The 72,089-nt window shown below is 41.5% G+C and overlaps 2 protein-coding genes, 2 long non-coding RNA genes and 1 pseudogene across 4 annotated transcripts; all 5 read left to right on the forward strand.

Moving 5' to 3' along the window:
• Nucleotides 1-10,438: 10,438 nt before the first annotated feature.
• LOC128492296 (uncharacterized) lies at nt 10,439-12,218 on the forward strand. The gene is made up of 3 exons (XR_008354075.1): nt 10,439-10,546; nt 11,292-11,438; nt 12,064-12,218. It is a non-coding gene; the product is annotated as an uncharacterized LOC128492296 (long non-coding RNA).
• Nucleotides 12,219-14,046: 1,828 nt separating this feature from the next.
• On the forward strand, nt 14,047-17,346 carry LOC128491480 (acrosin-like; annotated as a pseudogene).
• A 20,944-nt stretch (nt 17,347-38,290) lies between these two features.
• LOC128492006 (uncharacterized) lies at nt 38,291-46,386 on the forward strand. Its single transcript, XM_053464416.1, has 9 exons — nt 38,291-38,371; nt 39,098-39,159; nt 39,649-39,697; nt 41,105-41,267; nt 42,681-42,839; nt 44,053-44,168; nt 44,403-44,682; nt 45,427-45,573; nt 46,198-46,386. Exons 2-9 carry the CDS (start codon nt 39,137-39,139, stop codon nt 46,308-46,310), a joined length of 1,050 nt encoding a protein of 349 aa, XP_053320391.1. The 5' UTR covers nt 38,291-38,371; nt 39,098-39,136; the 3' UTR covers nt 46,311-46,386.
• A 3,514-nt stretch (nt 46,387-49,900) lies between these two features.
• On the forward strand, nt 49,901-51,838 carry LOC128491482 (acrosin-like). The gene is made up of 5 exons (XM_053463802.1): nt 49,901-49,970; nt 50,298-50,496; nt 50,601-50,866; nt 51,099-51,244; nt 51,415-51,838. The coding sequence occupies exons 1-5, from the start codon at nt 49,901-49,903 to the stop codon at nt 51,676-51,678; spliced, it is 945 nt and encodes a 314-aa protein (XP_053319777.1). The 3' UTR covers nt 51,679-51,838.
• A 16,107-nt stretch (nt 51,839-67,945) lies between these two features.
• On the forward strand, nt 67,946-68,822 carry LOC128490435 (uncharacterized). Its single transcript, XR_008353948.1, has 2 exons — nt 67,946-68,032; nt 68,760-68,822. It is a non-coding gene; the product is annotated as an uncharacterized LOC128490435 (long non-coding RNA).
• Nucleotides 68,823-72,089: the final 3,267 nt, after the last annotated feature.

A 72,089-nucleotide genomic window follows, 5' to 3' on the forward strand; every position in this document is an offset into this window, starting at 1 on the left:
TTGTGGTTTAATTACGAAATATAATTTGTCAGCAAACAATCTGCACATATCACTGGTGGTAAATTTCACTCCAAATCCCAAGCGTGATAGAGATCAAAATAAATGGGGAACTTTTTGTGTAATTCCATCCTATTTGAAGTCAGAGGCATGCACGCACTGAGTAATACATTACAATATTCCCAAATATTGCTTTGAAACCTCTGCTGGTTTAGAGCGAATGAAGGTTTTACTTGTAAATAATGACATGTATGCATCTTACCTTTACATATTGTCTGTAAGAAACCAGATGATTCCATTATCTCTTAACCTACCATGATGGGTTAAAACCTCATCCTTAAACACAAAGGAACCTCCACAGTGAAGTAATGGGTATTTTTTTTAAATTGTTTAAGTAAATTGTAAAGGTGCTTTATGCGAGCTTCACTTTCTTGATAGATAGGCAGGATACCTGGTGCTCTCTCTCTTCTGAGGCTCAGAGATGAGTAGCCCATCTTTATGGACAACATGTGCCATGATGCTTCGTCAACCTTCAGGCAGCCTGAGAATCATGGGATATGTTTGCCCCTATTTGTACCAGCTCCTCTCCACAATGTGTGAAGAGAAGCACAGGCAGATACGCATGACTGTGGGATAACATGCTATCTTATCCAGTATATACCGTATAAAGATCATTTCTTAGTGGTGGGGTAACTGAACGCTGGGTAACTCGCGTGACCCGTGTCTGCATGTGTCCGCATATTGACTTGTGGCTCAATGTCTGGCAGGTCTTTGAATGCACGTAAGCTGCATATAATGTGAGCTATAATGTCAATATAATTTACCAAATAATCAAATCTAGCCGTGCTTCCAAATAAATCATTATGTTTCTTCTCCTTCCATTTTAGGTTTCATCCTTGATAAATTTCCCAAAAGTCTTTGGGTAAAACTGTATTCATTTTATTGGTCCCGCAAAGCTTAAATTGTGTCTCTGATTAAGAGGACAGGCCCTTTGTGGGCTTATGATAAACTCCCATATCTGGAAATTCAGGTTTCAGATAGAAACAGCAGTTTCTCTAGAATATTAGAAAGCATTAAACTTAGGAATGTAACTCAGCCTGATATTTCAGTGATAAAATCAGACTTATTTTCTCTTACAAAGACTGGTTGAGCACATATATGAAATCATTGTTAGCTTCAGTTCTAAATTTCCACCTGTTAAATCAGGCCGATATCCCTTCCTGTCTATTACTTAGTCCCGAGCACGCGCTCTCTGTTACTACATGACCCTTCTCTGTTTTATTATCTTTGTATGAATACAGACAGGCCATTTGACACGCTGGACACATGCTTGGCCATACTTACCCAGATGCAGGAGCGCACAGCTAGTGACTGGATATGCACAACCACACAACACGTGAGAATAAAAAGTGCCAAAGCCGCCTCATGGTTGCCAGTCTGGCCAGTGGCGTAACTACAGGGATCACAAACTGCGACTTGTTCCTGTCTCCTTGTGTCGGTTCAGACTTGTTCAGAAAGGGCCCTTCCGACCTGGATTGCTCCATTCTGGGCCGGAAGGACCCTTTCTAAAACAAGTCTGAACTGGCACTAGGAGACAAGTAAGCAGCAAGGTCACATTATGTCACCCCCCTGACTGAAACCTGCAGGAGAGGTCATGGGACATTTATGTTTGTATGTATGTGAGCATGAATGTCTATGTATAACTGTGTGCAAGGATATCTATGTATATGTATATGTGAGCATGAATGTCCGTGTATGAGCATGGATGTGTAAGTGGTGTGAGAAGGAGTGTGTTAGTGGGTATGAGTAAGTATATGTGTAAGCACAGATAAGCTGTGTGGGGGCTAGGGTGGCACTGATAAACTGCTTGGGGCAAAGGTGGTACTTACAAGCTGTTTGGGGGCAAAGGTGGCACATGTTGCTTGGTGAAGTTGGGGGCCCTGGGGCAATTTTCACACTGGAGCCCTGTAGTTTTTAGTTACGCCCCCGAGTCCAGCCCTGAATATAGACATGAAGAAACACAGCGTTTTTTTTCTTCAGAACTCCATACCAGTAAGCGCTTTATCATTTGTTTCAATCTCCGTTCCCGTTCATCCCAAATGTGTTTGATGGGATTGAGGTCAGCTTCTTCCACACTGATCTCATCCAACCATGTCTTTATGAGCTGGGGCACAGTCATGCTGGGATAGAGAAGGGTCTTCCCCAAACTGTTCCCATAAAGATGGAAGCATAGCATTGTCCAAGATGTCTTGGTTTATCCCCTTTAGCATATCAAGGCATTTTGTACAGTGCTCTGCTCCAACTTTGTGGGAACAGTTTCTTGAGTGCACAAAGCAAGGTCCACAAAGACATGGTTGAACAGTGTGAATAACAAACCAAAGAGAACTTAAATTCTACTCCAGCTTGGAGACAGACCAGTTACCAATAACATAAACCAGTTGTTCAAACAAAAATATATTTTTTTATATAAAATACCCTTTTCTAGGGGCCAGGAGCTAACTGCCTCCTCTCATCCATGTCAGACACCAAATGCAATCAGAGGCTGTGTTTTAAGCCATTGCAGTGCATGTCCATTACAGTCACCCGACTGGGAATAAAGAGCCCTCTCCAATGTGCTACTCTCTAATTCTGCCCAATACATATATTAACACTTTACATGTATACTATGGGAAAATGTATCCTTGACTCCAGTTCTGTGGATCTGAATGAATATGCTTCATTTTGCAAAGTTGCTGATTATTGTTGATTGGCTGCCTTGGGGGAAGGACAAGGGCGAAAACTTCAGGACAGAAAAGTAATTAAAAAACATGGATCTCAGCTTCCATGAGGTTATCTTTTAGAATGTGTCTTCAAAATAATTACACCTAATGCTAAGCATAAATCATAAGGGAGTTTGAATAAATGCACTTAGTATAGGTAAGGACTGTAACAGCAACAGCTCATCTTTAACCAGTACAGTCCAAATTAAACGCAGCCCGCTGTACATGAAAACTCCAACCAGATTTCTAGGTAGGTCTATGAAAAAATCTAATAAAATAATACAAGCTTTCAGATCACCTTATTGCACTTATTTGTTACTACATTTCATCATCAGTAACAAGACGTGTAAGCTTTTGGCGCGAAGGCCAATGCACAATGATCTCTGAGATATGGCATCCTATGTAAGATTTCTGTTCCGCATTGCTGCCCATCTCAAAGGCCAGAAGAAAGTTATTCCACGCTGTGTTTTGTTTATAACATAGTTATGAATGAGAGTAACACCATCTCACATCTCGCCATCCCATGCAGGAGTATACTTGCTTACACGTTGGGACCCCATACCTGATTTACGAGCAGCACTACCTCTTCTAGTTGATGCCCTTCTAAGCTGAGGAGCATGGGCTGATCTTGGGGCCTATCTTATTTCTCATGTCAAATTGCGCAGTCTCTCCAAAATTACCCTGTTGCTCACTTTTGCTTCATGAGCATCTGTCCTTAAAGGTGCTGTTCCACCTAGGGTGCCTCATAAAATATCACCTGATAAGTGCTGCATCATGTAAAGAGAAGTTGAAGAAAAGGATCCGCCATTTTGTTTTTCTCCTCAACGCTCCTTGCCACTTAAAATCAGCATTAAAATATTTGTTGAGATTCTCTTTCTTTCTTCCAACCCATCCTCTGTGTATTACATTGCAGCAGTCTGACCTCCTACAACCACCTTGGCCCCTTTCAACTAGAAGATCTTCACACAAACACCCCTCCAAGATGTCAGAAAATGGCAGACAGCGAGAGCAGAGCAGTGCCGAGGGAACAAATTAAAACGCCAAGCTGAGTGTTTCTGAAAAAAGAAACTTCAGAAAAATGGTAGATTGTTTTAAAACGGTAATACGATCAGCGCCTTTAAATGATGTACTTTGATTTAAAAATGATAGCTGTTAAATCCTACAAGACAGCTACATGTATCCATATCTTAAGAATGTCACTAATAGTACCACAGGGGTGGCAATATGACATGACTCAAACATCCTCTTTCCGCTGAGCACGGAAAGAGGTGGGATATTACCGTAATAGAGCCCGGATACCTTTGCAACTTTTACCTGAAGCATGTAGTGATGTAATTGCACTTATTGAAGAAAAGATGACGACTGAGTACCGCCCTACACGGAACCCAGAGCATATTTATAAGGAGAAGCCTGACACCTGACACTAGCACAAAGCACCCCGAGATACCAGGAGACAAATCGTGGCTTGCACAGGTAAAGTAAGAGGATCCATGTAGTGGTGTAAGTGTAGCAGCTTAACTACTGTTGACAGATGTATTTTTTTCTGGCACAATGAAAGAATGTGAATCACCAGCGATGTGAGCTGAATTAGATGTTTTTGAGAGAACAGGAGTGGTACAGAGACAGACTTACTAAGTTATGGGTCTTCAATCCTTCTTTTAATAACTGCTGCTAAGAGGTACTGCAAAGCATTGAAAAAAATTAAATGGTATGTAAGAGATTAAGGATATATTTTCATTTATTTATGCTGAGTAACAAAAACCAAGTGAGCAACGGAGAGTGTGGGGGTCGCTAGGTCTGGTTTCCAAATGTAGAACAAATTCAATGTCTTAACTATTTTGACCCAGTCTAGCTTTAGTTGAACGTCATTTTCCATCCATCCACTGCCTTTTCTTGAATTGTTTTTTTTTTTTTTTTTTTTTTTTTAGTATAAGAATCAGCATAATCAAGTGATCAAGGTAGCTATGTTCTTCCCTGTGTCTACACTGACAATGTGAAATGGATGTAATTTGACAAATTATTTTTTTATGAGGAAAATAGTAATTTTTGTTAATATGATAAATGCGTCATTATTCTCTGTTCCTTTTTCTTCTGCCTCGGTGCTTATGGTTTGTTTTGTATCTGTACAAAGAATATACATTGTTTTTTTTATTATTATTATCTAGGACCACTACACACTCTCTTGTTTTCCCTTCACAGAAATTGGTGTCAGTATATCAGCCTGATAACACCGCAGTAATGGGTCTCCCACCAGCAGCATGGTGAGTATCACACAAGACACTGTTAAAAATCAACTTCATGGTAGGAAGAGGATCATCTTTAGGTTCTCTATTCAGAAATTACCGAACATAGGGTGATAATGTGTCATAATTACCCCTGCTCAAGTCAGCACATATTGGAAACATTGTTTCCTGGCAACTCCTGGGTCTCAGTAGTTGGCTAAGCTGAGCCCTCACTCACTTAACGGGAAGGCGACTTGGAGAAACCCGCTTCTGGGACAGTGCTTTGAGTGGACTTTTGCATGAGGTGGTGGATTCTAAGGGAATGGTCTAAACATCATCATTCCCACTAAAATTTATGTCTACACGTTTTTGGCCACAGCCTGCCTGTTTTCAGGCATATGCCACCAGTTTGTGCATTACTCTTGGTAATGTTAGTCTATATTACGGTATTTCATGATTGGCTGGTAGAAGACTTTTTTTTAATAATAGTTCCATAAAAAAAAAAAATCTGTTTTTTTTCCCCCCAGGAAAAATGAAGAACTTTCCTATAAAAGATTTGGCTCTTCGCCAACAGAGGTAAGGAAAATATAATGTGTGAGATACAAGAGTCACAGAAGCATGATCGCTGCACTTTACATGGCTTTGCATGATGTGGCTCTGGAACACTAGGTTCCAACAACGTCAATCTAACGTCAACGGCCTGTGTTAGGAGACGCTGCCGAGAGCTCGGAGCTAGCGGTCTGCGCAACAAGCGGAAACATTATCCACACTGGTGATTCCTACACCTAACCAATCTATTAGCATATATTGGAGGATAACCACCACCTCTGTGCTTAATTCCAGCACATTGCTATAGTGATATCACACATTTATTTTATCTACCCCTCTGTTGAAGCCGAAAGGTGAAACATGTTAGCGCAGGGCAGCTGTTCCTCCTCTCTGGCAGCCGGTGGACGTCGGCGCAATGTGCTCAGACAACCTCCACTGCTGCCAGCACCTCAGCCGGGGCTTCTACAACGGAGTGCCGGCGTGACATGACCTTCCAGTGCTCTGTCATAGAACCCCCAGCGGAAGTACCGGCCAGTAGCAGTGGAGGTTGTCTGAGCACATTGCGCAGATGTCCACCGGTTACCAGAGGAGGATTCAGGTCCACTGCTGCGCTGTGGGGTATTCTCCTCTCTGGCCGCCGGTGAAGATGATGCGCTCAGACAACCCAGCTGCTGCCGGCACTTCCGCTGGAGCTTCTATGACGGAGCGCCGGAAGCGGAAGTGCCAGCAGCAGCGGAGGTTGTCTATGCGCATCGCAAAGATGTCCATCAGCTGCCCCCACTAGACACCAGGGAGTCTGGGGATGCATTGGTAAGTCTGGGGGGGAGCAGAGTGGCATATCTAGGGGATAGAGTACCATATCTGGGGAGCAGAATGGCATGTATTTTTTATTTAACAATATTTTTTTTCTTTAAAATGGCACCAAAATCTAAGGGGGCACGGCCTAAATTCGGGCCAATATGGTATATTTATTGGAAATACATTTGTAATCTCAAATCTTTAGTGCTGACCACTATTGTATCAATAGCTGTATTATTATCTTGGGGTTATCTGGGAACAGCCACAATCAGGTGGTATTCAGCAGCCTTTTTTCTTTCCTCAGTAACCACTATACCCACTCCTGACACAGGCCTTCACATGGCACTTTATATTAAGGACTGGTCAAAATCAGGCCTGAATGTTCTCTTCACGCATCTGACTCTGATAAGGGGTAGTAATAACTTTTTCATATCTAAAGACTGCATGTTTACTTACCTAGCCCGTCACACATATTAAGTATTTTCTGTAAGTCAAATTGTTTTGTTATATACTACTTATTATGTCCTGTTTACCCATTGTACAGCGCTACTGAATATGATGGTGCTATATAAAATAATAAAAAGAATCCTGAGGTTTTTTTTTTTCCTATTACTGTTTACTCTTGCTTGTCTACAGATGTCCACAGACATTGGCCTACGACAGAATTGGCTTTTAGCTAACCAGGTTCTTTACCCAACACCTCCCTATGCATCACTGAGGGAGAACATAGCCAAAGTTTTCATAGTTCCTGTTAGGAAACGGAGATTCTTGGATATGATAAAGAAGTTTGATCTAAATGGTAAGTTCCACTAAACATCCAGGGTTAGATTTACACTACAGCAGCCACCCCTATGCATTAACAAATAAATGTGTGTGTGTGTATATATATATATATATATATATATATATATATATATGCAATAAGCCTCTATTAAACACACACACACACACATATATATATATATATATATATATATATATATATATATATATATATATATATAAAACAATTCTGGTGTGGTATGCTCTAGCTCCAAAACAAATAAATAGGTTACAGAGTATAAAAATAATATATTTAATAGAGGCTTATTGCATCAATATTTAAAATACATAATTGAACATATAAAAAACAATTGATATAATATACAATTTGCCAAACAAATGCCAGTGACCTGACGTGTTTCGCCCCTCATCAAGAGCTCTTTGATGACTCTACAATGTGGGTAGCGGGTAGACCTCTGTGAATGCCCCACTTTTAAAATAGAATTGAACCTGGTGAGGGATATACACAGCTTTGAATTAAATCCAGCTGCACTATAATGAATCCAGCCATACTATACTCCTTTTACTCTGCAAAGCAGGCCTTACAGGTTACAATGTCTATATTATTAAGCCAGCTCTAAAAATCCTCTGAAGAAGCCCCTTAAGGGCGAAACGCACCAGGTCACTAGCATTTGTGTATTTGTTTTGCCAATTGATTGTATACCATATCAATTGTTTCTTATATATTTAATTATGTATTTTTATACTCTGTAACCTGTTTATTTGTTTTGGAGCTAGCGCATACACCAGAATTTAAAGATTTTGCATATTTTTCTTTTTGCTATTTAGGGAACACTACCAACTGGTAGTATTGCAGCAGTTTCTCTATTACATTCTCTGTTGATTCTTTCTTTTATTTTTCCTTTATATATATATATATATATATATATATATATATTTTTTTTTTCATTTACCTGATTTATATTACGGTGCAGACCAATACACTCTTGAATTAACTACTAAATGGTCAGCACATATTATTCAATTTGGGGGGGGGGCAATCCTGGTCACATTCTGCCCTCTACTACTTACCATCAAGTAGTTTCCTCATGTCACTGTCAGTCAGAAGAGCTGGGTCACTGAACATGAATGGCTGAACAAAATGAAAACCAGTTCATTCTGTGGCAAACCTAGGAATTTCCAAGGTAGTGGACAGGGACCTCTCTCTTGCTCCAGATGAGAGGCAGATCAGAAACATCTTGCTGCCTCCAGCAGGTGAAAAAAGCATTGCCCTGTGGTCTGTCACTCATCAGCGATATCCACAATGGTCCCAGATAAGCGCTTTAGCTGTTGGGTTGTTTCACCCTTTGCATAATGTTTATTGCAGGAGAAAAAAACTATGCATAACAAGAATAACAAGTGAATGTTCTTTTATATATATATATATTTTTATTTCAGATCTCAGTTATGTGTATTTTTCTACCAGTGACAACGAGCATGAATTTATTGGCACTAACACGCCAACTCCTATTATGGATATTTTCCAGAAGTCATGTGTTGTGGAAAATGGCACGCTTTGGGCAAAATCATTGCAAGGCCAAAATGTGAACTTAAAAGGTTAGTTCTATATTATATCCTTTTCACTAAATAATCTGGCAAAAAGTTATGGTAGATTTTTTTGGGAAAAACAGCCAAATGCTGTTTCCTGCCTAGAGAAAGAACAAACAGACCCAGAAAGCAGGACTTCACATGGAGCCTCCAGGTCAATTATTATTATTATTATTATTATCCTTTATTTATATAGCACCAACAGTTTACGCAGCGCTTAATACAATACATAATTTCAAGGGATATGACAAGACAAGATTTGACAGACTAAGATAAACCGATACATTTGGTGGAGAGAGCCCTGCTCGCAAGCTTACAATCTAGAGGGAAAGCTTACAATCTAGAGTCAAACCCAGAGTTAAGAAAAAATGTTGGTGCGCTAAGCTAGTCTCAGGCTTAAATAATACAAATGTATAATATGAGGCCTACCAAACAGTGTGAGCGTGTTGCAAATGCAGCTTGCTGTCCAGGGGTTAAATGGGAGGAGGTTTAATTGCACCTCCCCCAACACATTAATAAGGTTTTGGTAGCAGTATAAACTGCTTTGTGTGCCCACTGTGTAGGAGGTGAGAGTAGGTTCTCACCCTATTGAGAGTGTGCCTTGATGTGGCGGGTGAGCTTAATTATGCTTTGGCCAATTCATATAACCAAAACCTCTCATTTATATTATGTTTATATATTTGTTGCCAACTTTATTAGGGTGAGAAGCGCAGACAGTTTTTGTTTTTGTATACAAACCCACAGAGTTCTCAGGTATATTGATGTCTGATGCATGATTTCTGAGCACACATGAGCATACCTGGGAATTTCACAGGCTGGTTCTCCAAGAGCTGTCCATCTCCTCCATATGAAAGCTGAAAAGAAACAAAGCTGGGTAGGTGGGAATAGTTGTGCTCCGTGCCCAAGTGACCCTGTTTAGGAGGGAAAGCCCCTCTTTCCCAACCTGATATCTCGCTTTTCCTTCAGTTTATGAAAGGGGTGAAGTAAATGAGCACGAAGGGGGTGAAGCTCAAGATCCCCCAGCGATCAAAGGACTACCGTAGAGCCCTGTGGTTAACTGGAAACCCCAGAGCCTCAAGAGCTAACACAGAGAGCTGGATTGCAGATACAGGCGGCCCCTCTATTAAAGGATAGGCTTTATTTACCCAATAACATAGCTATGCTGGCCAGGTGTGCTTTATGTCCTATTTACTAACAGGGATCGTATGCTTTAATCCTGCAGCAAAATTTATCATTGGCATTGGCAACTTAGCACAAGGAGAGAAGACCCCTGTTAGTTTAAACATCTATAACACAAACCTATATCTCTCTTACCAATCTGGCAAACTTCAAGTACAGGTGAGTGCGAAACACTTCGATGTACAGTGCAATAGTAAAGGAATTTCAGTATACAATAATTATATCGAATATTATTATGAACAAAAACACAAATATATAAAAATGAAATGAGTTAGCATTTAACACTTAAAAATAAGGACATATGGAATAGATTAAAAAAATGTTGGTTTATATTGTGGAGAGCTTAGTTTTTAATACTTACATTGTTTCTGTGTTTTTCTTTATTTTTTTAGCCAGAGACTCAAAACGCCATTAATTACACCAGCCCGGATGCCCAGAAGTTTTTTTTCTTCGTTACACAAACTGGTTCTGTAACGTATTCATTTGAGCCGGTTACGGCCCCAAATTGGTTCCTCAGCACTAGCTCTCAAGGAAACTCGCCTGTTACGGTTCAGCCTCTCTCTGCCAATTCCTATAATAAAGAATTCAAGTTTGACCCAGGATATTTTATTCCTGGTGTTTCTGGGAGCGTTAGTAGGTTTGATAGACCTTTACAAGAACAGGAAACGTTTGGTAAGTCTATTCCTCATATGCAAAGAAAATATAGTAAAGAGGTGTGTAAAATATGGCAAAATACCTGCTTGCCACTCTTTAACAGGGACGATCCTGTTACCTAGAACAAAAAATAACATTAATGAACAGAGCACAACAATCTATGGCAGGTTAAGTGTTCTGCCACATCATATAGTGCTATAAAATATTTCTAATACAGGATTCTGCATAACCTATTGTGAGAACTCGTCTAACGCTCCCTAGTTCCTGTTTTCTGGATCACTGTTTAATGTCCCTAACATCACCCTATAGAAGAATGCGTACTAAAGTACTTTCTGAGTACTTCACTATGAATTCTTCCAAAACGAAAAAAATAAATAAAAAAAACAACACTTAACAACACTTAACACCTGCTGCTGCAGCAGCTACTCTTCATGGTCTAGCTATTCTTGCTACTAATTGGCTGCTTGTAGACAAGGGCAGGATGGGGCTCCAGGTGGTCTACCATAAGAGGTTAAACAGCATGCCAATGGAATGTTCCTGCTTATTGTTCCTCTCCTGAAAACAGGATTTAAGATGGCCTCTTCCACATTTACATAGGTTTATTTACCTTAAAAAATTAAAAAGTAGGATAAAGCGTCAAATCTGCTACCATGGTGCTCTTCATAGGGATAATCCTCAGGTTGAGGAAGAACGTGGTATGAATGAGTCCATGATGGGATAATGTAGGTGTTTGCTGTAATACAGACATGTGTTCTTGTTTTAGGTGACGTTGACCAGTATGTTCTGAATGGATCCAAAGAGATGTTTAGTCCGTATACATTGTCTTTGAGGCCAGCTGGAGACGTGGCAAACAGAAGTTATTTTCTGCAAAATGACAACTTTCCCAAAAAGCAATTGAGAAACAGCAGAGGTCAGTCCCATATTTATAAGCGGTCTGCAAAAATGTATTGGGTTAGGAGGTTATCTCCATTTGATGTTACTGCAACAAAATATGTCCCTGTAACCATGACTATAATAATTAGCACCTATAGAAGAATTTATTGGACCAAATTTTTGGGACAGCTAGACAGTGCTCAAAAAACAGGACTGTTGGGAGGTATGTTAAAATACATTTCATTGGCGGAGGCCAATAATAAGGCAAATATTCAGATTACAGACTTTAAATGCTATATGTTTTTGTGAAAGTACCAGATGTTTGAGTAGTTTATTCCCTTAAAAAAAGATGGAATGGTCCACTCCAAAGGAGTCAAATGAGACAGAAATTACATTTTCTAACTATTAAGGGAATAGACTGTTTAAAAAAAAAAATTAAACGTCCAACGGCTAACCTATCTGAAAGGAGCTTTGATTTTACTGTCAGAGCAGCAAACTTTAATGAGGTCCTTAAAGAAAATTCCCTCTTTACATTTATATTCTAAAAGAAATATTTTTTTGGTTGCGCAGACAATGTATATATTTTGTGCTGTTTTGACTTAATGTTAATGATTTTTATGATGGATGCATATTTCAAATGTGGATTTCCATTCTGTTTACAGGAATACAATATAGAACAACCTATTCGATAAGCCGCGTGGCCGACTGGAACCAACCTTGCGGTTCACCGAGACATCCGGTTGCCAGATATGAACTATTTCCACATCAGTTTTAAAAAAAAAATGTAAATTATAGGTTCCCATTAAAGAAATATTTTCAATGCCTTCTTTGTAATAAGTTTTGTATTATATAAAAAAAACATTAAATATTTTATTATTACTATGCTATGGAATTGTTAATATAGAAGTCTGACATATACATTATCAGATCACCACCAAGAAAAAAAAATGTATTGCACTAAGAACATTAGTTACAAACAGAACCCCCCCCCTTTACATTTGTAAGGGGGGCACCACATAATTTAAAGGGACCTCTTAGTTATCATATGCGTTAAAGTGCATGTGATATCTGGAGTGTCCCTATAAGTTTGTTCAAAATTTGTGACAAAATGACACAAATAATAATATAAATTACCCTGGTCACATTCATTTCTTATTTAATTGCCTAGTGCTGATCCATTATATATATATATATATATATAACTGAACAAATAAAAGAGGAAGCTAGTCATTTTCCACGCAGCATCGTTTTGTGTGATAGAGGGAAAATTAAAGACATGGTTATCAAATCCATTATTTTAACTGACTTCCTGGGCAGCCTAGATTATTTTTAGATGATTTCTACCACATTTTATGAAAGAATCCTCTTAAATAGAGAATAAAATGTAACAATGAACAAAACAATGTGTTGTTTACAACTCTAAGCTACTCTAAATAGTAACAGGAAGAGACATTGAAGCTGCTGTAAACGGCGGGGATTAGCCTGTAGACTTCAAAAGTTGCGCTTAAAGTTGATGCCCCTTTTTTGGGAACAACAAAAAAAAGACGTAAAGACGCATAAGCTTTTAAAACCTCACAGGTCTCTTCTTCAGGGGCAATGAATATGTTGGCCCAATTAAAAGTAGCATCATTGACTTACCGCAATACTTTGTTTTATTCAGGATAACCTTCAAAGTGTACTCTTAGCAATATATTAAAAGGATGTAACTCCATGACAATGTTATGACTGTACCCAAAGTGACGTATATAACAGTAATGTCTATGGACCAGATCACTCACAGGCAAACTGGTGATAAATCATCAGAATCTGTGAGCCATGGCCTATTCACACGTTGAACTGACTGTTAATTAAACATGTTTTTTTTTCCCAAAAAGTCAAGTTTATTTATATTATTTACATCGGATTTCTGAATTGTCCCTGTTATGTTACAAGCCAAAGATGCTATTTACAGATATTGCATTGGTATTTACCTATATGCATATATCATATGTAACATACAATTAAAAAGACACTGGATAACTACCATACTTTGGGTATAAATGTTTTAAAAATGTTACAATTGTATCAATCTCTCTCTCTTGTAACTGTAGAGCATTCATGTATCTTGTTAGTGACACATTGATGTCACTACATGAGGGCGCATGCAACTACCCTACTCTTTGAAGGTATCTCCATAGGGCTCAAAGATCCTGACCCTAGTAGTTGCCTACGATTGGGTATAAATGTATGTCCCATTTCATGACAGGTCATTCTTGAAACTCAAAGGTTGATCAGGTGTCTACACTTTCAGGACATCATTTTCACATGTTGGTGACCAGTATATGATGTGTAAAGTGTATTATGTACAGTTATTAGTAGGGGGTTAAAAATGGTTGGCAGTGACATAAAATAAGCAGAGCTTTTACCTCTTGTAGTCAGTATCAGCCAAATACATATGAGATTAAACAATACCAGGACCGCCTGAACGCAAGACAAAAGGGGCAGCCGCCCCGGGTCCAGTAATCCTTGGAGGCCCAAAGCAGCTGCCCCTTGAGCCCAGAACACCACCGGAACAGGGCACTTACTCGGTGGCTCTTCCTTAAAAAAGATCTCAACTCACCAGCTGTCTCTCTCTTCGGGGGCAGGCAGCCTCTTGTGCTCAAAGCATGTATGCAGTAAGCATGTAAGTCAGAGTGTCGGGGGTCACATCAGCTCCCGCGCTTAGACTCCAGAGAACGTAACTGTGCAAGCGCCAGACTGAGAGGAGACCACGTGGATGAAATTTGGGCAAGTCCTGCGTCTGTGTGCAATCTGGGTGCTGGTGCAAATCCTGGAGGAGTAGGACAGAGGTGTGACACAGTGAAGGAGGGGATAAAAGGACTTGGAAGGTGTGGGTTCAAATCACACGGGGGGCCCACACAGGGTCTCAACATCCAAGGCCGGCTCTGATCGCAACTCGCACATGCATTTCGGGTCACTCGTCAGATCGGCATAGAATTGTGCTCCTGCCCTGTGTGAGTCGAGTGGAGATGTCTCATGCAGAGTGTTGCTAGTGTCAGAAGGAGGGAACTACTTGTTTTCTGGGTTTTTTTGGTGTTGGGGTGGAGGGTGTGATTGCGTGCTAAGGATCGTTCGGGGGGGGGGTTATTGGCAGGGAAACAGTAGCCCACGGTTTAATCAATATTGAAGACGGTTAGTGATAATTATATTCCAGGTTTACCAATTATTTCTTCAACTTGCTTTACATTACATTAATTTGAAGCCTGATCAGCCGCACAAGCAGGTGGGGGTAAGGTGTCCTTAACTTTACATAACGCAGTTCCTTCCCTAACAGTTAAATACTGTTTTTCCTGGTTTAATTATCTTTTCATTTTCTGTACGAACATACGCTGTGGCCTCTTAGCATAAGAATATAGATAATAGGATCACATTACCCTCAGATAAAAGTGACTGTTAATTTGAAGTTGAATCTTCTACTGGGCCACTAGCTTTCATGACATTCAGTTAATTCTCTTCTCCATCTGATCTTTATATCTTTCCTAGTGTTGGCCCAATGACAATATTCCAAATGCTAGAAACAATGGTAGCTTTAGGTTTAATATGAGACATATTAATCACCATAAGCCAGTGCATTATATTGTACATAGAACACAAATAATGTGGGCATAGGGCTATCAACGGCGACAAAAAGACATCAGCAATCAATTCTTATGTATTTTAATTTCCAAATGAATAAGCGTCATTATACCTGGGAACGCTGCAGGTTTGACTTCGAGTCTCTTGGTGAGATGATGTTTCCCTGAGTCTCAGCCAACCTAATACAAAAATTATGGCTGCCTGCGAAACACAAAAACAGGGTTTTTCTATATTAATATTAATCTATATTAGTATTAATAATGTAAGACAAGTAGAGTTCTACATTTTCCTCTTTCAGTGTTTCATATTTAATGATGCTTTACGTATACCATAAACACATTAATACCGTTTATTAAATAGGCTGAAGAAGCAGTGAATGTATTTGTGTTATTTAATGTGGTTTTGTACATATATAATAATTTTTTATATATTTGTTTATTGTTTTTCTCCCCTGCCTCATCATGTTGCCGTGTCTCACACGTTCATGTTTTGTGAACTAATAATTGATTCTGCTTTAATGAAGTCATAACTCCCTTAGTTAGAAGCAGGCTGCACATTCTATTGCACACTCAGATAGCTTTTCGATGTGGATGTATCAGCATGAAGCTGTTCCTGATCGGGGTTATTATTTGGGTTCTTTTGGTGTCATCTGAGAGCTCAGAACATGGAGGTGAGTTTATCGGTTATTACAGATAATTTGGCATCAAGGGCTTTAGGGATGATTATATACCGCAACGACTGTTATTATTAACTCTATGATTTATGGATGTTTTATAGTTTTACAGCTCATTCTACTATTAACTATTTAACCCACCTCCCCATTGTATTTAAAACAGGTTAATGCCTATAATTGACAATTAGTTTTAAAACCAAATATATTTAATAATGTGTTATTCACACTAGATTATTAATATTGTGTAAATACCAACAAAATTACATTTTACAGATTACAGGGATATCCGGTTTATTAAAAGACCTTTTGTTTTTATTTCAGTCTGTGGAAACAGACCCCTAGTGGAGGATTTCCGTGGCTCCCGCGTGGTGGGGGGAAAGGATGCGGAGCCCGGTAACTGGCCCTGGGCAGTGAGCATCCAGGAGGACATTGACAACGAGTATTTTCATTTATGCGGCGGTGTTGTACTCAATAATTTGTGGGTTCTCACAGCTGCCCATTGTTTCAAAGATCGCGGCAAGTAAGTAAACAAAAAACAAACATGGCATACACTTAGGTCAATATGGGATTTATTAATGCCTGAAAAAGTAAATTCACTGATAAAATGTACTTTGGTTTATTCAGTGACTATCATACCTGGAGACTTGTGTTTGGCGCCAACCAACTTTCAGACATGGGGACAAAGGCTCAGATCCGAGCTATAGAAGAAAAGATTCAACACGAGAACTACAACCCGGAAACGGAGAGTAATGACATCACCTTGCTCAGGCTGAATAAGCCTCTGAAATTTGATGAATACACGCAGCCAGCGTGTCTCCCGGCCAAACAAGCCATTCTGGACAAAATGGACGAATGCTACATCGCAGGCTGGGGCGTCCTTAAAGAAGCCTGTAAGTATCCATAGACTTTATATATAAGAATAGACTCTCTCATTATCCCTGCGTGCTTATCTTCCCCTATCCATGGATTGGGCCCTTGTGGCACCTTTCTGGACACTGGGGCCTGGTGGCCCCATTGTAAGCTTTAGAGCCAGGTCACTCCATTCTAAGGGTGACGGAAGGAGCATGGGGTGGGAGGGGGCACCAAGATTTCTGAGGCCAGCCCTGTATCTGATAACTCTTTTATTCATCAGCCACTGAAACATCGGACGTCCTCCAGGAAGCTCCTGTGAATTTAATTCCAGTGGAACGCTGCAACCGTCCAACCTGGTACAATGGAGCTTTGGGTGACTACAACTTGTGTGCCGGATATGAACAGGGTGGTATCGACAGTTGCCAGGTAAGCCCATTATTGTACTCATTCCCTTCTAACTCACGGATGATACATTGTTAATGTTTTTAACATCATGTACAGTTGTAGTAATTTTTAATTAAATGCTTTCTTTTCTTGATTCACACAGGGTGACAGTGGAGGACCTCTGATGTGTAAAAAAAGCAAAGCTAAGTTCTTCACCGTGGTTGGCATAACCAGCTGGGGCTCCGGCTGTGGCCAGAAGCAAAACCCTGGAGTTTACACCTCTACCCAGTATTACCTCGAGTGGATCTCTAAACACATGTCTGAGAAGACTGCATCCAAATCTTTGAAGATGAAGGCTGTGAAAAAAATCTGGCCTAAATTAGCTGAGAAAATCAGCCAAGCTGGCAAGAAAGCCCATTAATTTTTGGGTGCTCTGGAAGTAGAAGAATCAAATCTGAACCATCTCTTCACCAGAGGATTATTATTACATGTCAGCAATGTGTAGATTAGAATGATAAGATTAATAAATAGAAATGCATGAATAAGCCGTGTACTTGTGATGAACATGGAATGTTCTGGATGTGTATTGTTAGGATTGGCTAGTGTGAATACAAACGTGTATTTTGTGTGTATGACGAACTAAGGTATTTAATACAAATATTCATATAAACTGTTAAATTAAATTCGTATAAAATGTATTGCAGTTTAGTCGATCGTGCCCTGCTGCTGCTAAAACTATAAACTATATTGATTTTTCTTTGATATTTAAACATCACCAGAATTAATAATCTACCAAACCAAGAAGGTTATTGAGGGATATTTGCTTTATTGTACAAATTTGTGAATTCTGTGTGTGTGAGGTGGAAAAAAAAGAGAAGATTTCAAAATCAGAGGCATCTAATGTTCAGGGTTAATGAACATACAGTATGTAGACAACCTCTATCGGCAGCAAACTCACAAAAGATGGAGAGTTCTGGGTAGGATACCCCGGGAAGTTCACGGTTAGACTCCTTGCCAACTACCACTAACTTTCCACCCCTCACAGCCCCTGAATTTTCAATGAGTTTAATCTCTTGAATGGGCAGATGTCGCACTCAAGTCCTGCTTACTTCCAACCTGTTCAATTATATTTGGTGCTAGCCTTTCCATAATACATAGCTACCTCTACCCCTATCTGGGGGCAGGCATTATACTTTAATTTATCTGATTATACCACTGGTTCAAGTAGTTCTTTTGAAGAGCCGTACCTTACCAAGTCCCGCATCTCCCATACAGACTGGCACAGGCTCACTACATTTAAGAAGAACATTTCCAAAATTTCTTGGGATTGTCCTTTGTCATTTTTGCAATTGGATTAAAGAATGGAATCTGTAGGGGTTTTTTAAAAAATGTTTTTATGTAATCGGCCACATTAAGTGGAAACTAGCATCATAACCTTCCCTTAATGTTTTCCAACAGTGTACCTTCTAACCTCACGGATATTACCAATCCAGCCCTGTCAATCAACGAAGTCTATGGACAATTGCTTATGTATAGGTTGACCCATGCGTTCTTTCTCAAACCCCCAAAGGAAGCCTTCTGAAGTTGTCAAAGTTGTGATTCAAAGTATATTTTGCAGTAATAGGAAACATGGGTTCAACAGACAGAAAATAGCCGAAACGTTAAACCGATGTCTACCTAAATGTCCACCTTAATTACAGCACCAATGTTGACCTGATCTGCATAAATTATTCTTCTTCGTCAGTTCATAAGAGGTGCGAAAAGTGATATGCCATCATATATGATTTCCGAACTAAAGGTTTTATAAAGTACATGGAGGAGATTAACTATCATGAAGGCATGGAACATCATGAAGAAAGCAGTGATGTCTGTTTCTGTGCACACAGATATCCAGCAGTTTCTATGCCGGAAGTCCTGCGTGATCTCTTCATCAAGCAAGACTTCCTATATGAATGAACATGAGTAGTGAGTTCCACTAATCAAGGACCGATCTGTAGCATCAGTAAAGAACAAAAAACCCTGTGAGAGTATATATATATATATATATATATATATATATATATATATATATATATATATATATATATATATATATATATATATATATATATATATATTCCTCTTGAACTCTCAACAATACCTGAAAGGATCGTGACCAGGGTGCCTCCTCTGTGGCTCTGCCAGAGGAGCTGGATGGGGAGATCAAAAGATATCCCTTCGCCAGGTCTCTCTCGGCAGCGGCAGACAGACAGCCTCTCTTGCAGCCTGCAAGTATACGGAAGTCAGGCGAATGGGGGTCACATTACCCCGGCAGCGGTAAGTCCTGTGGTTGGAATCAGGGGTGCTAGGGTTGGTCTTTGGGGTGTGCAACTTATCATCTATGCCTGCAATTTAGGGGGTCAATGCATTTTTATTTGATCTATACTGCTGACTTTGCATTATCACACACACCTCCACTGGCCTGGAAAATCAGAACAGTCCTGCTTAAACAAGGACTGTTGGGAGGTATGAAACCCCCAATCAAGTGTCTTGATTCTGGAAATGCTATATATTTATGGGTTAAGCAATATATAGCCATAGATATACACAGGTGCTTTTAAATAGTATATGCTGGGTGTGCGCCAATTCTTGCTTTGTTGTATGTACATGTCGGTCATCAATTACTGGACAAATCTTAGAAGATATGCATTGCTGTTTCAAAGCCTTGAGTTTTTACAGTTAGTAATTGTATAGTTTGTAATTGCAATACCAAAGAACACATGAATAATATGCAAAATGATTTATGTCTGGAAAGCAGACTACATAGTGTATTTCACTGAGTCCATCAACTGCGGGTTGCGGGTTACTCAGTATTTTGAGTAGCTCGTGGGCAACTGCAGCCGAGTAATGTGGCAGGAGACCCAGTGGAGGTCTCTTCAGACTCCGCAAGTCCCTGACACCCAGTGATTATGTGACCAGCAAGAAATCCCCTAACTTCCATACAGATATTTAAATGTGATCACTATTCAATATAACATACATTTAAAATGATAGCTCGAGGTCACACATTTCGCTCCCTGCCGTCAGAAGGGAGGATAGCCAGTACATCCTTAAGAGGTAAACACATTTTTCAAAAACGTAAAAAACCCACTTACCTGATGTAGAAACTGTAACGCTGCAGGTGCCCTTCTCTTCTGTGATCTGAAGATTCATGCCACTGATTCAGCCTGGGATTAGAAAGTACCAGTCAGTAAAATGTTAGCAAAGAGGGCATAAACAAATTTGCTTGGACCATTACATAAAGCATTTTTTGTCCCCACAAAGCTGCATGAATGTTATGGCAGGTAGCTGTATATCCAATTAAAATTGCGTCTGTCCTGGGATAAAAATACTGCCAATGCACAGGGCATTACAGTGTTTATAGGCTGCATTGTGTTTTAACTGCATATGTCTAAGACACACACAGCCTAAATGCTTGTAACTGAGCTCCAAACTACCCAGTATCTGCGCTGGCTAGCCTAGAGCTCAATGCCGCAGGGTCATCCAGGGGTCCAGGAAGGAAATGTTGGTGAGTGACCAAACATACAACATATCTGTCAGACAGGACAGAGTAACTGCTGCTTCACCAGCACACAAAAGCATAACACATGTACATTAATACACCCATGCATACACAAATATGTACACAGAAGCACAACTCCATACATTCATACACAGACATTCACACACACATACGTAGACTTAGACACGTGCCTTCACACAGACATGCATGCAGAATGCACCATCGACAAGTGTTTTGTTTCTGCTGTGCAATGCATGCAAATGTATACCTGGCACAGCAGCAAGTGAGGGGCCTTGCCACGACAGGCCCTGGGGCAAATGCCCCTTTCACATTGTTAATATGCCTCTGTTAATATGGTTTGGTGGAGTCCCAAAACAGCCTGAGACAGTTTATACCAATTCTTAAGGATTAATAAAGCAAACCAATATTTGTTAATTGCTGCAGTGCAATGTATGCATTGGTCTGCACTGCAGAGCTGAAATACAGTTGTACTGGGTGAGGTGGAGACCTTTGTGTCCTTAATAAAATCATGACTTTACGTCATGAGACTAGTAAAATCTTAGAATTTTATTAAGGACACGGAGGCTCCTATTATAGTGCAATTTCAAAGCTGATCAACCAAACGTTCAGAAAAATGATGGATAGGGCGAAGATAGAATTCCCGAAATGTAGTGTCAGAAGACCAGTCCGCAGCCTTCAAAATATCCTCTATACGACAACCAAGGACCGCAGCTTTGGATGCCGAAGAACTCCTAACAGAGTGTGGAGAAAAGATGGAAGTATCAATGCCTGCCCGATGTAAAATCCACTTCAACCACCTGGAAAGCGTGGAAGAAGAAACAGAAGCATGAGGCCGTCTAAAAGAAATAAACAAGGGAAGAGATAAGGGATCCCTAAGATCCCGAGTGCGGTTCTCATATTCCCGAAGACAAAGAACAGGACAGAGGAGAGGACGAAGAGGAAAGGACAGATAAAAAACTGTTTTGATATTGGTCTTAGTCCTCCTAGAAATATCGAGCAAAACACCATCTGGACGGTAGACCTTAGCAGAAAAATCCAAGGCCCTGACATCAGACGCCAAGTAAAAGTAAAAGTTTTGCCGATAACTCCTTAAGAGAAAGCTCATGATTAGCAGACCAAGCCTCTAGGAAACGAAGAACAACATTAACGCCCCATGTAGAGGAGTAACGGGGCACAGGGGGTCTGGAAAAACGGATACCCTTGAGTAACCTGCATACCAAAGGATGTTGGCCAATAGGAACCCCATCAAGAGGAGAGCGGCCAGCTGAAATGTCCGAGCGATACAAATTAACCGTACGATACGCTTTGTTGTCATGAAAGAGATCCGTAAGGAAAGACAGGACCATTTTCAAAGGGGCGGAAACGGGATCCAATGACTTGCCCAGGCACCAGCGAGAACAGGATCGCCATGCTGAAGTATAGGCTCGCCTAGTACCCGGGGCCCATGCATCGGCCAGGAGGAGGAGAGTTCGTTGTGAAACACCCTCGACAGACCAGGGTCCCCGGAAACACGCCAAGCTACCAACTGAAGCTTGTTCAGAAGAATCAGTTTGTGCGGGCGAAAGTCCGGGTCGAGGAGCAGGTCCCGGAAGGAAGGGATAGGCCTGGGAAAATCCGTCGACGTTTCCAACAGTTTGGGAAACCAAGGTTGAGATTTCCACAGCAGAGTTATCAAACCGAGGGATGTCTGTGTTACCTTTCGCCGGCGGGTCTGTCCAGGGAGCTCCTCTGCTGCCGTCCTCGGTGCTATGGAGGTGCACACACGTGCACGCTGTCATGGCGGCCAGGAATCCTTACCCAGCAACTGCGTACGTCACGCTAGGGGGCGGGTCCTCCCGCTTTTTATCTGATTGGCTGATTATTGCCTGCAGCTGTTTGGCACCAAATTTAAACCCACTGCTCACTCTAATCTGAGCCCTTGTGTGGTACAAACGTTATCACTGTCTCAGTGTGCTATATTCTGATTTACTGGTTTCCTGACTCCTGCTTTGTTCCTGACTACTCTTTGATCGCCGCCTGGATTGACTTTGGATTGCTTTTTGGACTTTGCCTGTTTGCTGCCTGCCTCGACCTTGGACTGTGACCTGTTTATGCTATTGGAACTTTCCTGCTGTTGTCCCACTATTCCTCCTGCTACTACCCGTCCTGATATCCTACCATTCTGCAAACGGGACCCGTCTCTCGTCGAATTGTTACAGTACACAAGGGCCATTTAATGGATCCCGCAGAAATGGATCAGCTGTTCCGGTCACAGGAGGCAAGAATGCAAGGACTGGATCATCGTATGGATCAATTGGCGCAAGCCCTGCAAACTCTCCTCACACGCACTGATCCGCTGGCAAGTACCGCTACTCCTCCTGTTAACCCACAAGTCACCACACCGCCTGCTGCGGCTATACCATTGCGCCTACCACCTCCACCTCGTTATGGAGGGGATCCCAACACCTGTAGAGGTTTTCTTAATCAGTGTGCGATCCAGTTTGAGCTAATGCCTTCTATGTTTCCATCTGACCGAGCCCGCGTCGGCTATATTATTTCACTCCTGACAGACCGAGCCCTAGCCTGGGCTTCGCCTCTTTGGCAAAAGGAGTCGCCTTTAATCAATGACTACCGTGACTTTGTGGCTACCATGCAAAGAATCTTCGATTTGCCAGGTCGTGAGGCCACAGCTTCTGCATCGCTCATGTCTCTCCAACAAGGCTCCCGTTCCTTAACAGACTACGCCATAGAATTCAGAACGGTAGCCGCTGAACTGGGTTGGAACAATGAAGCCCTAGTTGCTGCATTCATGCATGGCCTATCTGAGAAGTTAAAAGACGAATTAGCAGCCAGAGATGTGCCTGAGGACCTGGAGGATCTAATAACATTTGTATCCCGCATAGATCTCCGCCTCAGAGAGCGACAATCACAAAAGGAGAAACAAAGGAAACCTCTTATACGGCTAGCTCCCCGTTTCTTCAATTCCACACCCCAGAGACTAGACCCGGAGGAACCTATGCAATTGGGTGCTACCTCCTTAACTGAGCAAGAAAAGACTCATCGTCGCACTGAAGGCCTCTGTCTGTACTGCGGAGGTAGGGGACATTTCGCTAGATATTGCCCGAACAAGCCGGGAAACGCCCGCACCTAGGTAGGATCAGGGGACCTACTCTGGGTGTTCTTTGTATCTCCCCTGAGCACCAGATGAAACGCATGACGGTTCCAGCCTCATTATCTTGGGAAAACACCAGGGTAAACGTAGAGGTACTCATCGATTCCGGTGCTGCCGGTAATTTCATCGACTCCACGTTTGTTACCCGGTATAATATACCGCAGGTCAAGAGACATACACCACTGACATTGGAGGCAATTGATGGTAGACCTCTAAGCCCTTCCACTGTTACCCATGAGACAGAGGCCATCGTCTTTCATGTAGGAGCACTGCATCAAGAGGTTATGAACTTCAATGTGATTACATCTCCTTCCTGTCCTGTGGTGATTGGATTTCCTTGGCTCCAGAAACACAATCCGACGATAGACTGGAGAACTGCTCAAATCGTGTCTTGGGGTGAGGACTGTCAAAAACGCTGTCTTTGTAAAATCTCACCCGTACACAGTGTCACTATCTCTCCTCTCTCCACCAGAATTCCGAAACCGTATCAAGCATTTGCGGATGTTTTCAGTAAGAAGGAAGCGGATCGCCTACCACCCCATCGTCCCTATGACTGCCCAATCGATTTGTTACCTGGAACCACACCTCCTAGGGGCAGGGTATATCCTCTTTCGAAACCAGAGAACGAGGCTATGGAAGCCTACATCAAGGAGAATTTGGAGAAAGGCTTCATCAGAAGGTCCACTTCCCCGGCAGGAGCGGGATTCTTCTTTGTGAAAAAGAAAGAGGGGGATTTAAGACCATGTATTGATTACCGTGGTTTGAACCAGATAACAATAAAAAACAAATATCCCATACCTCTGATTCCTGAATTATTTGACCGTTTAAAGGGTGCTACTATCTTCACAAAACTTGATCTCAGAGGGGCTACAACCTTGTACGGATACGTGAAGGACATGAATGGAAGACCGCCTTCAATACCAGGTCAGGTCACTATGAATACCTGGTCATGCCATTCGGGCTCTGCAATGCCCCAGCAGTGTTCCAAGACTTTATTAATGATTGCCTCAGAGACTATCTCTCCCAATTTGTTTTAGTATATCTTGACGATATCCTAATATATTCACCAGATCTCCAGATGCATCGCCGGCACACTACCCTTGTTCTTCAAAGATTAAGGGAGAACGGACTCTATGCTAAACTTGAAAAGTGTCAGTTTGAGGTTTCCAAAGTTGCTTTTCTTGGTTACATCATCAGTTCGTCCGGTTTTGAAATGGATCCTACCAAATTGAATGCCATCCTTCACTGGCCTAAACCAGAAGGCTTAAAACCTCTTCAGCGATTCTTGGGCTTTGCAAATTATTATAGGCGTTTTATCCGGAATTTCTCACGGGTCGCAGCTCCTCTCACAGCCCTTACTAAGAAGGGGGCTGACGTACACAACTGGCCTAAAGAAGCATACCAAGCTTTTCAGAAGCTCAAAAAGGCATTTACCTCTGCTCCGGTCCTGGTTCACCCTGACCCGTCTCTTCCTTTCACCCTTGAGGTCGATGCCTCAGAGAGCGGAGCGGGAGCTGTACTATCCCAGAGGAAATCTTACTGTAGTCCGCTACACCCATGTGGCTTCTTCTCTAAGAAATTCAGTTCATCCGAAAGGAATTATGATGTGGGAAACCGGGAACTCCTAGCCATCATACTTGCCTTGGAGGAGTGGAGACACCTCTTGGAAGGCACCACCATCCCGATAACCATCATTACAGATCACAAGAATTTATCCTATCTGAGCACAGCTAAACGCTTAAATCCACGACAGGCCCGGTGGGCACTCTTTTTGTCACGCTTTCAATACATCATTACTTACAGACCCGGCTCCAAGAATACCAAGGCTGATGCTTTATCCCGTCAACACGCTACTATCATGGAGGAGGAAGAGATCGAAAAAGAACCCATTATTCCAAGGAACAGGATACTGGCCATGGTTAAAACAACACTTGAGTCTCCTCTGATAACCAGACTTAAGGCTATGCAACACCATCTTCCTACCAACCTACCACAGGGAAAATTGTTTGTGCCCATGCGGGAAAGAATCCCTCTCATGTCTATCCATCATAATACTTTACCTACTGGACATCCAGGTGTTTCTCGAACCATTTCCTTGATCAAAAGATCATACTGGTGGCCTACCATGAATAAGGACATCAAGGAATATGTGTTAGCCTGCCAAGCCTGCGCCAGGGTGAAGACACCTCGCTCACTACCTTCTGGTCTGTTACAACCACTTCCTCTACCCGAACAACCTTGGACCCATCTATCGATGGATTTTATTGTGGACCTGCCGCCTTCCAATAGATATACTACTATTTTGGTTGTGGTCGATAGATACTCGAAAATGGCTCATTTCGTTCCACTTCTTGCTTTACCTACAGCGGCAGCACTTTCTTCTATCTTCATAAGAGAGATCTTCCGATTGCATGGACTACCTAAAGAAATTGTCTCAGACAGAGGGAGCCAATTCGTGTCAAGATTCTGGAGAACGTTCTGCTCTGAGATGGGAATCAAGTTATCGTTTTCGTCTGCCTACCATCCCCAATCCAATGGGGCAGCGGAGAGGACCAACCAATCACTGGAACAGTACCTACGCCTTTTTATTTCAGACCATCAGGACAATTGGTCCGATCTTCTTCCCTGGGCCGAATTTGCCTTCAACAATGCTACTCATGAGTCCACTAAAACATCTCCGTTCTTCTGTTGTTCCGGTGTACATCCACGTTTCCTACCTGACTCCTTCCAAATGACTAACATTCCTACTCTGGATGACAGATTAGCGGATTTAAGAAGGACCTGGAATACAGTTCGGAAATCGCTACAGCAGGCTACTGAGAAACAAAAGAAACACGCAGACAAAAGAAGAGGTGGAACACCCTCATATCTCCCGGGTGACCGTGTATGGCTATCCACTAAGAACATTAGGTTGCGTGTCCCTTCATCCAAACTTGCCCCTAGATACATCGGCCCTTACAAGATCCTCAGACGCATCAACCCAGTGGCTTACGAGTTGCAACTGCCTCCAACTCTTAGGATACCCCGGGTATTTCATGTGTCCCTCCTGAAACCCCTTCACTGTAACCGGTACACCACTCTGGATCCTGTTCCGGATAAGGTCCAGGTTGATGGTCACGAAGAGTATGAGGTGCGTTCTATACTGGACTCCCGTTTCCACAGGGGCTCTTTACAGTATTTGGTCCATTGGAAGGGTTATGGACCCGAAGAACGTTCCTGGGTGTCGGCCAAGGATCTTCATGCCCCACATCTGGTGAAAGGTTACCATCGCCGCTTTCCTTCCCGTCCTGGTTGTGCCCGTCCGGAGTCCGGCCCTTGCGGAGGGGGTTCTGTTACCTTTCGCCGGCGGGTCTGTCCAGGGAGCTCCTCTGCTGCCGTCCTCGGTGCTATGGAGGTGCACACACGTGCACGCTGTCATGGCGGCCAGGAATCCTTACCCAGCAACTGCGTACGTCACGCTAGGGGGCGGGTCCTCCCGCTTTTTATCTGATTGGCTGATTATTGCCTGCAGCTGTTTGGCACCAAATTTAAACCCACTGCTCACTCTAATCTGAGCCCTTGTGTGGTACAAACGTTATCACTGTCTCAGTGTGCTATATTCTGATTTACTGGTTTCCTGACTCCTGCTTTGTTCCTGACTACTCTTTGATCGCCGCCTGGATTGACTTTGGATTGCTTTTTGGACTTTGCCTGTTTGCTGCCTGCCTCGACCTTGGACTGTGACCTGTTTATGCTATTGGAACTTTCCTGCTGTTGTCCCACTATTCCTCCTGCTACTACCCGTCCTGATATCCTACCATTCTGCAAACGGGACCCGTCTCTCGTCGAATTGTTACAGTCTGGAACCGTATCATATGCAGAATCGTCCGTGCAATCATGCTGAAAGGTGGGAACGCGTAGAGTAGGGTCTTCGGCCACTATTGGAGAAATGCGTCCGTGGCAATCGCCAACTGAAGAACCTTGGCAGTTGCGAGTTCAGGCGAGACGCGAACAAGTGGATCACCATCGGACCCCATAGACATTGAAGTTTGGAAAAGACAGAAGGATGAAGGCGCCAATCTCCGGAATCCCTGAGAAAACGCGAATTCCAATCCGCTGTGATGTTGGAAAGACCGGGAATGTGAACAGCGCTCACCGAAATTCCATGAAAAAGACAGTATCTCCAGAAATCTCTTGCGAGACATGCCAACAGTTTGGATTTTTGCGCCCCCAAGATGGTTGATATACCGCACCGCTGTTACGTGGTCCAGCTTGAGAAGGACGGAAAAGGAGGCCCTGGGAGGCGCTAGACTCCGGATGCCAAAAGAGCCGGCTAACAGTTCCAGGCAGTTGATGTGAAGAAGGGATTCTTCTGAGGGCCATCTGCCGCCTGTAGATATAGTCCCGTTGCGCGCTCCCCAATCATGTAAGCTTGTGTCCGATTCTATAACCACGTCTGGAGTGGTGCCGAAGATGGCCCTGCCATTCCAAGCTTCCATGTGGGACAACCACCACATCAGCCCGTCTCTGGATTCGGCGTCGAGAGAAATACAATTTTCGTAGGAGGGAACCAAAGATAGTGAAGAAGTTCGTAACCTTTGCAGCGCCCGGTAGTGAAGGGGGCTTGGGAATATGGCTTGAATGGAAGAGGACAATAGCCCTATCATCCTGGCAATCTGACGCACGGTCACTGTCTCCAAGCGCAGCAATCGCCTGATCTCCTTCTTGATTGCCACGATCTTGGATTGTGGAAGGAAAAGAGACTGTCGAACTGAGTCTATCCAAAATCCCAGAAATTCCATAGTCTGTGAAGGAACGAAGCATGATTTTTCTCCATTTATGAGAAAACCCAGGGACTGGAGAAGGTGAAGAGCCCAACCGAGGTGTGATTGGAGGAGCGAAGGAGATTGAGCTAGAATGCGGATGTCGTCCAGGCAGATTATGAGACGTACTCCCCGAGAACGAAGGAATGCCGCTACCGGTTTCATGACCTTCGTAAAGCACCACGGGGCCGATGAAAGACCGAAAGGAAGACAGGTAAACCTCCACTTCTGACCTTCCCAAATGAACTGAAGGAAGTTCTGGTGAGAGACTGCGATCAGGATCGTGAAATACGAGTCTTGAAGATCCAGCTTCACCATCCAATCTTCCGGTAACAAGAGGTCCCGGAGACAATGGATCCTTTCCATTTTGAATTGGTGATACACCACAAACGCATTGAGGGGTTGGAGATTGATGACCGGACGGGAACCCCCTCCTTTCTTTGGAACCAGGAAGAGACAACTGACAAACCCCGGAACGAGCATGGGGGTTGGTAAAATAGCCCCTTTTTGATAAAGCGACCTTACCTCGTCTGAAATCAGGTGGCTCTGAAGTAGTGGAAACCTTGGGGAAGGAGGAAGTCAAGCCTGTCGAGGAGAAACAGTTCTAACTGATAACCCTTGACCGTATTCAACAGCCAAGCGTCTGAGGTAATTAAATCCCATACGTAATTAAATCCACCTTCGTGGGAAAGAGAGAAGGGACTTGCCGTAAGGGCGTCTAGATGAAAAGTACCCTCTGGAACCTCTGGTGGATGCAGGGCGACCTCTGGAAGGAAAGAAGGGCGTCGATCTTTGTTCAGGGAGAGCTGGACGTTGAGAGAAGGAGCCCCTGCTTCGTCCGGCCCCTGCAAAAACTCTTGGGGCGAAAACTCTTTTCATAGAGGACTGAGCCTTATCGAGGGCAGTAAAGGTCTTTACAAATGAGCCAACATTCTTAACAAACGAGTCCCCAAATAATAGGCCTTTGGCCGAAGGACCCGGCTCCTGAGTAGCCATATTGACCAATTTGGGCTCAATTTTAATCAGGATGGACTTTGGTGATGGAACATTGTAGCATCCAGCAGAGACTGGAAATCCTCTGAGGGCAGAGGCTGAGCATCATCAGCATGGATGAACCTGCAGCCCCAGCAGGAGCAGCCTGGTCACCAAAATGATCCATGAGACATAATAAAAAACGGGAAACCACTAGAAAATACCGGCTGAGAAAAGAAACAATGGGTTGATTAACCCGAGAGAAAAACACCTGACTAGAAACGAAGGAGCTGAGACGTCTGCCGGCGAAGAGCAAACAAAGATGGCCGCCACACGAGTCAGGGCGCATGCGCGCACCGGACTCGCCGGCTGAGAGCGAAGCCGGTGACACGGAAGCTCCGAGAAGAGCACCGCAACGTGGGCAAAGAAAAACGGAGGAACCAGAAAAACAAGAACATTGAATTAATTGCTTTTATTGTGTTAGGCATGCTCCTGTCTATTTATTATTTTATGCATACACATGATAAAATGATACATGATGATACATGATACATGATAAAAAGCATGAATCAGAAAAGGCTATAAACAGGAATCGAGTCGCCCGTATGCAATACTTTCTACGAAATGAAGACTAGCCTTTTCCGTAAACTGTTGCGTCACGCAGTGCTGTAGGGCTTATGAAGTGAAGTTACAAAAGGAACTTCAGCTCTTCACAAAGGAATCTTAGTGACCCCACAGAGAGGTTACACAAGTTAATACTACTTCAAAATACGAGGAAGAAGAGCACAGGAGAAATTGAAGCAGACGTGAAAGGAAGCGGAGTAGATGAAAGTTTGGAAATTCAAGGAAACTTTGAAAAAATTGGCCAAATATACAAAAGCCCTACTGACATCACATAAGAATGCACAAAAAGTATTGGTAATTTATACTGCAAATATTATATATGGAATACACCCTAGTTATGATGACATGAGTGGAAGAGTAGATTACATTTTATGCCGATTCCGTAGGCTTTAGGATCAGTAATCAGAGTCGTTAGGATACATATGAAATCACAAACCGATACAAAAGGAGAAGAGGTCCCTGCTCTTAAGAGCTTACAATCTAGTCAGTTGAGGGGGAAGTGAAACAGTGGAAGAGGACTGCTTGGATGAGGATGGGTTGAGTTGGATAGCTATCACAAGAGAGTGGAATGGTATTTTTGTTGTTTGTGTAAGTATGTCCAAATGTTGGGAGATGTTTTTCAGGGGAAGGCTGCAGGATTTGGTGAGGGACTGGATGTGAGGGATGAAGGATCGAGCAGAGTCAAGTGTGACACCAAGGCAGCGATCTTGGTCTGTAGGCTGGATGACGGAGTTGTCAACAGATAGAGTTGTCAGGAATTGTGGCCAGAGTGGATGGTGGGAAAACTATATGTTTAGTCTTTGAGCTGTTAAGCTTCAGGTAATACCATGTCATCCATGATGCAATTCAAGAAAGACAGTTGCTGAGGCGAGTTAGAAGTAAGGGTGAAAGGTCAGGAGAGGAGATATAGATTAGGGTCATCTGTATATAGGTGATATAGAAGATAGGAGTTGTCCAAGTGAAGAGGTGTAGATGGAGAAGATCAGAGGCCCAAGAACTTAACTCTGAAGGTTCCGCTGCATCCAAGACCCAGAAGCACTAATATATAATAATATTATATGAAGTTGTGATAACTTTGCATCTTGATTGGTGTTTCCCTGGCTGGTATATCACAGCTGCAATCCCTGCATGAATATAGGCGACTTCATTCAATATACTACTAACCACTTAACTAGCATTGCTTTTAAAAGGGCAGTTATTAGAATACTTTAGTCTTTCACCTTTAGGTTCACTACAACAGAAAGTTTGTGATGAGCTATTGTAGGGTTAATATTCAAAAATTCTCCAGGTCAGCTCATGGTATGGCAATTACAGATGAATTAGATATCTGTTATGCATTTCACCCTATGATTATAGTGTGTTAAAGGCAGTTAAAATTAACTATACAGTTTTATGTGAGGAGCATCCCACAGTAGGCTACTCCCTATTCTGTGGTAGTGGCTTCATGAAGGAATGGAGCTAGCCATCTGTACATAGAGACGGGGCTAACTGCACATAGGGGCAAGGTTAGCCCCCACAATCTTAAGCGGGCAGGGTGTAGGATTGGAAGGTGGATGTGGCTAAATGTTGTTCCCCTGTTTGGAGAAGAAGAAAGTGACTCAGAGACTTGGATCAAAAGCAAAGAGTTGAAAACAGAATTTTCCCACTTTCCTTCTAGGTTGGAAGCAGTTCTAGCTTTCTAAGAATACAGTATTTTCAGGCAGCTGCAGATTAACCATGTGTATGTGTTCTAGTTCTATTATCTTAGCCTGATCTACACCCTACCGCAGATCAGGGGGTATATGAAGGTATTTATTAATACATATGATCACAGGGAGCTAAGCCATACAAATGGTTGGTCTGCCCAAAGAATTTCTAAGCACTGATAAATCAAAATTAGGGTGATGGCGCCCTAAGAACCAATAAAAAAAATGCACCCTTTGTGTTTGTTTTCATGTTCATCTGAATACGAATGCACAGGTCTACTAATAATGTTAATTGCGTGAGGAATTCTCCACGGATTTCACAAAATTAACCTCTGTGCTTATGGTAAGAACCAGTTCGGAATGAGAACTAGAATGACAACTTTCAGTGATGATTGACATAAATGTATTTAATGATTGATAAATAATCCAGTTTTCATTGTTCTGATGTAAAATGTCTCTGAGACATAATTCTACTTAGAACAGACATCCAGACTTCACTAAACCAAGTGGGGTTATTTCCCTTTAAATGACTGCTCTCCATGCCTTATTTAATTAGATAAATATTCTTTTAAATAGGTAAATCCTTGTTAATATCAGCCAGGATCCTTGATTGTGCAGTTTCTAGGTAGGTCTATGAAAAAAATCTAATAAAATAATACAAGCTTTCAGATCACCTTATTGCACTTATTTGTTACTACATTTCATCATCAGTAACAAGACGTGTAAGCTTTTGGTGTGAAGGCCAATGCACAATGATCTCTGAGATATGACATCCTATCTAAGATTTCTGTTCTGCATTGCTGCCCATCTCAAAGGCCAGAAGAAAGTTATTCCACATTTTCAAGACTGTCATATTTAAGTCACACTTTTACTATACAGGGGCCACTCTAAGCTTTTAGGGACCCTAAACTAATAGATTTAAGGGAGCCCTATCAATAACGAAAGTGGTGAACTGTATAACTATACATACAAAAGTTTCGCAATACCTCTGATTTCAAGTAAAACACAAAAGCGATATAACTTTATGAGAAATCTGTATCTCTCCTTCTATGAGAGGGCCCCCCCTTAGACCAGTGTGGCCCTAAGCAGCTGATTATATGGTAGCATCACCTCTGATCCTATAATTTAAGCCTCTGACCCTCTAGTGGACTTCTGGCTTGTTAAGCACCCCGTGTATCATTCACAGAGCCAACGCTGGAGCTGACTGGTGGTAACTACATACTGTCCTACATGGAAAATAGCTGGCGGGCGGGCAATGGGCCAAATACATACAATGGGATTCTGCAAGGGGAACACCATGTCAATTTAAAGGGATTTCTCAGGCATCACATGCATTAAAATAGATATGATGGTTGGAGTGGTACTTTAATTGCGTTATTCATTACATTTATAGAAAGCCCCCTTTATCTTGGATTTAAAGTTACACTTCCTGTAGCATCGGTCACCATTATTCGCGAGAAGCTTTTGAACCTGTATGTTCTCATCGTAACATCTTTTAATATTGCATGTAGCTGCCTTCCACAGGATGTTATACACGAAACTGCTCGCCCCCGAATCAATGGAAATACGAGTAAACAATACATCGGGAAGTTTTTGTTGTACCAAATGAGTCATTTTTCTGTTTCATTTTGGGAGGGGTTATGTATTACTGCAGCACTTCAAAAATTCCTAGAGGCATGCTTGTTACCTGTAATCTAGGATAATTACATCTAAAAAGTCTGTTGACTGTGTAATACACTTTAAAATATTTATAGATGTTGACCAGGAAAAATGAACGGCAATTAACATTTCATTTACTTGCCTTGTGCTTGAATTGCCGACTGAGCTTTTCCAACTCAATAAAATAGGTTGACTAATGCCTATGGTTTTCATGGACTTGAAGAACACCAGTCTAGTTGCCTTGAGCGAGGTTGTCTCGGACATTTCCCGAGCTGGTGGTTGAGTTCACCTTATTTAATAGATGGGTTGCTCAAGTTAAGATCACTTGAGTCAACTTACTTGACCAGAAGCGGCACATCTTTTTAAGGCATCACTTTACCTTTAAAAACCCCACAACTTTTTGAATATGGTTCACAACTTTATGTACTCCAGATATTGGTGACGGGGAAAGATGAAGTTATGGGAAATCTTAAAATTAAGTAAATACTGGGGAGGACTAAGTCCTTTTGTTGATGGGCTACTTTTATATTTCAGAATGCATTTCAATCCATTTTTATATGTTTAGTAGAGGTTCATGTTTTTTAGTTTGTTAGATTGTTCTACTATATTTTATGTGTCATCGGCTTCGGCTTTCCTCTGTATAATATTTATTTTATACGTCCTTAGGTCATTGCGTGCTTCTGAATTGGGGAAAAACATTATTGTGTGGTGTGTTTCTTAGAATGCGAGGGAGTGCGTGCCGGCCACCAGCTAGAATGGAAAAACACCAATAAAAAGTTTTGTGGTTTAATTACGAAATATAATTTGTCAGCAAACAATCTGCACATATCACTGGTGGTAAATTTCACTCCAAATCCCAAGCGTGATAGAGATCAAAATAAAAGGGGAACTTTTTGTGTAATTCCATCCTATTTGAAGTCAGAGGCATGCACGCACTGAGTAATACATTACAATATTCCCAAATATTGCTTTGAAACCTCTGCTGGTTTAGAGAGAATGAAGGTTTTACTTGTAAATAATGACATGTATGCATCTTACCTTTACATATTGTCTGTAAGAAACCAGATGATTCCATCATCTCTTAACCTACCATGATGGGTTAAAACCTCATCCTTAAACACAAAGGAACCTCCACAGTGAAGTAATGGGTATTTCTTTTTAATTGTTTAAGTAAATTGTAAAGGTGCTATATGCGAGCTTCACTTTCTTGATAGATAGGCAGGATACCCGGTGCTCTCTCTCTTCTGAGGCTCAGAGATGAGTAGCCCATCTTTATGGACAACATGTGCCATGATGCTTCGTCAACCTTCAGGCAGCCTGAGAATCATGGGATATGTTTGCCCCTATTTGTACCAGCTCCTCTCCACAATGTGTGAAGAGAAGCACAGGCAGATACGCATGACTGTGGGATAACAAGCTATCTTATCCAGTATATACCGTATAAAGATCATTTCATAGTGGTGGGGCAACTGAACGCTGGGTAACTCACGTGACCCGTGTTTACCATGTGTCCGCATATTGACTTGTGGCAAGTCTTTGAATGCACGTAAGCTGCATATAATGTGAGCTATAATGTCAATATAATTTACCAAATAATCAAATCTAGTCGTGCCAAATAAATCATTATGTTTCTTCTCCTTCCATTTTAGTTTCATCCAAAAGTCTTTGGGGAAAACTATATTAATTTTATTGGAACTACAAAGCTTAAATTGTGTCTCTGATTAAGAGGACAGGCCCTTTGTGGGCTTATGATAAACTCCCATATCTGGAGATTCAGGTTTCAGATATAAACAGCAGTTTCTCTAGAATATTAGAAAGCATTAAACTTAGGAATGTAACTCAGCCTGATATTTCAGTGATAAAATCAGACTTATTTTCTCTTACAAAGACTGGTTGAGCACATATATGAAATCATTGTTAGCTTCAGTTCTAAATTTCCACCTGTTAAATCAGGCCGATATCCCTTCCTGTCTATTACTTAGTCCTGAGCATGGGCTCTCTGTTACTACATGACCCTTCTCTGTTTTATTATCTTTGTATGAATACAGACAGGCCATTTGACACGCTGGACACATGCTTGGCCATACTTACCCAGATGCAGGAGCGCACAGCTAGTGACTGGATATGCACAACCACACAACACGTGAGAATAAAAAGTGCCAAAGCCGCCTCATGGTTGCCAGTCTGGCCAGTGGCGTAACTACAGGGATCACAAACTGCGACTTGTTCCTGTCTCCTTGTGTCGGTTCAGACTTGTTCAGAAAGGGCCCTTCTGACCTGGATTGCTCCATTCTGGGCCGGAAGGACCCTTTCTAAAACAAGTCTGAACTGGCACTGGGAGACAAGAAAGCAGCAAGGTCACATTATGTCACCCCCCTGACTGAAACCTGCAGGAGAGGTCATGGGACATTTATGTTTGTATGTATGTGAGCATGAATGTCTATGTATAACTGTGTGCAAGGATATCTATGTATATGTATATGTGAGCATGAATGTCCGTGTATGAGCATGGATGTGTAAGTGGTGTGAGAAGGAGTGTGTTAGTGGGTATGAGTAAGTATATGTATAAGCACAGATAAGTTGTGTGGGGGCTAGGATGGCACTGATAAACTGCTTGGGGCAAAGGTGGTACTTACAAGCTGTTTGGGGGCAAAGGTGGCACATGTTGCTTGGTGAAGTTGGGGGCCCTGGGGCAATTTTCACACTGGAGCCCTGTAGTTTTTAGTTACGCCCCCGAGTCCAGCCCTGAATATAGACATGAAGAAACACAGCGTTTTTTTTTCTTCAGAACTCCATACCAGTAAGCGCTATATCATTTGTTTCAATCTCCGTTCCCGTTCATCCCAAATGTGTTTGATGGGATTGAGGTGAGGGCTCTGTGCGGCCGGTCAGCTTCTTCCACACTGATCTCATCCAACCATGTCTTTATGAGCTGGGGCACAGTCATGCTGGGATAGAGAAGGGTCTTCCCCAAACTGTTCCCATAAAGATGGAAGCATAGCATTGTCCAAGATGTCTTGGTTTATCCCCTTTAGCATATCAAGGCATTTTGTACAGTGCTCTGCTCCAACTTTGTGGGAACAGTTTCTTGAGTGCACAAAGCAAGGTCCACAAAGACATGGTTGAACAGTGTGAATAACAAACCAAAGAGAACTTAAATTCTACTCCAGCTTGGAGACAGACCAGTTACCAATAACATAAACCAAGTTGGTTCAAACAAAAATATATTTTTTTATATAAAATACCCTTTTCTAGGGACCAGGAGCTAACTGCCTCCTCTCATCCATGTCAGACACCAAATGCAATCAGAGGCTGTGTTTTAAGCCATTGCAGTGCATGTCCATTACAGTCACCCGACTGGGAATAAAGAGCCCTCTCCAATGTGCTACTCTCTAATTCTGCCCAATACATATATTAACACTTTACATGTATACTATGGGAAAATGTATCCTTGACTCCAGTTCTGTGGATCTGAATGAATATGCTTCATTTTGCAAAGTTGCTGATTATTGTTGATTGGCTGCCTTGGGGGAAGGACAAGGGCGAAAACTTCAAGACAGGAAAGTAATTAAATAACATGGATCTCAGCTTCCATGAGGTTATCTTTTAGAATGTGTCTTCAAAATAATTACACCTAATGCTAAGCATAAATCATAAGGGAGTTTAAATAAATGCACTTAGTATAGGTAAGGACTTTAACAGCAACAGCTCATCTTAAACCAGTACAGTCCAAATTAAACGCAGCCCGCTGTACATGAAAACACCAACCAGATTTCTAGGTAGGTCTATTAAAAAAATCTAATAAAATAATACAAGCTTTCAGATCACCTTATTGCACTTATTTGTTACTACATTTCATCATCAGTAACAAGACGTGTAAGCTTTTGGCGCGAAGGCCAATGCACAATGATCTCTGAGATATAAGATTTCTGTTCCGCATTGCTGCCCATCTCAAAGGCCAGAAGAAAGTTATTCCACGCTGTGTTTTGTTTATAACATAGTTATGAATGAGAGTAACACCATCTCACATCTCACCATCGCATGCAGGAGTATACTTGCTTACACGTTGGGACCCCATACCTGATTTACGAGCAGCACTACCTCTTCTAGTTGATGCCCTTCTAAGCTGAGGAGCATGGGCTGATCTTGGGGCCTATCTTATTTCTCATGTCAAATTGCGCAGTCTCTCCAAAATTACCCTGTTGCTCACTTTTGCTTCATGAGCATCTGTCCTTAAAGGTGCTGTTCCACCTAGGGTGCCTCATAAAATATCACCTGATAAGTGCTGCATCATGTAAAGAGAAGTTGAAGAAAAGGATCCGCCATTTTGTTTTTCTCCTCAACGCTCCTTGTCACTTAAAAACAGCATTAAAATGTTTGTTGAGATTCTCTTTCTTTCTTCCAACCCATCCTCTGTCTATTACATTGCAGCAGTCTGACCTCCTACAACCACCTTGGCCCCTTTCAACTAGAAGATCTTCACACAAACACCCCTCCAAGATGTCAGAAAATGGCAGACAGCGAGAGCAGAGCAGTGCCGAGGGAACAAATTAAAACGCCCAGCTGAGTGTTTCTGAAAAAAGAAACTTCAGAAAAATGGTAGATTGTTTTAAAACGGTAATACGATCAGCGCCTTTAAATGATGTACTTTGATTTAAAAATGATAGCTGTTAAATCCTACAAGACAGCTACATGTATCCATATCTTAAGAATGTCACTAATACTACCACAGGGGTGGCAATACGACATGACTCAAACATCCTCTTTCCGCTGAGCACGGAAAGATGTGGGATATTACCGTAATAGAGCCCGGATACCTTTGCAACTTTTACCTGAAGCATGTAGTGATGTAATTGCACTTATTGAAGAAAAGATGACGACTGAGTACCGCCCTACACGGAACCCAGAGCATATTTATAAGGAGAAGCCTGACACCTGACACTAGCACAAAGCACCCCGAGCTACCAGGAGACAAATCGTGGCTTGCACAGGTAAAGTAAGAGGATCCATGTAGGGGTGTAAGTGTAGCAGCTTAACTACTGTTGACAGATGTATTTTTTTCTGGAACAATGAAAGAATGTGAATCACCAGCGATGTGAGCTGAATTAGATGTTTTTGAGAGAACAGGAGTGGTACAGAGACAGACTTACTAAGTTATGGGTCTTCAATCCTTCATTTAATAACTGCTGCTAAGAGGTGCTACAAAGCATTGAAAAAAATTAAATGACATGTAAGAGATTAAGGATATATTTTCATTTATTTATGCTGAGTAACAAAAACCAAGTGAGCAACGGAGAGTGTGGGGTCGCTAGGTCTGGTTTCCAAATGTAGAACAAATTCAATGTCTTAACTATTTTGACCCAGTCTAGCTTTAGTTGAACGTCATTTTCCATCCATCCACTGCCTTTTCTTGAATGGTTTTTTTTTTTTTTTTTTTTTTTTAAGTATAAGAATCAGCATAATCAAGTGATCAAGGTAGCTATGTTCTTCCCTGTGTCTAAACTGACAATGTGAAATGGATGTAATTTGACAAATTATTTTTTTTATGAGGAAAATAGTAATTTTTGTTAATATGATAAATGTGTCATTATTCTCTGTTCCTTTTTCTTCTGCCTCGGTGCTTATGGTTTGTTTTGTATCTGTACAAAGAATATACATTGTTTTTTTTATTATTATTATCTAGGACCACTACACACTCTCTTGTTTTCCCTTCACAGAAATTGGTATCAGTATATCAGCCTGCTAACACCGCAGTAATGGGTCTCCCACCAGCAGCATGGTGAGTATCACACAAGACGCTGTTAAAAATCAACTTCATGGTAGGAAGAGGATCATCTTTAGGTTCTCTATTCAGAAATTACCGAACATAGGGTGATAATGTGTCATAATTACCCCTGCTCAAGTCAGCACATATTGGAAACATTGTTTCCTGGCAACTCCTGGGTCTCACTAGTTGGCTAAGCTGAGCCCTCACTCACTTAACGGGAAGGCGACTTGGAGAAACCCGCTTCTGGGACAGTGCTTTGAGTGGACTTTTGCATGAGGTGGTGGATTCCAAGGGAATGGTCTAAACCATAACCATTCCCACTAAAATGTATGTCTACACGTTTTTGGCCACAGCCTGCCTGTTTTCAGGCATATGCCACCAGTTTGTGCATTACTCTTGGTAATGTTAGTCTATATTACGGTATTTCATGATTGGCTGGTAGAAGACTTTTTTTTAATAATAGTTCCATAAAAAAAAAAAATCTGTTTTTTTTCCCCCCAGGAAAAATGAAGAACTTTCCTATAAAAGATTTGGCTCTTCGCCAACAGAGGTAAGGAAAATATAATGTGTGAGATACAAGAGTCACAGAAGCATGATCGCTGCACTTTACATGGCTTTGCATGATGTGGCTCTGGAACACTAGGTTCCAACAACGTCAATCTAACGTCAACGGCCTGTGTTAGGAGACGCTGCCGAGAGCTCGGAGCTAGCGGTCTGCGCAACAAGCGGAAACATTATCCACACTGGTGATTCCTACACCTAACCAATCTATTAGCATATATTGGAGGATAACCACCACCTCTGTGCTTAATTCCAGCACATTGCTATAGTGATATCACACATTTATTTTATCTACCCCTCTGTTGAAGCCGAAAGGTGAAACATGTTAGCGCAGGGCAGCTGTTCCTCCTCTCTGGCAGCCGGTGGACGTCGGCGCAATGTGCTCAGACAACCTCCACTGCTGCCAGCACCTCAGCCGGGGCTTCTACAACGGAGTGCCGGCGTGACATGACCTTCCAGTGCTCTGTCATAGAACCCCCAGCGGAAGTACCGGCCAGTAGCAGTGGAGGTTGTCTGAGCACATTGCGCAGACGTCCACCGGTTACCAGAGGAGGATTCAGGTCCACTGCTGCGCTGTGGGGTATTCTCCTCTCTGGCCGCCGGTGAAGATGATGCGCTCAGACAACCCAGCTGCTGCCGGCACTTCCGCTGGAGCTTCTATGACGGAGCGCCGGAAGCGGAAGTGCCAGCAGCAGCGGAGGTTGTCTATGCGCATCGCAAAGATGTCCATCAGCTGCCCCCACTAGACACCAGGGAGTCTGGGGATGCATTGGTAAGTCTGCGGTGGAGCAGAGTGGCATATCTAGGGGATAGAGTACCATATCTGGGGAGCAGAGTGGCATGTATTTTTTATTTAACAATATTTTTTTTCTTTAAAATGGCACCAAAATCTAAGGGGGCACGGCCTAAATTCGGGCCAATATGGTATATTTATTGGAAATACATTTGTAATCTCAAATCTTTAGTGCTGACCACTATTGTATCAATAGCTGTATAATTATCTTGGGGTTATCTGGGAACAGCCACAATCAGGTGGTATTCAGCAGCCTTTTTTCTTTTCTCAGTAACCACTATACCCACTCCTGACACAGGCCTTCACATGGCACTTTATATTAAGGACTGGTCAAAATCAGGCCTGAATGTTCTCTTCACGCATCTGACTCTGATAAGGGGTAGTAATAACTTTTTCATATCTAAAGACTGCATGTTTACTTACCTAGCCCGTCACACATATTAAGTATTTTCTGTAAGTCAAATTGTTTTGTTATATACTACTTATTATGTCCTGTTTACTCACTGTACAGCGCTACTGAATATGATGGTGCTATATAAAATAATAAAAAGAATCCTGAGGTTTTTTTTTTTCCTATTACTGTTTATTCTTGCTTGTCTACAGATGTCCACAGACATTGGCCTACGACAGAATTGGCTTTTAGCTAACCAGGTTCTTTACCCAACACCTCCCTATGCATCACTGAGGGAGAACATAGCCAAAGTTTTCATAGTTCCTGTTAGGAAACGGAGATTCTTGGATATGATAAAGAAGTTTGATCTAAATGGTAAGTTCAACTAAACATCCAGGGCTAGATTTACACTACAGCAGCCACCCCTATGCATTAACAAATAAATGTGTGTGTGTATATATATATATATATATATATATATATATATATATATATATATATATATGCAATAAGCCTCTATTAAACACACACACACACACATATATATATATATATATATATATATATATATATAAAACAATTCTGGTGTGGTATGCTCTAGCTCCAAAACAAATAAATAGGTTACAGAGTATAAAAATAATATATTTAATAGAGGCTTATTGCATCAATATTTAAAATACATAATTGAACATATAAAAAACAATTGATATAATATACAATTTGCCAAACAAATGCCAGTGACCTGACGCGTTTCGCCCCTCATCAAGAGCTCTTTGATGACTCTACAATGTGGGTAGCGGGTAGACCTCTGTGAATGCCCCACTTTTAAAATAGAATTGAACCTGGTGAGGGATATACACAGTTTTGAATTAAATCCAGCTGCACTATAATGAATCCAGCCATACTATACTCCTTTTACTCTGCAAAGCAGGCCTTACAGGTTACAATGTCTATATTATTAAGCCAGCTCTAAAAATCCTCTGAAGAAGCCCCTTAAGGGCGAAACGCACCAGGTCACTAGCATTTGTGTATTTGTTTTGCCAATTGATTGTATACCATATCAATTGTTTCTTATATATTTAATTATGTATTTTTATACTCTGTAACCTGTTTATTTGTTTTGGAGCTAGCGCATACACCAGAATTTAAAGATTTTGCATATTTTTCTTTTTGCTCTTTAGGGAACACTACCAACTGGTAGTATTGCAGCAGTTTCTCTATTACATTTTTTTCTCTGTTGATTCTTTGTTTTATTTTTCCTTTATATATATATATATATATATATATATTTTTTTTTTCATTTACCTGATTTATATTACGGTGCAGACCAATACACTCTTGAATTAACTACTAAATGGTCAGCACATATTATTCAATTTGGGGGGGGGGCAATCCTGGTCACATTCTGCCTTCTACTGCTTACCATCAAGTAGTTTCCTCATGTCACTGTCAGTCAGAAGAGCTGGGTCACTGAACATGAATGGCTGAAAGAAATAAAAAACAGATCATTCTGCGGCAAACCTAGGAATTTCCAAGGTAGTGGACAGGGACCTCTCTCTTGCTCCAGATGAGAGGCAGATCAGAAACATCTTGCTGCCTCCAGCAGGTGAAAAAAGCATTGCCCTGTGGTCTGTTACTCATCAGCGATATCCACAATGGTCCCAGATAAGCGCTTTAGCTGTTGGGTTGTTTCACACTTTGCATAATGTTTATTGCAGGAGAAAAAACTATGCATAACAAGAATAACAAGTGAATGTTCTTTTATATATATATATATTTTTATTTCAGATCTCAGTTATGTGTATTTTTCTACCAGTGACAACGAGCATGAATTTATTGGCACTAACACGCCAACTCCTATTATGGATATTTTCCAGAAGTCATGTGTTGTGGAAAATGGCACGCTTTGGGCAAAATCATTGCAAGGCCAAAATGTGAACTTAAAAGGTTAGTTCTATATTATATCCTTTTCACTAAATAATCTGGCAAAAAGTTATGGTAGATTTTTTTGGGAAAAACAGCCAAATGCTGTTTCCTGCCTAGAGAAAGAACAAACAGACCCAGAAAGCAGGACTTCACATGGAGCCTCCAGGTCAATTATTATTATTATTATTATTATCCTTTATTTATATAGCGCCAACAGTTTACGCAGCGCTTAATACAATACATAATTTCAAGGGATATGACAAGACAAGATTTGACAGACTAAGATAAACCGATACATTTGGTGGAGAGAGCCCTGCTCGCAAGCTTACAATCTAGAGGGAAAGCTTACAATCTAGAGTCAAACCCAGAGTTAAGAAAAAATGTTGGTGCGCTAAGCTAGTCTCAGGCTTAAATAATACAAATGTATAATATGAGGCCTACCAAACAGTGTGAGCATGTTGCAAATGCAGCTTGCTGTCCAGGGGTTAAATGGGAGGAGGTTTAATTGCACCTCCCCCAACACATTAATAAGGTTTTGGTAGCAGTATAAACTGCTTTGTGTGCCCACTGTGTAGGAGGTGAGAGTAGGTTCTCACCCTATTGAGAGTGTGCCTTGATGTGGCGGGTGAGCTTAATTTTGCTTTGGCCAATTCATATAACCAAAACCTCTCATTTATATTATGTTTATATATCTGTTGCCAACTTTATTAGGGTGAGAAGCGCAGACAGTTTTTGTTTTTGTATACAAACCCACAGAGTTCTCAGGTATATTGATGTCTGATGCATGATTTCTGAGCACACATGAGCATACCTGGGAATTTCACAGGCTGGATTTCCAAGAGCTGTCCATCTCCTCCATATGAAAGCTGAAAAGAAACAAAGCTGGGTAGGTGGGAATAGTTGTGCTCCGTGCCCAAGTGACCCTGTTTAGGAGGGAAAGCCCCTCTTTCCCAACCTGATATCTCACTTTTCCTTCAGTTTATGAAAGGGGTGAAGTAAATGAGCACGAAGGGGGTGAAGCTCAAGATCTCCCAGCGATCAAAGGACTACCGTAGAGCCCTGTGGTTAACTGGAAACCCCAGAGCCTCAAGAGCTAACACAGAGAGCTGGATTGCAGATACAGACGGCCCCTCTATTAAAGGATAGGCTTTATTTACCCAATAACATAGCGATGCTGGCCAGGTGTGCTTTATGTCCTATTTACTAACAGGGATCGTATGCTTTAATCCTGCAGCAAAATTTATCATTGGCATTGGCAATTTAGCACAAGGAGAGAAGACCCCTGTTAGTTTAAACATCTATAACACAAACCTATATCTCTCTTACCAATCTGGCAAACTTCAAGTACAGGTGAGTGCGAAACACTTCGATGTACAGTGCAATAGCAAAGGAATTTCAGTATACAATAATTATATCGAATATTATTATGAACAAAAACACAAATATATAAAAATGAAATGAGTTAGCATTTAACACTTAAAAATAAGGACCTATGGAATAGATTAAAAAAAATGTTGGTTTATATTGTGGAGAGCTTAGTTTTTAATACTTACATTGTTTCTGTGTTTTTCTTTATTTTTTTAGCCAGAGACTCAAAACGCCATTAATTACACCAGCCCGGATGCCCAGAAGTTTTTTTTCTTCGTTACACAAACTGGTTCTGTAACCTATTCATTTGAGCCGGTTACGGCCCCAAATTGGTTCCTCAGCACTAGCTCTCAAGGAAACTCGCCTGTTACGGTTCAGCCGCTCTCTGCCAATTCCTATAATAAAGAATTCAAGTTTGACCCAGGATATTTTATTCCTGGTGTTTCTGGGAGCGTTAGTAGGTTTGATAGACCTTTACAAGAACAGGAAACGTTTGGTAAGTCTATTCCTCATATGCAAAGAAAATATAGTAAAGAGGTGTGTAAAATATGGCAAAATACCTGCTTGCCACTCTTTAACAGGGACGATCCTGTTACCTAGAAAAAAAATAACATTAATGAACAGAGCACAACAATCTATGGCAGGTTAAGTGTTCTGCCACATCCTATAGTGCTATAAAATATTTCTAATCCAGGATTCTGCATAACCTATTGTGAGAACTCGTCTAACGCTCCCTAGTTCCTGTTTTCTGGATCACTGTTTAATGTCCCTAACATCACCCTATAGAAGAATGCGTAGTAAAGTACTTTCTGAGTACATTAGTATGAATTCTTCCAAAACGAAAAAAATAAATAAAAAAAACAACACTTAACAACACTTAACACCTGCTGCTGCAGCAGCTACTCTTCATGGTCTAGCTATTCTTGCTACTGATTGGCTGCTTGTAGACAAGGGCAGGATGGGGCTCCAGGTGGTCTACCATAAGAGGTTAAACAGCATGCCAATGGAATGTTCCTGCTTATTGTTCCTCTCCTGAAAACAGGATTTAAGATGGCCTCTTCCACATTTACATAGGTTTATTTACCTTAAAAAATTAAAAAGTAGGATAAAGCGTCACATCTGCTACCATGGTGCTCTTCATAGGGATAATCCTCAGGTTGAGGAAGAACGTGGTATGAATGAGTCCATGATGGGATAATGTAGGTGTTTGCTGTAATACAGACATGTGTTCTTGTTTTAGGTGACGTTGACCAGTATGTTCTGAATGGATCCAAAGAGATGTTTAGTCCGTATACGTTGTCTTTGAGGCCAGCTGGAGACGTGGCAAACAGAAGTTATTTTCTGCAAAATGAGAACTTTCCCAAAAAGCAATTGAGAAACAGCAGAGGTCAGTCCCATATTTATAAGCGGTCTGCAAAAATGTATTGGGTTAGGAAGTTATCTCCATTTGATGTTACTGCAACAAAATATGTCCCTGTAACCAAGACTATAATAATTGGCACCTATAGAAGAATTTATTGGACCAAATTTTTGGGACAGCTAGACAGTGCTCAAAAAACAGGACTGTTGGGAGGTATGTTAAAATACATTTCATTGGCGGAGGCCAATAATAAGGCAAATATTCAGATTACAGAATTTAAATGCTATATGTTTTTGTGAAAGTACCAGATGTTTGAGTAGTTTATTCCCTTAAAAAAAGATGGAATGGTCCACTCCAAAGGAGTCAAATGAGACAGAAATTACATTTTCTAACTATTAAGGGAATAGACTGTTTAAAAAAAATAATTAAACGTCCAACGACTAACCTATCTGAAAGGAGCTTTGATTTTACTGTCAGAGCAGCAAACTTTAATGAGGTCCTTAAAGAAAATTCCCTCTTTACATTTATATTCTAAAAGAAATATTTTTTGGATGCGCATACAATGTATATATTTTGTGCTATTTTGACTTAATGTTAATGATTTTTATGATGGACGCATATTTCAAATGTGGATTTCCATTCTGTTTACAGGAATACAATATAGAACAACCTATTCGATAAGCCGCGTGGCCAACTGGAACCAACCTTGCGGTTCACCGAGACATCCGGTTGCCAGATATGAACTATTTCCACATCAGTTTTAAAAAAAAAAATGTAAATTATAGGTTCCCATTAAAGAATTATTTTCAATGCCTTCTTTGTAATAAGTTTTGTATTATATAAAAAAAACATTAAATATTTTATTATTACTATGCTATGGAATTGTTAATATAGAAGTCTGACATATACATTATCAGATCACCACCAAGAAAAAAAAATGTATTGCACTAAGAACATTAGTTACAAACAGAACCCCCCCCTTTACATTTGTAAGGGGGGCACCACATAATTTAAAGGGACCTCTTAGTTATCATATGCGTTAAAGTGCATGTGATATCTGGAGTGTCCCTATAAGTTTGTTCAAAATTTGTGACAAAATGACACAAATAATAATATAAATTACCCTGGTCACATTCATTTCTTATTTAATTGCCTAGGGCTGATCTATTATATATATATATATATATATATATATATATATATATATAACTGAACAAATAAAAGAGGAAGCTAGTCATTTTCCACGCAGCATCGTTTTGTGTGATAGAGGGAAAATTAAAGACATGGTTATCAAATCCATTATTTTAACTGACTTCCTGGGCAGCCTAGATTATTTTTAGATGATTTCTACCACATTTTATGAAAGAATCCTCTTAAATAGAGAATAAAATGTAACAATGAACAAAACAATGTGTTGTTTACAACTCTAAGCTACTCTAAATAGTAACAGGAAGAGACATTGAAGCTGCTGTAAACGGCGGGGATTACCCTGTAGACTTCCAAAGTTGCGCTTAAAGTTGATGCCCCTTTTTGGGGAACAACAAAAAAAAAGACGTATAGCCGGGGCAATGAATATGTTGGCCCAATTAAAAGTAGCATCATTGACTTACCGCAATACTTTGTTTTATTCAGGATAACCTTCAAAGTGTACTCTTAGCAATATATTAAAAGGATGTAACTCCATGACAATGTTATGACTGTACCCAAAGTGACGAATATAACAGTAATGTCTATGGACCAGATCACTCACAGGCAAACTGGTGATAAATCATCAGAATCTGTGAGCCATGGCCTATTCACACGTTGAACTGACTGTTAATTAAACATGTTTTTTCTCTCTCAAAAAGTCAAGTTTATTTATATTATTTACATCGGATTTCTGAATTGTCCCTGTTATGTTACAAGCCAAAGATGCTATTTACAGATATTGCATTGCTATTTACCTATATGCATATATCATATGTAACATACAATTAAAAAGACACTGGATAACTACCATACTTTGGGTATAAATGTTTTAAAAATGTTACAATTGTATCAATCTCTCGCTCAAAAAAAAAAAAAAAACCATCTTGAAAGATCTTGTTACTGTAGAGCAGGGGCATCCAACCTGCGGCCCTCCAGCTGCTGCAGGACTACATCTCCCATACTCCTCAGCCAGCCCCTTAGCTGAGCATTATGGGAGTTGTAGTCCTGCAGCAGCTGGAGGGCCGCAGGTTGGACACCCCTGCTGTAGAGCATTCATGTATCTTGTTAGTGGCAGATTGATGTCACTACATGTTGGCGCATGCAACTACCCTACTCTTTGAAGGTATCTCCATAGGGCTCAAAGATCCTGACCCTAGTAGTTGCCTACGATTGGGTATAAATGTATGTCCCATTTCATGACAGGTCATTCTTGAAACTCAAAGGTTGATCAGGTGTCTACACTTTCAGGACATCATTTTCACATGTTGGTGACCAGTACATGTAAAGTGTATTATGTACAGTTATTAGTAGGGGGTTAAAATGGTTGGCAGTGACATAAAATAAGCAGAGCTTTTACCTCTTGTAGTCATTATGAGCCAAATACATATGAGATTAAACAATACCAGGACCGCCTGAACGCAGGACAAAATGGGCAGCCGCCCCGGGTCCAGTAATCCCTGGAGGCCCAAAGCAGCTGCCCCTTGAGCCCAGAACACCACCGGAACCGGGCACTTACTCGGTGGCTCTTCCTTAAAAAAGATCTCAACTCACCAGCTGTCTCTCTCTTCGGGGGCAGACAGCCTCTTGTGCTCCCCGCATGTATGCAGTAAGCATGTAAGTCAGAGTGTCGGGGGTCACATCAGCTCCCGCGCTTAGACTCCAGAGAACGTAACTGTGCAAGCGCCAGACTGAGAGGAGACCACGTGGATGAAATATGGGCAAGTCCTGCGTCTGTGTGTAATCTGGGTGCTGGTGCAAATCCTGGAGGAGTAGGACAGAGGTGTGACACAGTGAAGGAGGGGATAAAATGGACTTGGAAGGTGTGGGTTCAACCACACGGGGGGCCCACACAGGGTGTCAACATCCAACGCCGGCTCTGATCGCAACTCGCACATGCATTTCGGGTCACTCGTCAGATCGGCATAGTATTGTGCTCCTGCCCTGTGTGAGTCGAGTGGAGATGTCTCATGCAGAGTGTTGCTAGTGTCAGAAGGAGGGAACTACTTGTTTTCTGGGTTTTTTTGGTGTTGGGGTGGAGGGTGTGATTGCGTGCTAAGGATCGTTCGGGGGGGGGTTATTGGCAGGGAAACGGTAGCCCACGGTTTAATCAATATTGAAGACGGTTAGTGATAATTATATTCCAGGTTTACCAATTATTTCTTCAACTTGCTTTCCATTACATTAATTTGAAGCCTGATCAGCCGCACAAGCAGGTGGGGGTAAGGTGTCCTTAACTTTACATAACGCAGTTCCTTCCCTAACAGTTAAATACTGTTTTTCCTGGTTTCATTATCTTTTCATTTTCTGTATGAACATACGCTGTGGCCTCTTAGCATAAGAATATAGATAATAGGATCACATTACCCTCAGATAAAAGTGACTGTTAATTTGAAGTTGAATCTTCTACTGGGCCACTAGCTTTCATGACATTCAGTTAATTCTCTTCTCCATCTGATCTTTATATCTTTCCTAGTGTTGGCCCAATGAAAATATTCCAAATGCTAGAAACAATGGTAGCTTTAGGTTTAATATGAGACATATTAATCACCATAAGCCAGTGCATTATATTGTACATAGAACACAAATAATGTGGGCATAGGGCTATCAACGGCGACAAAAAGACATCAGCAATCAATTCTTATGTATTTTACTTTCCAAATGAATAAGCATCATTATACCTGGGAACGCTGCAGGTTTGAATTCGAGTCTCTTGGTGAGATGATGTTTCCCTGAGTCTCAGCCAACCTAATACAAAAATTATGGCTGCCTGCGAAACACAAAAACAGGGTTTTTCTATATTAATATTAATCTATATTAGTATTAATAATGTAAGACAAGTAGAGTTCTACATTTTCCTCTTTCAGTGTTTCATATTTAATGATGCTTTACGTATACCATAAACACATTAATACCGTTTATTAAATAGGCTGAAGAAGCAGTGAATGTATTTGTGTTATTTAATGTGGTTTTGTACATATATAATAATTTTTTATATATTTGTTTATTGTTTTTCTCCCCTGCCTCATCATGTTGCCGTGTCTCACACTTTCATGTTTTGTGAACTAATAATTGATTCTGCTTTAATGAAGTCATAACTCCCTTAGTTAGAAGCAGGCTGCACATTCTATTGCACACTCAGATAGCTTTTCGATGTGGATGTATCAGCATGAAGCTGTTCCTGATCGGTGTTATTATTTGGGTTCTTTTGGTGTCATCTGAGAGCTCAGAACATGGAGGTGAGTTTATCGGTTATTACAGATTATTTGGCATCAAGGGCTTTAAGGATGATTATATACCGCAACGATTGTTATTAATAACTAAATTATAATTTATGGATGTATTATAGTTTTACAGCTCATTCTACTATTAACTATTTAACCCACCTCCCCATTGTATTTAAAACAGGTTAATGCCTATAATTGACAATTAGTTTTAAAACCAAATATATTTAATAATGTGTTATTCATACTAGATTATCCATATTGTGTAAATACCAATAAAGTTACATTTTACAGATTACAGGGACATCCTGTTTATTAAAAGACCTTTTGTTTTTATTTCAGTCTGTGGAAACAGACCCCTAGCGGAGGATTTCCGTGGCTCCCGCGTGGTGGGGGGAAAGGATGCGGAGCCCGGTAACTGGCCCTGGGCAGTGAGCATCCAGGAGGACGTTGACAACGAGTATTTTCATTTATGCGGCGGCGTTGTACTCAATAATTTGTGGGTTCTCACAGCTGCCCATTGTTTCAAAGATCGCGGCAAGTAAGTAAACAAAAAACAAACACGGCCTACACTTAGGTCAATATGGGATTTATTAATGCCTGAAAAAGTAAATTCACTGATAAAATGTACTTTGGTTTATTCAGTGACTATCATACCTGGAGACTTGTGTTTGGCGCCAACCAACTTTCAGACATGGGGACAAAGGCTCAGATCCGAGCTATAAATGAAAAGATTCAACACGAGAACTACAACCCGGAAACGGAGAGTAATGACATCACCTTGCTCAGGCTGAATAAGCCTCTGATATTCGATGACTACACTCAGCCAGCGTGTCTCCCGGCCAAACAAGCCATTCTGGACAAAATGGACGAATGCTACATCGCAGGCTGGGGCGTCCTTAAAGAAGCCTGTAAGTATCCATAGACTTTATATATAAGAATAGACTCTCTCATTATCACTGTGTGCTTATCTTCCTCTATTCATGAATTGGGCCCTTGTGGCACCTTTCTGGACCTTGGGGTCTGGCCCCATTGTAAGCTTTAGGGCCAGGTCGCTGCATTCTAAGGAAGAAGCATGGGGTGGGAGGGGGCACCAAGATTTCTGAGGCCAGCCGTGTATCTGATAACTCTTTTATTCATCAGCCACTGAAACATCGGACGTCCTCCAGGAAGCTCCTGTGAATTTAATTCCAGTGGAACGCTGCAACCGTCCAACCTGGTACAATGGAGCTTTGGGTGACTACAACTTGTGTGCCGGATATGAACAGGGTGGTATCGACAGTTGCCAGGTAAGCCCATTATTGTCCTCATTCCCTTCTAACTCACGGATGATACATTGTTAATGTTTTTAACACCATGTAAAGTATTTGTTTCATAAAACACTGCAGAGGAACATCCAAGGATGTAGTAATTATTAATAGTTTTCTTAAGAAATGCTTTCTTTTCTTGATTCACACAGGGTGACAGTGGAGGACCTCTGATGTGCAAAAAAAGCAAAGCTAAGTTCTTCACCGTGGTTGGCATAACCAGCTGGGGCTCCGGCTGTGGCCAGAAGCAAAACCCTGGAGTTTACACCTCTACCCAGTATTACCTCGAGTGGATCTCTAAACATATGTCCGAGGACAAGAAGCCTGCATCCAAACCTTTGAAGATGAAGGCTGCGAAAAAAATCTGGCCTAAATTAGCTGAGAAAATCAGCAAAGCTGGCAAGAAAGACCATTAATTTTTGGGTGCTCTGGAAGTAGAAGAATCAAATCTGAACCATCTCTTCACCAGAGGATTATTATTACATGTCAGCAATGTGTAGATTAGAATGATAAGATTAATAAATAGAAATGCATGAATAAGCCGTGTACTTGTGATGAACATGGAATGTTGTGGATGTGTATTGTTAGGATTGGCTAGTGTGAATACAAACATGTATTTTGTGTGTATGACGAACTAAGGTATTTAATACAAATATTCATATAAACTGTTAAATTAAATTCGTATAAAATGTATTGCAGTTTAGTCGATCGTGCCCTGCTGCTGCTAAAACTATATTGAATTTTCTTTGATATTTAAACATCACCAGAATTAATAATCTACCAAACCAAGCAGGTTATTGAGGGATATTTGCTTTATTGTACAGATTTGTGAATTCTGTGTGCGTGAGATGGGAAAAAAAGAGAAGATTTCAAAATCAGAGGCATCTAATGTTCAGGGTTAACGAACATACAGTATGTAGACAACCTCTATCGGCAGCAAACTCACAAAAGATGGAGAGTTCTGGGTAGGATACCCCGGGAAGTTCACGGTTAGACTCCTTGCCAACTACCACTAACTTTCCACCCCTCACAGCCCCTGAATTTTGAATGAGTTTAATCTCTTGAATGGGCAGAAGTCGCACTCAAGTCCTGCTTACTTCCAACCTGTTCAATTATATTTGGTGCTAGCCTTTCCATAATACACAGCTACCTCTACCCCTATCTGGGGGCAGGCATTATACTTTAATTTATCTGATTATACCACTGGTTCAAGTAGTTCTTTTGAAGAGCCGTACCTCACTAAATCCCGCATCTCCCATACAGACTGGCACAGGCTCACTACATTTAAGAAGAACATTTCCAAAATTGCTTGGGATTGTGCTTTGTCATTTTTGCAATTGGATTAAAGAATGGAATCTGTAGGTGTTTTTTTTTTTTTTTTTTTTTTTATGTAATCGGCCACATTAAGTGGAAACTAGCATCATAACCTTCCCTTAATGTTTCCAACAGTGTACCTTCTAACCTCACGGATATTACCAATCCAACCCTGTCAATCAACGCAGTCTATGGACAATTGCTTATGTATAGGTTGACCCATGCATTCTTTCTCAAACCCCCCAAAAAAAAGCCTTCTGAAGTTGTCAAAGTTGTGATTCAAAGTATATTTTGCAGTAACAGGAAACATGGGTTCAATAGACAGAAAATAGCCGAAACGTTAAACCGATGTCTACCTAAATGTCCACCTTAATTACAGCACCAATGTTGACCTGATCTGCATAAATTATTCTTCTTCTTCAGTTCATAAGAGGTGCGAAAAGTGATATGACATCATATATGATTTCCGAACTAAAGGTTTTATAAAGTACATGGAGGAGATTAACTATAATGAAGGCATGGAACATCATGAAGAAAGCAGCGATGTCTGTTTCTGTGCACACAGATATCCAGCCGTTTCTATGCCGGAAGTCCTGCGTGATCTCTTCATCAAGCAAAACTTCTTATATGAATGAACATGAGTAGTGAGTTCCACTGATCAAGGACCGATCTGTAGCATCAGTAAAGAACAAATAACCCTGTGAGAGTACACACACACATATATATATATATATATATGTGTGTGTGTGTGTACTCTCACAGGGTTATTTGTTCTTTACTGATGCTACAGATCGGTATATATTCCTCTTGAACTCTCAACAATACCTGAAAGGATCGTGACCAGGGTGCCTCCTCTGTGGCTCTGCCAGAGGAGCTGGATGGGGAGAGCAAAAGATATCCCTTCGCCAGGTCTCTCTCGGCAGCGGCAGACAGACAGCCTCTCGTGCAGCCTGCAAGTATACGGAAGTCAGGCGAATGGGGGTCACATTACCCCGGCAGCGGTAAGTCCTGTGGTTGGAATCAGGGGTGCTAGGGTTGGTCTTTGGGGTGTGCAACTTATCATCTATGCCTGCAATTTAGGGGGTCAATGCATTTTTATTTGATCTATACTGCTGACTTTGCATTATCACACACACCTCCACTGGCCCGGAAAATCAGAACAGTCCTGCTTAAACAAGGACTGTTGGGAGATATGAAACCCCCAATCAAGTGTCTTGATTCTGGAAATGCTATATATTTATGGGTTAAGCAATATATAGCCATAGATATACACAGGTGCTTTTAAATAGTATATGCTGGGTGTGCGCCAATTCTTGCTTTGTTGTATGTACATGTCGGTCATCAATTACTGGACAAATCTTAGAAGATATGCATTGCTGTTTCAAAGCCTTGAGTTTTTACAGTTAGCAATTGTATAGTTTGTAATTGCAATACCAAAGAACACATGAATAATATGCAAAATGATTTATTTCTGGAAAGCAGACTACATAGTGTATTTTACTGAGTCCATCAACAGCTGCCAAAGCTAGCCATAATTATTCACTTTCTGCGGGTTACTCAGTATTTTGTGTAGTTTATGGGCAACTGCAGCCGAGTAATGTGGCAGGAGACCCAGTGGAGGTCTCTTCAGACTCCGCAAGTCCCTGACACCCAGTGATTATGTGACCAGCAAGAAATCCCCAACTTCCATACAGATATTTAAATGCGATCACTATTCAATATAACATACATTTGAAATGACAGCTCGAGGTCACACATTTCGCTCCCTGCCGTCAGAAGGGAGGATAGCCGGTACATCCTTAAGAGGTAAACACATTTTTCAAAAACGTAAAAAACCCACTTACCTGATGTAGAAACTGTAACGCTGCAGCTGCCCTTCTCTTCTGTGATCTGAAGATTCATGCCACTGATTCAGCCTGGGATTAGAAAGTACCAGTCAGTAAAATGTTAGCAAAGAGGGCATAAACAAATTTGCTTGGGCCATTACATAAAGCATTTTTTTGTCCCCACAAAGCTGCATGAATGTTATGGCAGGTAGCTGTATATCCAATTAAAATTGCATCTGTCCTGGGATAAAAATACTGCCTATGCACAGGGCATTACAGTGTTTATAGGCTGCATTGTGTTTTAACTGCGTATGTCTAAGACACACACAGCCTAAATGCTTGTAACTGAGCTCCAAACTACCCAGTATCTGCGCTGGCTAGCCTAGAGCTCAATGCCGCAGGGTCATCCAGGGGTCCAGGAAGGAAATGTTGGTGAGTGACCAAACATACAACATATCTGTCAGACAGGACAGAGTAACTGCTGCTTCACCAGCACACAAAAGCATTACACATGTACATTAATACACCCATGCATACACAAATATGTACACAGAAGCACAACTCCATACATTCATACACAGACATTCACACACACATACGTAGACTTAGACACGTGCCTTCACACAGACATGCATGCAGAATGCACCATCGACAAGTGTTTTGTTTCTGCTGTGCAATGCATGTAAATGTATACCTGACACAGCAGCAAGTGAGGGGCCTTGTTACGACAGGCCCTGGGGCAAATGCCCCTTTCACATTGTTAATATGCCTCTGTTAATATGGTTTGGGGGAGTCCCAAAACAGCCTGAGATAGTTTATACCAATTCTTAAGGATTAATAAAGCAAACCAATATTTGTTAATTGCTGCAGTGCAATGTATGCATTGGTCTGCACTGCAGAGCTGAAATACAGTTGTACTGGGTGAGGTGGAGACCTTTGTGTCCTTAATAAAATCATGACTTTACGTCATGAGACTAGTAAAATCTTAGAATTTTATTAAGGACACGGAGGCTCCTATTATAGTGCAATTTCAAAGCTGATCAACCAAACGTTCAGAAAAATGATGGATAGGGCGAAGATAGAATTCCCGAAATGTAGTGTCAGAAGACCAGTCCGCAGCCTTCAAAATATCCTCTATACGACAACCAAGGACCGCAGCTTTGGATGCCGAAGAACTCCTAACAGAGTGTGGAGAAAAGATGGAAGTATCAATGCCTGCCCGATGTAAAATCCACTTCAACCACCTGGAAAACGTGGAAGAAGAAACAGAAGCATGAGGCCGTCTAAAAGAAATAAACAAGGGAAGAGATAAGGGATCCCTAAGATCCCGAGTGCGGTTCTCATATTCCCGAAGACAAAGAACAGGACAGAGGAGAGGACGAAGAGGAAAGGACAGATAAAAAACTGTTTTGATATTGGTCTTAGTCCTCCTAGAAATATCGAGCAAAACACCATCTGGACGGTAGACCTTAGCAGAAAAATCCAAGGCCCTGACATCAGACGCCAAGTAAAAGTAAAAGTTTTGCCGATAACTCCTTAAGAGAAAGCTCATGATTAGCAGACCAAGCCTCTAGGAAACGAAGAACAACATTAACGCCCCATGTAGAGGAGTAACGGGGCACAGGGGGTCTGGAAAAACGGATACCCTTGAGTAACCTGCATACCAAAGGATGTTGGCCAATAGGAACCCCATCAAGAGGAGAGCGGCCAGCTGAAATGTCCGAGCGATACAAATTAACCGTATGATACGCTTTGTTGTCATGAAAGAGATCCGTAAGGAAAGACAGGACCATTTTCAAAGGGGCCGAAACGGGATCCAATGACTTGCCCAGGCACCAGCGAGAACAGGATCGCCATGCTGAAGTATAGGCTCGCCTAGTACCCGGGGCCCATGCATCGTCCAGGAGGAGGAGAGTTCGTTGTGAAACACCCTCGACAGACCAGGGTCCCCGGAAACACGCCAAGCTACCAACTGAAGCTTGTTCAGAAGAATCAGTTCGTGGGGGCGAAAGTCCGGGTCGAGGAGCAGGTCCCGGAAGGAAGGGATAGGCCTGGGAAAATCCGTCGACGTTTCCAACAGTTTGGGAAACCAAGGTTGAGATTTCCACAGCAGAGTTATCAAACCGAGGGATGTCTGGAACCGTATCATATGCAGAATCGTCCGTGCAATCATGCTGAAAGGTGGGAACGCGTAGAGTAGGGTCTTCGGCCACTATTGGAGAAATGCGTCCGTGGCAATCGCCAACTGAAGAACCTTGGCAGTTGCGAGTTCAGGCGAGACGCGAACAAGTGGATCACCATCGGACCCCATAGACATTGAAGTTTGGAAAAGACAGAAGGATGAAGGCGCCAATCTCCGGAATCCCTGAGAAAACGCGAATTCCAATCCGCTGTGATGTTGGAAAGACCGGGAATGTGAACAGCGCTCACCGAAATTCCATGAAAAAGACAGTATCTCCAGAAATCTCTTGCGAGACATGCCAACAGTTTGGATTTTTGCGCCCCCAAGATGGTTGATATACCGCACCGCTGTTACGTGGTCCAGCTTGAGAAGGACGGAAAAGGAGGCCCTGGGAGGCGCTAGACTCCGGATGCCAAAAGAGCCGGCTAACAGTTCCAGGCAGTTGATGTGAAGAAGGGATTCTTCTGAGGGCCATCTGCCGCCTGTAGATATAGTCCCGTTGCGCGCTCCCCAATCATGTAAGCTTGTGTCCGATTCTATAACCACGTCTGGAGTGGTGCCGAAGATGGCCCTGCCATTCCAAGCTTCCATGTGGGACAACCACCACATCAGCCCGTCTCTGGATTCGGCGTCGAGAGAAATACAATTTTCGTAGGAGGGAACCAAAGATAGTGAAGAAGTTCGTAACCTTTGCAGCGCCCGGTAGTGAAGGGGGCTTGGGAATATGGCTTGAATGGAAGAGGACAATAGCCCTATCATCCTGGCAATCTGACGCACGGTCACTGTCTCCAAGCGCAGCAATCGCCTGATCTCCTTCTTGATTGCCACGATCTTGGATTGTGGAAGGAAAAGAGACTGTCGAACTGAGTCTATCCAAAATCCCAGAAATTCCATAGTCTGTGAAGGAACGAAGCATGATTTTTCTCCATTTATGAGAAAACCCAGGGACTGGAGAAGGTGAAGAGCCCAACCGAGGTGTGATTGGAGGAGCGAAGGAGATTGAGCTAGAACGCGGATGTCGTCCAGGCAGATTATGAGACGTTCCCCCCCGAGAACGAAGGAATGCCACTACCGGTTTCATGACCTTCGTAAAGCACCACGGGGCCGATGAAAGACCGAAAGGAAGACAGGTAAACCTCCACTTCTGACCTTCCCAAATGAACTGAAGGAAGCTCTGGTGAGAGTCTGCGATCAGGATCGTGAAATACGAGTCTTGAAGATCCAGCTTCACCATCCAATCTTCCGGTAACAAGAGGTCCCGAGACAATGGATCCTTTCCATTTTGAATTGGTGATACACCACAAACGCATTGAGGGGTTGGAGATTGATGACCGGACGGGAACCCCCTCCTTTCTTTAGAACCAGGCAGAGAGAACTGACAAACCCCGGAACGAGCATGGGGGTTGGTAAAATAGCCCCTTTTTGATAAAGCGACCTTACCTCGTCTGAAATCAGGTGACTCTGAAGTAGTGGAAACCTTGGGGAAGGAGGAAGTCGAGCCTGTCGAGGAGAAACAGTTCTAACTGATAACCCTTGACCGTATTCAACAGCCAAGCGTCTGAGGTAATTAAATCCCAAACGTGGGCAAAAGCCGCTTGTCGACCGCCCACCTTCGTGGGAGAGAGAGAAGGGACTTGCCGTAAGGGCATCTAGATGAAAAGTACCCTCTGGAACCTCTGGTGGATGCAGGGCGACCTCTGGAAGGAAAGAAGGGCGTCGATCTTTGTTCAGGGAGAGCTGGACGTTGAGAGAAGGAGCCCCTGCTTCGTCCGGCCCCTGCAAAAACTCTTGGGGCGAAACTCTTTTCATAGAGGACTGAGCCTTATCGAGGGCAGTAAAGGTCTTTACAAATGAGCCAACATTCTTAACAAACGAGTCCCCAAATAATAGGCCTTTGGCCGAAGGACCCGGCTCCTGAGTAGCCATATTGACCAATTTGGGCTCAATTTTAATCAGGATGGACTTGCGTCTCTCAGCACAGAGAGCTGAATGAGCGTTGCCTGTCAAACAAACCAAACGTTGAAGCCAGCCCAGAGCCTCATCAAAATCAAATGTGTCAGGAGAAGCTTTCCCCGCTTCAAGCAACTCAAATAGTTTGGTGATGGAACATTGTAGCATCCAGCAGAGACTGGAAATCCTCTGAGGGCAGAGGCTGAGCATCATCAGCATGATCCCTAATGGATGAACCTGCAGCCCCAGCAGGAGCAGCCTGGTCACCAAAATTATCCCTGAGATATAATAAAAAACGGGAAACCACTAGAAAATACCGGCTGAGAAAAGAAACAATGGGTTGATTAACCCGAGAGAAAAACACCTGACTAGAAACGAAGGAGCTGAGACGTCTGCCGGCGAAGAGCGCGCAGCTGGAATCGCGGGAATCCAGTAAGAGGCGTGCAAACAAAGATGGCCGCCACACCAGTCAGGGCGCATGCGCGCACCGGACTCGCCGGCTGAGAGCGAAGCCGGTGACACGGAAGCTCCGAGAAGAGCACCGCAACGTGGGCAAAGAAAAACGGAGGAACCAGAAAAACAAGAACATTGAATTAATTGCTTTTATGGTGTTAGGCATGCTCCTGTCTATTTATTATTTTATGCATACACATGATAAAATGATACATGATGATACATGATACATGATAAAAAGCATGAATCAGAAAAGGCTATAAACAGGAATCGAGTCGCCCGTATGCAATACTTTCTACGAAATGAAGACCAGCCTTTTCCGTAAACTGTTGCGTCACGCAGTGCTGTAGGGCTTATGAAGTGAAATTACAAAAGGAACTTCAGCTCTTCACAAAGGAATCTTAGTGACCCCACAGAGAGGTTACACAAGTTAATACTACTTCAAAATACGAGGAAGAAGAGCACAGGAGAAATTGAAGCAGACGTGAAAGGAAGCGGAGTAGATGAAAGTTTGGAAATTCAAGGAAACTTTGAAAAAATTGGCCAAATATACAAAAGCCCTACTGACATCACATAAGAATGCACAAAAGTATTGGTAATTTATACTGCAAATATTATATATGGAATACACCCTAGTTATGATGACATGAGTGGAAGAGTAGATTACATTTTATGCCGATTCTGTAGGCTTTAGGATCAGTAATCAGAGTCGTTAGGATACATATGAAATCACAAACCGATACAAAAGGAGAAGAGGTCCCTGCTCTTCAGAGCTTACAATCTAGTCAGTTGAGGGGGAAGTGAAACAGTGGAAGAGGACTGTTTGGATGAGGATGGGTTGAGTTGGATAGCTATCACAAGAGAGTGGAATAGTATTTTGGTTGTTTGTAGTATGTCCAAATGTTGGGAGATGTTTTTCAGGGGAAGGCTGCAGGATTTGGTGAGGGACTGGATGTGAGGGATGAAGGATCGAGCAGAGTCAAGTGTGACACCAAGGCAGCGATCTTGGTCTGTAGGCTGGATGGCGGAGTTGTCAACAGATAGAGTTGTCAGGAATTGTGGCCAGAGTGGATGGTGGGAAAACTATATGTTTAGTCTTTGAGCTGTTAAGCTTCAGGTAATGCATGATGCAATTCAAGAAAGACAGTTGCTGAGGCGAGTTAGAAGTGAGGGTGAAAGGTCAGGAGAGGAGATATAGATTAGGGTCATCTGTATATGGGTGATATTGGAAACCAAAGAAAGATAGGAGTTGTCCAAGTGAAGAGGTGTAGATGGAGAAGATCAGAGGCCCAAGAACTGAATTCTGAAGGTTCCGCTGCATCCAAGACCCAGAAGCACTAATATATAATAATATTATATGAAGCCACTTCAAAGATGGTTAGATGTCTACTCTGACGTGATAACTTTGCATCTTGATTGGTGTTTCCCTGGCTGGTATATCACAGCTGCAATCCCTGCATGAATATAGGCGACTTCATTCAATATACTACTATCCACTTAACTAGCATTGATTTTAAAAGGGCAGTTATTAGAATACTTTAGTTTTTCACCTTTAGGTTCACAACAACAGAAAGTTTGTGATGAGCTATTGTAGGGTTAATATTCAAAAAATCTCCAGGTCAGCTCATGGTATGGCAATTACAGATGAATTAGATATCTGTTATGCATTTCGCCCTATGATTATAGTGTGTTAAAGGCAGGTAAAATTAACTATACAGTTTTATGTGAGGAGCATCCCACAGTAGGCTACTCCCTATTCTGTGGCAGTGGCTTCATGAAGGAATGGAGCTATCCATCTGTACATAGAGACGGGGCTAACTGCACATAGGGGCAAGGTTAGCCCCCACAATCTTAAGCGGGCAGGGTGTAGGATTGGAAGGTGGATGTGGCTAAATGTTGTTCCCAGGGCCGGCCCAAGACTTAATGCCGCCTGGGGCGAAGTTTAAAATGACGCCGCCGCCCCCCCCCTTCGCCGCCGCCATTATCTACCCTAACCCCCTCCCCGGTACTTACCTTTAAACAGTCCTGCGGCGAGTCTCCTTGCTCTGCCACGGTGCCGGCTTGTAATTCTGAGCGCCGTAAATTGACGTCACTTCCGGCGCTCAGCATTACAAGCTGGCACCGTGGCAGAGCACGGAGACTCGCCGCAGAGGAGAGAGAGAATTGCCCCTCTCTCTCCTCCGCCTGGGGCAATTGCCCCAGTCTGCTCCATTGTAGGGCCGGCCCTGTTTGTTCCCCTGTTTGGAGAAGAAGAAAGTGACTCAGAGACTTGGATCAAAAGCAAAGAGTTGAAAACAGAATTTTCCCACTTTCCTTCTAGGTTGGAAGCAGTTCTAGCTTTCTAAGAATACAGTATTTTCAGGCAGCTGCAGATTAACCATGTGTATGTGTTCTAGTTCTATTATCTTAGCCTGATCTACACCCTACCGCAGATCAGGGGGTATATGAAGGTATTTATTAATACATATGATCACAGGGAGCTAAGCCATAGAAATGGTTGGTCTGCCCAAAGAATTTATAAGCACTGATAAATCAAAATTAGGGTGATGGCGCCCTAAGAACCAATAAAAAAATGTACCCTTTGTGTTTGTTTTCATGTTCACCTGAATACGAATGCACGTCTACTAATAATGTTAATTGCGTGAGGAATTCTCCACGGATTTCACAAAATTAACCTCTGTGCTTATGGTAAGAACCAGTTCGGAATGAGAACTAGAATGACAACTTTCAGTGATGATTGACATAAATGTATTTAATGATTGATAAATAATCCAGTTTTCATTGTTCTGATGTAAAATGTCTCTGAGACATAATTCTACTTAGAACAGACATCCAGACTTCACTAAACCAAGTGGGGTTATTTCCCTTTAAATGACTGCTCTCCATGCCTTATTTAATTAGATAAATATTCTTTTAAATAGGTAAATCCTTGTTAATATCAGCCAGGATCCTTGATTGTGCAGTTGCCAATCTTGAACATTTACCAAAATATCTACACCCATAAGAGAATACTTTATTTGTGTATATAATAGCCCGCTGTACATGAAAACTCCAACCGGATTTCTAGGTAGGTCTATGAAAAAAATCTAATAAAATAATACAAGCTTTCAGATCACCTTATTGCACTTATTTGTTACTACATTTCATCATCAGTAACAAGACGTGTAAGCTTTTGGTGTGAAGGCCAATGCACAATGATCTCTGAGATATGACATCCTATCTAAGATTTCTGTTCCGCATTGCTGCCCATCTCAAAAGCCAGAAGAAAGTTATTCCACATTTTCAAGACTGTCATATTTAAGTCACACTTTTACTATACAGGGGCCGCTCTAAGCTTTTAGGGACCCTAAACTAATAGATTTAAGGGAGCCCTATCAATAACGAAAGTGGTGAACTGTATAACTATACATACAAAAGTTTCGCAATACGTCTGATTTCAAGTAAAACACAAAAGCGATATAACTTTATGAGAAATCTGGGTCTCTCTCCTTCTATGAGAGTGCCCCCCCTTAGACCAGTGTGGCCCTAAGCAGCTGATTATATGGTAGCATCACCTCTGATCCTATAATCTAAGCCTCTGACCCTCTAGTGGACTTCTGGCTTGTTAAGCACCCCGTGTATCATTCACAGAGCCAACGCTGGAGCTGACTGGTGGTAACTACATACTGTCCTACATGGAAAATAGCTGGCGGGCGGGCAATGGGCCAAATACATACAATGGGATTCTGCAAGGGGAACACCGTGTCAATTTAAAGGGATTTCTCAGGCATCACATGCATTAAAATAGATATGATGGTTGGAGTGGTACTTTAATTGCGTTATTCATTACATTTATAGAAAGCCCCCTTTATCTTGGATTTAAAGTTACACTTCCTGTAGCATCGGTCACCATTATTCGCGAGAAGCTTTTGAACCTGTATGTTCTCATCGTAACATCTTTTAATATTGCATGTAGCTGCCTTCCACAGGATGTTATACACGAAACTGCTCGCCCCCGAATCAATGGAAATACGAGTAAACAATACATCGGGAAGTTTTTGTTGTATCAAATGAGTCATTTTTCTGTTTCATTTTGGGAGGGGTTATGTATTACTGCAGCACTTCAAAAATTCCTAGAGGCATGCTTGTTACCTGTAATCTAGGATAATTACATCTAAAAAGTCTGTTGACTGTGTAATACACTTTAAAATATTTATAGATGTTGACCAGAAAAATGAACGGCAATTAACATTTCATTTACTTGCCTTGTACTTGAATTGCCGGCTGAGCTTTTCCAACTCAATAAAATAGGTTGACTAATGCCTATGGTTTTCATGGACTTGAAGAACACCAGTCTAGTTGTCTTGAGCGAGGTTGTCTCGGACATTTCCCGAGCTGGTGGTTGAGTTCACCTTATTTAATAGATGGGTTGCTCAAGTTAAGATCACTTGAGTCAACTTACTTGACCAGAAGCGGCACATCTTTTTAAGGCATCACTTTACCTTTAAAAACCCCACAACTTTTTGAATATGGTTCACAACTTTATGTACTCCAGATATTGGTGACGGGGAAAGATGAAGTTATGGGAAATCTTAAAATTAAGTAAATACTGGGGAGGACTAAGTCCTTTTGTTGATGGGCTACTTTTATATTTCAGAATGCACTTCAATCCATTTTTATATGTTTAGTAGAGGTTCATGTTTTTTAGTTTGTTAGATTGTTCTACTATATTTTATGTGTCATCGGCTTCGTCTTTCCTCTGTATTATATTTATTTTATACGTCCTTAGGTCATTGCGTGCTTCTGAATTGGGGAAAAACATTATTGTGTGGTGTGTTTCTTAGAATGCGAAGGAGTGCGTGCCAGCCACCAGCTAGAATGGAAAAACACCAATAAAAAGTTTTGTGGTTTAATTACGAAATATAATTTGTCAGCAAACAATCTGCACATATCACTGGTGGTAAATTTCACTCCAAATCCCAAGCGTGATAGAGATCAAAATAAATGGGGAACTTTTTGTGTAATTCCATCCTATTTGAAGTCAGAGGCATGCACGCACTGAGTAATACATTACAATATTCCCAAATATTGCTTTGAAACCTCTGCTGGTTTAGAGCGATTGAAGGTTTTACTTGTAAATAATGATGATTCCATCATCTCTTAACCTACCATGATGGGTTAAAACCTCATCCTTAAACACAAAGGAACCTCCACAGTGAAGTAATGGGTATTTTTTTTAAATTGTTTAAGTAAATTGTAAAGGTGCTTTATGCGAGCTTCACTTTCTTGATAGATAGGCAGGATACCCGGTGCTCTCTCTCTTCTGAGGCTCAGAGATGAGTAGCCCATCTTTATGGACAACATGTGCCATGATGCTTCGTCAACCTTCAGGCAGCCTGAGAATCATGGGATATGTTTGCCCCTATTTGTACCAGCTCCTCTCCACAATGTGTGAAGAGAAGCACAGGCAGATACGCATGACTGTGGGATAACATGCTATCTTATCCAGTATATACCGTATAAAGATCATTTCTTAGTGGTGGGGTAACTGAACGCTGGGTAACTCACGTGACCCGTGTCTGCATGTGTCCGCATATTGACTTGTGGCTCAATGTCTGGCAGGTCTTTGAATGCACGTAAGCTGCATATGATGTGAGCTATAATGTCAATATAATCTACCAAATAATCAAATCTAGCCGTGCTTCCAAATAAATCATTATGTTTCTTCTCCTTCCATTTTAGGTTTCATCCTTGATAAATTTCCCAAAAGTCTTTGGGTAAAACTGTATTCATTTTATTGGTCCCGCAAAGCTTAAATTGTGTCTCTGATTAAGAGGACAGGCCCTTTGTGGGCTTATGATAAACTCCCATATCTGGAAATTCAGGTTTCAGATAGAAACAGCAGTTTCTCTAGAATATTAGAAAGCATTAAACTTAGGAATGTAACTCAGCCTGATATTTCAGTGATAAAATCAGACTTATTTTCTCTTACAAAGACTGGTTGAGCACATATATGAAATCATTGTTAGCTTCAGTTCTAAATTTCCACCTGTTAAATCAGGCCGATATCCCTTCCTGTCTATTACTTAGTCCTGAGCATGGGCTCTCTGTTACTACATGACCCTTCTCTGTTTTATTATCTTTGTATGAATACAGACAGGCCATTTGACACGCTGGACACATGCTTGGCCATACTTACCCAGATGCAGGAGCGCACAGCTAGTGACTGGATATGCACAACCACACAACACGTGAGAATAAAAAGTGCCAAAGCCGCCTCATGGTTGCCAGTCTGGCCAGTGGCGTAACTACAGGGATCACAAACTGCGACTTGTTCCTGTCTCCTTGTGTCGGTTCAGACTTGTTCAGAAAGGGCCCTTCCGACCTGGATTGCTCCATTCTGGGCCGGAAGGACCCTTTCTAAAACAAGTCTGAACTGGCACTGGGAGACAAGAAAGCAGCAAGGTCACATTATGTCACCCCCCTGACTGAAACCTGCAGGAGAGGTCATGGGACATTTATGTTTGTATGTATGTGAGCATGAATGTCTATGTATATGTATATGTGAGCATGAATGTCCGTGTATGAGCATGGATGTGTAAGTGGTGTGAGAAGGAGTGTGTTAGTGGGTATGAGTAAGTATATGTATAAGCACAGATAAGCTGTGTGGGGGCTAGGATGGCACTGATAAACTGCTTGGGGCAAAGGTGGTACTTACAAGCTGTTTGGGCGCAAAGGTGGCACATGTTGCTTGGTGAAGTTGGGGGCCCTGGGGCAATTTTCACACTGGAGCCCTGTAGTTTTTAGTTACGCCCCCGAGTCCAGCCCTGAATATAGACATGAAGAAACACAGCGTTTTTTTTTCTTCAGAACTCCATACCAGTAAGCGCTTTATCATTTGTTTCAATCTCCGTTCCCGTTCATCCCAAATGTGTTTGATGGGATTGAGGTGAAGGCTCTGTGCTGCCGGTCAGCTTCTTCCACACTGATCTCATCCAACCATGTCTTTATGAGCTGGGGCACAGTCATGCTGGGATAGAGAAGGGTCTTCCCCAAACTGTTCCCATAAAGATGGAAGCATAGCATTGTCCAAGATGTCTTGGTTTATCCCCTTTAGCATATCAAGGCATTTTGTACAGTGCTCTGCTCCAACTTTGTGGGAACAGTTTCTTGAGTGCACAAAGCAAGGTCCACAAAGACATGGTTGAACAGTGTGAATAACAAACCAAAGAGAACTTAAATTCTACTCCAGCTTGGAGACAGACCAGTTACCAATAACATAAACCAAGTTGGTTCAAACAAAAATATATTTTTTTATATAAAATACCCTTTTCTAGGGGCCAGGAGCTAACTGCCTCCTCTCATCCATGTCAGACACCAAATGCAATCAGAGGCTGTGTTTTAAGCCATTGCAGTGCATGTCCATTACAGTCACCCGACTGGGAATAAAGAGCCCTCTCCAATGTGCTACTCTCTAATTCTGCCCAATACATATATTAACACTTTACATGTATACTATGGGAAAATGTATCCTTGACTCCAGTTCTGTGGATCTGAATGAATATGCTTCATTTTTGCTGATTATTGTTGATTGGCTGCCTTGGGGGAAGGACAAGGGCGAAAACTTCAAGACAGGAAAGTAATTAAATAACATGGATCTCAGCTTCCATGAGGTTATCTTTTAGAATGTGTCTTCAAAATAATTACACCTAATGCTAAGCATAAATCATAAGGGAGTTTAAATAAATGCACTTAGTATAGGTAAGGACTTTAACAGCAACAGCTCATCTTAAACCAGTACAGTCCAAATTAAACGCAGCCCGCTGTACATGAAAACACCAACCAGATTTCTAGGTAGGTCTATTAAAAAAATCTAATAAAATAATACAAGCTTTCAGATCACCTTATTGCACTTATTTGTTACTACATTTCATCATCAGTAACAAGACGTGTAAGCTTTTGGCGCGAAGGCCAATGCACAATGATCTCTGAGATATAAGATTTCTGTTCCGCATTGCTGCCCATCTCAAAGGCCAGAAGAAAGTTATTCCACGCTGTGTTTTGTTTATAACATAGTTATGAATGAGAGTAACACCATCTCACATCTCACCATCGCATGCAGGAGTATACTTGCTTACACGTTGGGACCCCATACCTGATTTACGAGCAGCACTACCTCTTCTAGTTGATGCCCTTCTAAGCTGAGGAGCATGGGCTGATCTTGGGGCCTATCTTATTTCTCATGTCAAATTGCGCAGTCTCTCCAAAATTACCCTGTTGCTCACTTTTGCTTCATGAGCATCTGTCCTTAAAGGTGCTGTTCCACCTAGGGTGCCTCATAAAATATCACCTGATAAGTGCTGCATCATGTAAAGAGAAGTTGAAGAAAAGGATCCGCCATTTTGTTTTTCTCCTCAACGCTCCTTGTCACTTAAAAACAGCATTAAAATATTTGTTGAGATTCTCTTTCTTTCTTCCAACCCATCCTCTGTCTATTACATTGCAGCAGTCTGACCTCCTACAACCACCTTGGCCCCTTTCAACTAGAAGATCTTCACACAAACACCCCTCCAAGATGTCAGAAAATGGCAGACAGCGAGAGCAGAGCAGTGCCGAGGGAACAAATTAAAACGCCCAGCTGAGTGTTTCTGAAAAAAGAAACTTCAGAAAAATGGTAGATTGTTTTAAAACGGTAATACGATCAGCGCCTTTAAATGATGTACTTTGATTTAAAAATGATAGCTGTTAAATCCTACAAGACAGCTACATGTATCCATATCTTAAGAATGTCACTAATACTACCACAGGGGTGGCAATACGACATGACTCAAACATCCTCTTTCCGCTGAGCACGGAAAGATGTGGGATATTACCGTAATAGAGCCCGGATACCTTTGCAACTTTTACCTGAAGCATGTAGTGATGTAATTGCACTTATTGAAGAAAAGATGACGACTGAGTACCGCCCTACACGGAACCCAGAGCATATTTATAAGGAGAAGCCTGACACCTGACACTAGCACAAAGCACCCCGAGCTACCAGGAGACAAATCGTGGCTTGCACAGGTAAAGTAAGAGGATCCATGTAGGGGTGTAAGTGTAGCAGCTTAACTACTGTTGACAGATGTATTTTTTTCTGGCACAATGAAAGAATGTGAATCACCAGCGATGTGAGCTGAATTAGATGTTTTTGAGAGAACAGGAGTGGTACAGAGACAGACTTACTAAGTTATGGGTCTTCAATCCTTCATTTAATAACTGCTGCTAAGAGGTACTGCAAAGCATTGAAAAAAATTAAATGACATGTAAGAGATTAAGGATATATTTTCATTTATTTATGCTGAGTAACAAAAACCAAGTGAGCAACGGAGAGTGTGGGGTCGCTAGGTCTGGTTTCCAAATGTAGAACAAATTCAATGTCTTAACTATTTTGACCCAGTCTAGCTTTAGTTGAACGTCATTTTCCATCCATCCACTGCCTTTTCTTGAATGGTTTTTTTTTTTTTTTTTTTTTTTTTTAAGTATAAGAATCAGCATAATCAAGTGATCAAGGTAGCTATGTTCTTCCCTGTGTCTAAACTGACAATGTGAAATGGATGTAATTTGACAAATTATTTTTTTATGAGGAAAATAGTAATTTTTGTTAATATGATAAATGTGTCATTATTCTCTGTTCCTTTTTCTTCTGCCTCGGTGCTTATGGTTTGTTTTGTATCTGTACAAAGAATATACATTGTTTTTTTTATTATTATTATCTAGGACCACTACACACTCTCTTGTTTTCCCTTCACAGAAATTGGTATCAGTATATCAGCCTGCTAACACCGCAGTAATGGGTCTCCCACCAGCAGCATGGTGAGTATCACACAAGACGCTGTTAAAAATCAACTTCATGGTAGGAAGAGGATCATCTTTAGGTTCTCTATTCAGAAATTACCGAACATAGGGTGATAATGTGTCATAATTACCCCTGCTCAAGTCAGCACATATTGGAAACATTGTTTCCTGGCAACTCCTGGGTCTCACTAGTTGGCTAAGCTGAGCCCTCACTCACTTAACGGGAAGGCGACTTGGAGAAACCCGCTTCTGGGACAGTGCTTTGAGTGGACTTTTGCATGAGGTGGTGGATTCCAAGGGAATGGTCTAAACCATAACCATTCCCACTAAAATGTATGTCTACACGTTTTTGGCCACAGCCTGCCTGTTTTCAGGCATATGCCACCAGTTTGTGCATTACTCTTGGTAATGTTAGTCTATATTACGGTATTTCATGATTGGCTGGTAGAAGACTTTTTTTTTTAATAATAGTTCCATAAAAAAAAAAAAATCTGTTTTTTTTCCCCCAGGAAAAATGAAGAACTTTCCTTTAAAAGATTTGGCTCTTCGCCAACAGAGGTAAGGAAAATATAATGTGTGAGATACAAGAGTCACAGAAGCATGATCGCTGCACTTTACATGGCTTTGCATGATGTGGCTCTGGAACACTAGGTTCCAACAACGTCAATCTAACGTCAACGGCCTGTGTTAGGAGACGCTGCCGAGAGCTCGGAGCTAGCGGTCTGCGCAACAAGCGGAATCATTATCCACACTGGTGATTCCTACACCTAACCAATCTATTAGCATATATTGGAGGATAACCACCACCTCTGTGCTTAATTCCAGCACATTGCTATAGTGATATCACACATTTATTTTATCTACCCCTCTGTTGAAGCCGAAAGGTGAAACATGTTAGCGCAGGGCAGCTGTTCCTCCTCTCTGGCAGCCGGTGGACGTCGGCGCAATGTGCTCAGACAACCTCCACTGCTGCCAGCACCTCAGCCGGGGCTTCTACAACGGAGTGCCGGCGTGACATGACCTTCCAGTGCTCTGTCATAGAACCCCCAGCGGAAGTACCGGCCAGTAGCAGTGGAGGTTGTCTGAGCACATTGCGCAGACGTCCACCGGTTACCAGAGGAGGATTCAGGTCCACTGCTGCGCTGTGGGGTATTCTCCTCTCTGGCCGCCGGTGAAGATGATGCGCTCAGACAACCCAGCTGCTGCCGGCACTTCCGCTGGAGCTTCTATGACGGAGCGCCGGAAGCGGAAGTGCCAGCAGCAGCGGAGGTTGTCTATGCGCATCGCAAAGATGTCCATCAGCTGCCCCCACTAGACACCAGGGAGTCTGGGGATGCATTGGTAAGTCTGCGGTGGAGCAGAGTGGCATATCTAGGGGATAGAGTACCATATCTGGGGAGCAGAGTGGCATGTATTTTTTATTTAACAATATTTTTTTTCTTTAAAATGGCACCAAAATCTAAGGGGGCACGGCCTAAATTCGGGCCAATATGGTATATTTATTGGAAATACATTTGTAATCTCAAATCTTTAGTGCTGACCACTATTGTATCAATAGCTGTATAATTATCTTGGGGTTATCTGGGAACAGCCACAATCTGGTGGTATTCAGCAGCCTTTTTTCTTTTCTCAGTAACCACTATACCCACTCCTGACACAGGCCTTCACATGGCACTTTATATTAAGGACTGGTCAAAATCAGGCCTGAATGTTCTCTTCACGCATCTGACTCTGATAAGGGGTAGTAATAACTTTTTCATATCTAAAGACTGCATGTTTACTTACCTAGCCCGTCACACATATTAAGTATTTTCTGTAAGTCAAATTGTTTTGTTATATACTACTTATTATGTCCTGTTTACCCATTGTACAGCGCTACTGAATATGATGGTGCTATATAAAATAATAAAAAGAATCCTGAGGTTTTTTTTTCCTATTACTGTTTATTCTTGCTTGTCTACAGATGTCCACAGACATTGGCCTACGACAGAATTGGCTTTTAGCTAACCAGGTTCTTTACCCAACACCTCCCTATGCATCACTGAGGGAGAACATAGCCAAAGTTTTCATAGTTCCTGTTAGGAAACGGAGATTCTTGGATATGATAAAGAAGTTTGATCTAAATGGTAAGTTCAACTAAACATCCAGGGCTAGATTTACACTACAGCAGCCACCCCTATGCATTAACAAATAAATGTGTGTATATATATATATATATATATATATATGTGCAATAAGCCTCTATTAAACATATATATATATATATATATATATATATATATATATATATATATATATACACACGTGTATATATATATATATCTATATATATATGTATATATATATATATATATAAAACAATTCTGGTGTGGTATGCTCTAGCTCCAAAACAAATAAATAGGTTACAGAGTATAAAAATAATATATTTAATAGAGGCTTATTGCATCAATATTTAAAATACATAATTGAACATATAAAAAACAATTGATATAATATACAATTTGCCAAACAAATGCCAGTGACCTGACGCGTTTCGCCCCTCATCAAGAGCTCTTTGATGACTCTACAATGTGGGTAGCGGGTAGACCTCTGTGAATGCCCCACTTTTAAAATAGAATTGAACCTGGTGAGGGATATACACAGTTTTGAATTAAATCCAGTTGCACTATAATGAATCAGCCATACTATACTCCTTTTACTCTGCAAAGCAGGCCTTACAGGTTACAATGTCTATATTATTAAGCCAGCTCTAAAAATCCTCTGAAGAAGCCCCTTAAGGGCGAAACGCACCAGGTCACTAGCATTTGTGTATTTGTTTTGCCAATTGATTGTATACCATATCAATTGTTTCTTATATATTTAATTATGTATTTTTATACTCTGTAACCTGTTTATTTGTTTTGGAGCTAGCGCATACACCAGAATTTAAAGATTTTGCATATTTTTCTTTTTGCTATTTAGGGAACACTACCAACTGGTAGTATTGCAGCAGTTTCTCTATTACATTTTTTTCTCTGTTGATTCTTTGTTTTATTTTTCCTTTATATATATATATATATATATATATATTTTTTTTTTCATTTACCTGATTTATATTACGGTGCAGACCAATACACTCTTGAATTAACTACTAAATGGTCAGCACATATTATTCAATTTGGGGGGGGGCAATCCTGGTCACATTCTGCCTTCTACTGCTTACCATCAAGTAGTTTCCTCATGTCACTGTCAGTCAGAAGAGCTGGGTCACTGAACATGAATGGCTGAACAAAATGAAAACCAGTTC

Source organism: Spea bombifrons, chromosome 4 (genome assembly GCF_027358695.1).
Source record: "Spea bombifrons isolate aSpeBom1 chromosome 4, aSpeBom1.2.pri, whole genome shotgun sequence".
In the NCBI taxonomy this organism is placed as follows: Eukaryota; Metazoa; Chordata; class Amphibia; order Anura; family Pelobatidae; genus Spea; species Spea bombifrons.

Excerpts from the sequence above, each read along its gene's own strand:
- LOC128491482 (XM_053463802.1), top strand. The coding sequence starts at position 49,901 with ATGAAGCTGTTCCTGATCGGTGTTATTATTTGGGTTCTTTTGGTGTCA. Across the intron at positions 49,971-50,297 it reads TGAGAGCTCAGAACATGGAG|TCTGTGGAAACAGACCCCTA; the intron begins GTGAGTTTATCG and ends TTTTTATTTCAG. Across the intron at positions 51,245-51,414 it reads GTGGTATCGACAGTTGCCAG|GGTGACAGTGGAGGACCTCT; the intron begins GTAAGCCCATTA and ends TGATTCACACAG.
- LOC128492006 (XM_053464416.1), top strand. The coding sequence starts at position 39,137 with ATGGGTCTCCCACCAGCAGCATG. Across the intron at positions 41,268-42,680 it reads AAAGAAGTTTGATCTAAATG|ATCTCAGTTATGTGTATTTT; the intron begins GTAAGTTCAACT and ends TTTTTATTTCAG. Across the intron at positions 44,683-45,426 it reads ACAAGAACAGGAAACGTTTG|GTGACGTTGACCAGTATGTT; the intron begins GTAAGTCTATTC and ends TTCTTGTTTTAG.